At 33.0% G+C, this 72,089-nt stretch overlaps 3 protein-coding genes across 3 annotated transcripts; 1 reads left to right on the top strand and 2 right to left on the bottom strand.

Moving 5' to 3' along the window:
• Positions 1–19,413: 19,413 nt before the first annotated feature.
• On the bottom strand, positions 19,414–23,682 carry LOC142624365 (systemin receptor SR160). The gene has a single exon (XM_075797922.1). The coding sequence runs from the start codon at positions 23,318–23,320 to the stop codon at positions 19,751–19,753; it is 3,570 nt and encodes a 1,189-aa protein (XP_075654037.1). The 5' UTR covers positions 23,321–23,682; the 3' UTR covers positions 19,414–19,750.
• A 15,611-nt stretch (positions 23,683–39,293) lies between these two features.
• LOC142624554 (UDP-rhamnose/UDP-galactose transporter 6) lies at positions 39,294–47,225 on the bottom strand. The gene is made up of 6 exons (XM_075798158.1): positions 47,014–47,225; positions 45,618–45,844; positions 43,469–43,653; positions 43,174–43,374; positions 42,592–42,753; positions 39,294–39,890 (listed from the first exon to the last, which is right to left on the bottom strand). Exons 2-6 carry the CDS (start codon positions 45,691–45,693, stop codon positions 39,558–39,560), a joined length of 957 nt encoding a protein of 318 aa, XP_075654273.1. The 5' UTR covers positions 45,694–45,844; positions 47,014–47,225; the 3' UTR covers positions 39,294–39,557.
• Positions 47,226–60,581: 13,356 nt separating this feature from the next.
• Positions 60,582–66,475, top strand: LOC142624467 (uncharacterized). Its single transcript, XM_075798036.1, has 3 exons — positions 60,582–61,028; positions 64,101–64,181; positions 65,921–66,475. Exons 1-3 carry the CDS (start codon positions 60,870–60,872, stop codon positions 66,323–66,325), a joined length of 645 nt encoding a protein of 214 aa, XP_075654151.1. The 5' UTR covers positions 60,582–60,869; the 3' UTR covers positions 66,326–66,475.
• The last annotated feature ends 5,614 nt before the right edge of the window (positions 66,476–72,089 follow it).

The raw sequence follows: 72,089 nt of genomic DNA, 5'->3' as shown, positions 1-72,089 counted from the left end.
GAACCATTGCAAATTTCACAATTGCGTCAGGAGGATCAAGGCTCCTTTCAAATGTTCGTGAGATTTATTTCACTTTTTTTTTTTTTTTGGTGTAATGCTAACATTTAAAGAAAAATACAAGACTTGTGTTAATTGGATGCATCTTACCTAGACCAATATTAATTATTAAGTTTTTCATTATATTGCAAGAGTATTGTGTTAAATTTAATGGTATATATCGTCTGTTCTCTGATCTCTCCCTCAGAAGATTGCAAGGGAAAAAACAAAAAACCTTTGTAGATTGTCCCGGGTAAAAGGAAGACTAAAAATTTTAAAAAAAAATTGCATCATGAAGTGTAGTCAAACATTTAACACATATGACATGCTGGGGTACCCCAAATAACCATATAGTGTCCTCCAAGAAAATACCATCTTCTGCAAAACCTTGACTGAGAAGGCCCACATGTTTAATTACTTGAACAAGCATATATGGTGATTGATATTTGATAATATATATAGGCCATTCAAGGTGGAAACACAAGCCTTGTAGATATCACACGGTGCCTTCAAATGTATGCAATGCATGCATATGGTCAAAGTGGAGGAGTCCTCAATTTTATGTATAGTACACGCTCCACTCGTGCTTTGTCTTCCACTATGATGGTTATCCATTTGTTGCTTGCATGTTGTAACCATGTCTTAGTTGAAAATTTCAAATCCTTTTTTTTTTTCCTTCTAGTTTTTATGGCGTGCTTAGTTGAAGAATTTATATCCATCAGCAATGTATATAATTGATACATGTCTTGTTAATTAGGCAGGATTAGGTTTTTGTCATTCATTCATGAGTTGAAAACACGCTGACAACGAAAACTCTCTTTGCCTAACTTAATGACACTATCTTCAATTTAATATATATATTATGAATTTATGATAGTCTTTTTGTATGTAGAATGGATTAATGTGAACACTTGGTGAGTTAGAGTAGGAAGCATCTCGTTGTGAATGAGCGGATGTTACATTTTTTTCTTTGGTGGGAGGGGTAGCTGGACACCATTCCACAAGTCAGAATTAATTACTCCTAGACAAACAAACAATGATTTTCGCATTCATGATTCTAGCATTTGGATAACCCTTCTTCACTTCTCTTTTCATAAAATACCAATTGTGTTAACATGATTACCATTTGATTTGAGTACAATACCATGACATTGATCTTGCAACTTACCTAAGCAAAGCTTGCAATCAAAGCTAAGGACCTGATAGACGGCTTAAATAACAACAAAACTAGGTAAATTCAAGTCCATACCTAAGGTGTGATGATGATTACTAACGAAATACCATGTAAGTCGACATGGATTGATGGCAAAATCGATATCATACCTACCTAATAGGCCAAGTACCAATATTGATCAGATCAATCTGTAGTTTGATGGTAAGAAGTGTTTAATGATAATCTTGAGAACACAAAAGATCCACCAAAATGAATTGCTAGGCCAAAAATTAGAAAGACTGCCACTCACCATCATGTATAATCATTTAGATTTGTCTGTTAGTATAGACCAGGATCTGGCAAGGTGACAGGCCAAAAGACATATTAGCATCAATATATTACCTGGGCAAAAGCATAAATTGCTCGCAAGATTCTAGCATAATCAGTTCCAAGCATTTGAATGACAATAGCTGCCAGAAATTGTAAAATTCTTTAAATGATTTTATGTTGAAGTTTTTTATATCATGTTTATCAATTTTGAAATGGATGAAATTAGATTTATCATATTATTAACAATTTAAATAAAAAAAGATATTAACTAATATGGTTTTTTTAAACAGCTACTTCATAATAAATATTGTTAAGAATTTTATAATAAGGTTAACTTAAAAATTATAAAGGATCCTAATCCAAATTTTGCCTCTTAACACTCCAAAATGCTATAAGAGCTTAGAATATCAGCCTTATTCAATTGGATTTGAATCAACCAACTGAGATTTATTACATACTTGTACATTAAAAGAGTAAAATTATAAAAAGTTATACATATATATAAAAAAAAAAAAAAAATTTTAAAAGCTAAAAGTTAAACAAAAAAACTTGTAACATAGACTGTGGGGGGTAAAAAGATCCTGATGGGAACATGGGCCTTTTGGGCCGTGTTAAGGAGGGCCGACCTGACCCTGGGTTTAGAAGTTGTTAATACTATGGGTCGGCCCATGCGCCGAGGATCCGAGGACCCAGCCGAGGGTGAACTTACCCTCGGGTGAGCACCGAAGAACTCGGGATTTCATAGTAAAGGTTAGGGGATGGCACAGTTAAGGCCAATGGTTAAAAGGGGGAAACCCTAGAATGCCCCAGAAGCACCGGTGTTGAAGAAATGTCAAAGATAAAGGCTGCTACCTCCACATTAAAGACCCTGCACCTACCACCCTGGCCGCATTAATGGGGAGGTGACACTTGAACAGTGGAAGGGAAACTTCTAGTTACTGTTCAAAGGCACTAAGAAAAGAAATATCTAGGCTAAGGGAGGAGTTGGGGCAACACGTGTAGAAAGTATTAAAAAGAAGAGTATTTAAGGGAGGACCTAGAACAGAAAGAGGGGGACTTTTTGTAACCTAACAAGAAAAAAGACAAAGAGAGAGAGATAATATAAGAACAGCTCTCGGCTTACGTCCGAGGAGACCTATTTACGTTACTCCTTGCTGTTTCCAAATACTGGCAATCTTTAGTTGGTCATTTAATCTTCACTCACTTCTAACCTGGGTTTCAAGCCCACTCTCTACAAATTTTTATTGTTTAAGGCTCATTGGGCCTGAGCCCATAACTGTTCTTGGGTCCAAGTGCAATTGTGCACTTACATAGACTATAATGAACATTGGGTGATTTAAGAGTAGGAAGTACATCTCACTATAAATAGAGTGAATTTTACAAATTAGAATACTTTAGAGTTCTTAAATTAATTATATGGTGAGAATTTAAAAATCTTTTTTATTAACTTTGAAATAAATGAATTAGATTTTATGATATTATCAATAATTTAAATCAATTCACAAATAATACTACAAATTAAAATGGTTATTAAGAACTCTATAATACAGTTAACTTGAAGATTCTAAGGCCCCGTTTGGTAGAGCATCTTAAACACACATTTTTAGTTTTTAAACAATATTACACGCATTTTCACACACTTTTTTACCCACACGTATTTAAAAAATTTACAAATAATATTACTCAAACTCTTCTACCAAACGGGCCCTAAATTATCCAAAATCAAATTCCACCTCCAACTCTCCAAAGTGTTATTTTGATGGGATTTAGAATTTTCCAAGAGGTAGACCCCATGATTTCCATATGTTAGTATTCACATCCAACGGTTAAAAGATGTGAGACCCACCTCAATGACATGGGACCTCATTCACATTAGAACACAACTGAAGGCTATCATTCAACGGCTCTGACCAATCACACGACAAATGACAACTAAGAGTCATACACGTGTTAAATTATATTATTATGATAGCGTAAAGAGAATCACACACACAAAGTACGGAGAAAATTTTGCAGAATTTACAAACCAGTGGGCCTCCTCCGTAGTCAAGTACTATCAAATGTCGCCACGTCGTCTTCCATCAATCATGTCATGCGTTATCCTTCTTATTTTTATTTAATTTTTCAAAATATTCAATCACACCAATCTTTTTTCACTTTTTTTTCCTTCTCCATGTTAATTTATTTATATAATTGATGCATAAGTTATTTTAAGATTACGATTAATTTCATATACATTTTCACATTATTTTATATGAAAAATTGTTTATTATTTTTACATGGATCTTCTAATTTTTTTCACCACTCATTGTATGCTTTTTTGGTGTTTGTGCAATGTCATCCACATTGAATAGTTTTAAAAATAGGTTTGAAATTGATTGTGGTCCTATAATTTTTCTAATAAAATAGTTTTATATAAAAAGTTATGTTATTTCAACCACAATTTGGTACTTTAAAAATTTTGAAAATTTTTAAATCCTTGAATAGTTTCTTAAAGCTTCATGATCCTTCTCTCTTATCCAAGAAAGAGACTAGACTTAACCAATTTTGAGTATATATATTAATAAGTGTAGAGATAAAAACAAATTTCATAATTTTTTTCACAACAACTAAGGTAACATACTGTAATTGGTGTATAATAAAAATGATATTTGTAATGATCATATGTGAAGTTATGTTTCACTAACCATAGATTGTCACATTAAAAGAAAATTGTTGTATATATTTGTAACACTATTGTTATGTACTAAGATTAGGGATTAATTTAAACCTTTGTGTAAAAACATGTTAATATGAAAATCGCAAACTATTTAAATAGATTTTTTATTTAATTTTGGATTTTGAAACTTCAACTTGTTATAGCATTATGGTTGGTGGAAAATGGAGAGCTTTCATATATTCTAAAACTAGAACTATATTATTTAATTAATTTCGATCCTCTCTCTCTCTCTCTCTCTCTCTCTCTCTCTCTCTCATCAAGGTTGAATTTTTTTTGAATAAACTATATTATTGGTCATTGAAGTTTACCTTATAAGTACAATTGGTCCCTCAAATTTCAAATGAGCAATATTGGTCCTTTAAGTTTTTAAAATAAGTTGTATTAGTCCTTTTGTAAACTGAAGTTAGTGGCATTGCTTATGTGGCTAACGCAATAATAACTTATCATATTTTGTTTAATGATATGGAATTTTTGAATGAATCTTCCTTTGGTTAGGGCCTTTTTTGGTCTTGAACTTTGAGTTTAAGATTACTAATCTTTTTTTTTTCCTTACTGTAAATAGATTTGACTGAGGGGAACGATAAAAAATCAAGTATGAAGAGCTTTTGTTTTGAGGTATTAGTTCTAAGCTTTTTCCTTTATTTTCTTTAGTTTGATCCTGTTTTTGTTTGTTTCTTTACTTGTTTTATGTTTATATATGTTTGCTAAGCTTAGTTTTATTCAATCTTATGTTTCTAAGCATGTTAGGGTGTTAGTCTTTTTTTTTTTAAGTGTTGCTATGTTTTAAGTGCTTGTTGTGTTTCTGGGCTAGGGCTTTTGAGCAAGCCTGCGTGCGCATGCAACTAGCCCGCACACACAGGCCTCTGCATGCTCACGCATATTGCTATCCAAAAGCCATAATCTAGGTTTTTGTTGGAAAAACATAGTTTGTATTGTATACAAAACATACACAGCGAAAAATTAACGGATCTACTTCATTCGCAATTGATAACATGTACTATGTAAATTTCAGAATTTAAAAACAAGAGAGTGTACCTTGGTGCGGTGAAATTCAAAACCATATATTAGAAGTACTTGAGAACACTTTTAATTTTTACTCCAATTTCACTTGTGCCCAAGAAGTGTGGTCTTTCAATCAATTTATATGTATGTGTTCAAGGGAGAATAAGAGAGTGGCTTGCACTCACATACACACCATATCATTTTTTATAAAATTCTGTATGTTTATCTCCTTATATCTAACTGATTATCTAATAGGACCAGCATTTTTGGTCATTCCAATTGGGCTTTAGTATGTGGCTTGGAGTGGGACCAAAATGGAACAAATAAAACTCTAGCTCCTATGGACCTTGGGCTTATCTGTCAACTCTTGATAAATCTAAAGTTACCATTAATTATATTTAATACCATTATATACATATAATTGCACTCTAGGCCTTATTAATAAATTATATCCCAAAACTTTATTATACATGCAACCCCTTCATTTAAATATTCGTAGTAATATAAAGTCATGAATGTTGACTGTCACTTTGAAGATTACTACATCTTAATCCTTTGAGTACCTAGTTTAATCTTTTAAGTTATTCATCATACATTTATAAAATCCAACTTCATAAATATATACTTTAGTAACTTCTTATTAAAGTGGTTAGGCCTAACACTCTGAATAACAAAATCCATTAAACTTATCTCAAGGAAATATTTTATATCTCCGTTAAAAGATTATGAATTCTACCTTGAGAATATATGTTCCTTCAACATTAAATGTGGCTGCCCAACATACTGAGGTTTTAATCGTGACTTTAGATTTCAATCCTGCTATATCAAAGCAACCTACACTTCATGATCAAGTTCATTATTCTCTCAGGATTAATAGCTAATGTAAATAGAAGTCATGAAATTTATTATTCATTTAACAGTCGTTAAGAGAACAATAAATTTCACAGCGGTCTAGTCCAATATGTCTTAACTCTTAAAACATATCAACACATCAACTAGAAGTCTCCACTTCCATGATCAAGATAAATCATCTTAGTTGATATGTTATAATCTTCGCAAATGAAATGCCCAATTTCATCACTGACTACGAACTAAAATTTTGAGTTTCTAAAGAACTTGTGATTTATATCTTCTGTGACTAAATCACATACTATGCATCTCATGGATTATATGATAATGTCTAAATATTCATATTACCATTATTTTAGATAATAATAAAAACAACTTTATAAATCATAACATAATGTCATACATAGCATCATACAATAGGATTTAAAGGGCACTATCCTAACAGTTTTTGCTTTGTTTTCTTCGCTTTTTTCACATATTATGCTTCTATTTTAAATGTAAGCCTTTGCTTTATTGTTTATTGGTTTACTTGTTTTTCACATAATTAAATTAGGGTTTATCTCTTATTTCTTTGTTTTGATGCCATGAACACGCATTCACATGTTCATGCATTAATGTCAAAGATGCTGAGATACAGCAAGGTAAGTGAGGTAAGTCATGCATTCACATGAACACGCATGATGTATGTTTAATGATAGAGATGAACATGTTTGTTTGGATGAGTTATTCTTAATCTACAAATGCAACCACATGTTGCTTATGTCTTTCTATGCTTGTGTTTCAGCCTTGATTTAATGTTCACATGCTTTTGCCTTGGATGTGATATGATGACATGATGCTAGATGAATGTTAGTTTGATATGAGATGTCATGATAGATGTATGATAGGATGTATGCCATGATAGATGAATGATTAGGTTTTGGGATTATTGATGCCATGATTGTATACTTAGATGTATGCTAGTGTGTGTGTGTGAGTATAGATACAATATTGAATATGTCTTTAATAAGGTTAAGACATAAGACACAAGACACAATGAGAGGAAGGACGGTTTGGGTGCCTAATATCTTCCCAAAACCATACTTAAACTCCAAACACATACTCTGGTAGTAAGATCAAAAAGGTCATTCCTCAAGAGGATGCTATATTCATGGTTTCTAGGCTATTGCAAAAAACTAAGTGGTGACTCCCCGCTATGTCCACACCAGTAGTAAGAAGATCAACAATTTCAACATGGTCAAGATTATGATTTATAATATAAGCATTAGCGACCATAGACATATGACCCATTTTATTAATAATTTCTTGCTCAGGTAAACCATCAATATTCCATTCATAAAGTTTACTAGCACAAACCGAAAATTGGGTTAGAAAAAATCTTTCTTCAAACTGTGTATCAGGAGAAGTAGGTTTTGAATACCAATTTTTTGTGAAAGACATGAAATTGGGTTTTCCAACAAATCTTTTAACTTCAGGCAATTCAAAAACAGGTTTATCAAAACTTTTAGATTTTTTCAAAATCAAAAACTGAGGATGAGGAGTCAATATCTGAATCTTTGGAAGAAGAAATTTCCTTTCATTTCCTTTCCGGAAAATAGCACGAGTAGTACTAGTAGAAGTATTATTCTGTTTAGTTTTTATCTTTTGTAAATCAAAAAGCATTTGTTCAACTTTTTTGATAGTTTTAGTCTGAGAGGTTTTAAGGCTTAGGTTATGCCTTTAACCAGGTAAATCAATCAAAGGTTTTTCAGTTTTAATAGAAGAAGTAGGTTTTTCAACTTTCTCTTCAATATGATCAAGTTGTTGACCAATAGTATGTAAGGAATTATTAACAAAAAAATTTTTGTTCAATAATCTTTTTCGTTTTAGTATAAATAGGGGTGTTGACATCATGTTCAGTAATTTTGAAAGGGGAGGCATTTATCTCAATCCCTTTACAGTTAATAATAATTGTATTAAGGAGAGGATGGGTAAACCGAACAACAGTATTATCTTCTTTAACAAAATTTGATTTTATTACCATATTCGAACTATTTTTGAAATATTTTTTGAAGCATAATAGTTCTCAACAAAATCAAAAATCAAAATATGTTTTTGCAATTCATGCACTTTCTTCTTTCCACTTTCTTTTAATGCAATCTTTTTCTTTTTGTTAAAAAATAGCATGATAAGTTTTTCTCTTTTACTTGTTTTTTGCATACTTAAATTTGTCAAATAAAGCAATCATGTCAATTTCAAAAGCTTTTTTGAAACTCTTAGTTGGCTATGGATAATAGGGGTTTGAAAATCGAAAGCAGTAGGGGCTTGAAAATTAGAAGCAATTGGAGACCCATATTCGGTCTCTTCTTCTTCTTCAATGACATGCTTGCCGTGTTCAGAAGGATGCCTCGTTCTTGTAGAATAATAAGCAGTGCTTACTTGGGAGTTATCACTTGCAACTCCTTTCAGCTTTAAGTCGGATTTTTCAAAATTCTTTTGTAAGAAATCTTTGAGATCTTGATCTTACTTTGAAATATTTTTAGAAGCTGTAAATCCTGCGAAAGAATGTCTTCCTTCGTTAATTATTAGAGGTTTGCTATTATCAAAACTTATTTTGACAGTTACGTCAAGATATTGTTGAATATGATCAAGATTTAGTTCATCAAAAGCAAACTTAGCAGGCTAAGCTTCTCATTCCAACAACCATTCTTTGGGAAGAGTAATATATTTCCAACGAATCATTCTTGGGTTTTGAACCTTAGCATTAAGAGTTGAACATTGGATTAACAAAGTTTTGTCACCAATATTTTTTTAGTCTAGCATGAGGATTAAGATTAGTTTTTAACAATCTATAATAAATGCAATAAATGATAGCAAGAAGCTCACTACCTTCATCCATATCATAAATAGATGTTAAGATATTTAAAGTTAAAGTTTTAACAATATTAGGATCATCCAAAGTAAGAGTAAAATCATAATAACAATTAAAATAGACAGGACCATCAAACAAAGATGACGTAATCATGCCAAGAATACTAGTATGAAAATCTTTAAATCTAAAATCTCTTAAGCACAGAAGCGTTAATACCTTTTCAGGTAAAAGGTTTAACAGCGACTTGAACCAAGCCAATATGCAAAAAACTGCATCCTTTAGAGCATCCACATCAATGGATGCATAAATGTGCAAAATGGAAAAAAGTCACTAATTATACACATTTTGAGCAAAAAAACACCCACATCAGTGGGTGTAAACTCATCTATAAAACAAACGTTGCTACAGTACCATGTAAATTTACACAGGTACTATAGCATGTGTATTTAAAATCTTAATAGTTTTTTCTCTCTCCTCTCTACGTGACTCTCACCTCCCTCTCTCTCAAGCGCACAGCACAACTCTCTCTTTCTCTCATCTCATCAATTTTTCTTCCTCTAGCTTCCGCCGATCACCATTGCCGCCGATGAGAACAAGGTCGAGCAAGCCAAGTCGCCGGACGAGTCCGTCGCCTACAACACGAACGAAGTTCTCCAACGGGTCCGTCTCCTAGAATCTCGTGGGTTTTGATCCATTTTTGGTTGAGCTTGAGGCCCGCGGCCATCGCGAGGAGGTGGCAGTGCTGCGAGGCATCGATCTTGCTCAGGCCGAAGGCCTCGATCTCGCTCCGATCCATTGGTTGTTGGTTTTTTTTTTTGGTTTTTTGGTTGATTGTGGGTGTGGGTCGGTGGGTTTTGATCTTGATCGACTTGGCTTTTCTAGTTCATTGGTGGTTTTGATGATCTTGCCGCCGATTGGGTGGGTGATGATTTGGCTTGACTGGGTTTCGGGTCGGGTGGGTGATTAATGGGTTTCAGATTGAGTGGGTTTTCCTTGATGATGCTAGTTGGGTGGTGATGATGGTGGCTGGAGTGATCGTTGGTTGTGACGGATTGTGGGTCTGTGAGAGAGAGGAGCAGTGAGGGAGGGGATAATAAAAAATTGTAAAAGAATGAATATTTTATTGAATAAATGTGTAGAATAGATAAACTAATGTGGGTGTTTTGTAAAAATGAGTGTGTAAAATAGAAAAAGTAGGTTTTTTCGTGTAAAATAGACGAGAATTTTGCATCCACTGATGTGGATGCTCTTAGCAAGAAAGCCATTAATCCATTTTCTATTAAATAAATAACATTTTTCATGAGTTTTAGAAATAGAACATGTTTGTTTAAAAGTTCTAACATTAAACTCAAAATTAAAGGTAGATCGAACCCAACTAGTTTTATAGATAGATTTAGTATCAATTTTAGGAGTACACCATTTTTTAAAATCAGTGAAATCAGTTTCTTTAATAGAGTAATCTTCCTCATTTATAATATCAAGAGGGATACTAGATCTGGAGCTAGCAAAAGAGTTGGATCTAAATAATCTATCCATACTATCCTTTGTCTAACACTCACTTATCATGTTTTTACTCTCACAGCCATTGCATTTCAAAACACATACCCTAGTCAACCCTCTACCTCTTATACCCTAGCGCTCTCCTAGCTAAAAAGGCCTTACTATTTGGTTCTGGAAATTCACTTTCCTACAAGGGTGGCACTAATGGAGACAGGAACAAAGACACTACTAAGAAAGTATCAAAGATTCGAACAAGAAAAGATAGAGTAAAAAGAATACATGTAACCAATTCTAGCAAATCAAAAATTTACATTTCATTATTAAAAAACATGTAACCAAAGATTTACTTAATATAATGCAATTATACCATATTGATTGAGAGAAGGAGAGGTATATACACTCATGCTCAATTTCATGCCCTTTTCTTCTTCTTTTTTATTATTTCTTTTTATTTTTTTAATGTTCTTTATCTTTTTCACGTGTACCATATTTTGTCACATATATGTGATGAATTTAATTTTTTTATATCATATATTTTAATTATGAGTGACTTCTATCAATATTGATTCAAAACAAAATGGGACCATCACTATTATATATAGGTGACATGTTCCCTACAATATTCATGCAAATGTTTGAAAAGACAAGTAAACTAGCAAAACTTTTATTCTTTGAAAAGTCCCCCTCGCAAGAGAAAACTAGTTTTAACATCAAGAACAAAGTCCAATTTGCATGTGATGATGATGATGATGAGTGCGTATCTGCAGTACTACTTGCACTACAATGCATGTCAACAAACAGTGTTGGGGGTGGATCTAACAAAAAAGTTGGTCATGTCACTCCCTGTAGTAGTTCAAGTTTCTATCCTAGTACATCTTCGATTGCATGTCATGAACTGTAAATTTTCCGTTTGCTAATGTTGGTAAATGATATGTGTGTGCGTGTGTGTGTTCGAGTTACACTTGGTGTAACGTTACAAGAGTTACACATTTTCCTACCGTAAATTTCTAAGCAATCTAACAGTATTAAAAAAAAAAAAAACAATATTATCCACCTTTGCTTAATTAATATAGCATCTTTTAGTTTTCTCTCTCTTATTTATTTGGAATAACTCAAGTACATGAATGCATTTTACTCTCACATTTGCTTCTTCCCAAAACTAGTCTCTAAACTACTTAAAAAGAAATAGCATCAAAACCTCCAAAACTTCAAGAAATTGTTGGAATTTCTCTTCTTGCAAAGATCTGGTCAGGCCAGCCTCTCTGCACCATGTTAGACCATCACTCACCTTCAGCCTAGCCTCTCGCCACTGTTATAATTAGGTATTTGGGTTATTGGTTTTAATTAAGTTTAGAAACTACACTATTCAAATATATAGGGCATTTGAATCTCATTACCGATCACACTCTACATATGTTGCAGCTATAAATAGCAATTAGGTAGATATATTAGTTTAGGCCTATTACATGAACTTTTATTATCTCTCTCTCTCTCTCTATATATATATATATATATAGAGAGAGAGAGAGAGAGAGAGAGAGATCAATAACGGAGATAGATGAAATGACCATTTTATAAATGGAATCAAACTTGGAGGACCAAAACGACAATTTTCAAATCTAATTGACAAAAATAAAAACTACCAAAAACTTCAAAGTTATTTTTGTCATTATTTGACTAATAATCCACTATATAAGTTACTTGTCCCACACACACCATACAATTCACAAGATAAATGTCTGATATGGCTTCAAAAAATTAAGTTGATTTCACATATTTTAGACGAGTATTGGTGAATTGTAAGCAAGATAAAACGAAGTTCAAAGGTAGACACATACAATGTGTTTAAAATTTTTTTGGGAGAGTCAAACCAAGTTCAAAGTTAGACACATACAATGTGTTTAAAAATTTTTTGATAAGGAATTATTAAAACCTAATAAATTTTCTTGTGAACTATTTCAACCTAAATTAACTCCTTTATGCCCCCTAGCTAATATCCTAAATCCATTCCTTTCTGAACTCTAATCAATCAAGAAAATAATTATTACCTTATTTTTTTTATCCTTACAACAAGTAGGAAAGGGTTTCAAACCTAGATTCTTCACATAGAAAAAGCTAGACAATGTCAATGAATGGAGTCATAAAACTTATAATGAAAGAATGACTGCGTTAATGCAACATTCAACCTTCCATAAGATCATAATCAGCCTTTAATGTTGACTTAACTTAGTCTTCTTGAGTCACATACCCGCATGCTTAGTATACCTACAATCAACAAGTCCCTCTCGTTTAAGACACAATCACCCATATTAATCACAAGTTTAAACTTGATTATTAGCTTTCTAAAAGGAATCACACGGTGGAAAAATAACTTTTTGGGTCAATTTTAAGAGGGACTAGACAGCGACTGCAGCCTCTTACAGAAGGCGACGTTGTAGGGTAACCCCTCCGACAAAACCAAGTGGCCCATTGGCCCACGTGTCGCCCACCCAGAGCGTGTTATTTGTGAAAGGAGGAGTGTGTGTGAACCACTAGAATCTTAACCAAGCAACAAAATGTGTCTCACACACAAAATAATATATTTTGTTTCTAAGATATTGCTTTCACATATGCACAAATGAAAACGACTTTGGGGGTTACAGCAATACATTGAGGCTAAGGTGGAAAACAATGTGTGTATATATGGGACATTACATTACCAAACAAATATAATATACCTTTTGCTAAAAATAAAAAAGATAATATCCCTTGGTGGAGCATTTTCTTAAAGATTTTTTTTTCCACAGAAATTAGGTCACAGCTAGCACAAAATGAACCTAATTCCAATCCCACTTCTCATTCTTGACTTAATTTAGAAGGACTTTGTGGTTTGTGCTTGTAACCAACTGATTGATTGAAGATGTTAAAGCTCTAATAGTGTAAGTTTGGTTTGGATTTTTATCTTCCTAAGAGAGAATGTAAAACTTTTTAAATTCTAGTATTTTTCTTTTAGTTACAATTGTATTTTTGCACCATAAACCAAATAAGTTGATGCAAATAAATTGATCCAAACAAGCACAGAAAAAATGAGAATATATTTTACGATTAAGATTTTATTTTTTGTATTTAACTAATATCGTAATATTGTACATGTGACAATTTTATTTAAAATTTTAAATAGAATGAAATTAGTTATGTTTTTTGAAATTATAATATTTAATTTAATTATAATATAGATCCATTCTTTTTGTTTTACAAAGAAATATAGATCCATTCTAAAAGCATAAAATTAACTTTGAATTTGAGGAGTCGTGTAGATTGAGTAAAGCTTCTAAAGCATATTCTAATTTTCGGTTGCACTAGTCATGATGATCCTAATGCCAATATGCAATAAGCAAATAAGCTCCTTAAAAGACACTTATAAATATATATTTTTTAAAATCTCTTTAAAAGGCATTAAACTTGACTTTTAGCTTACATGAGGATTACCACTATTGATGGAAAGCCATAATAATTTTTTTTCTTTTTCTTTTTTGAGTTAGGGAAAATCCTACTATATCTGGTTACGTATTTATGGTACTTCCCGTATATTCAATAATTTTTTCAATTCTTTTATTTTTAATATACAAGATAGAATTTTACTCTAGCCTAATCTAAGTGTATATGTGTGTGAAGCTCCCTTCTGGAGACTTGAACCTCGATCCTTGCTCTCCTACACCCCACAAGCACTTATACTTGTGGAGTGACTATCACATCAAGAATGTGCGGTGGTATAATTTTTCCAATTCTAATAGGAGACTTATGTTACTTTACGTTACGTAATAAAATTGCAGAATTAAAGGCAGTCTTTTACTTAAAGCAAAACCCTTCTCCTAATTTTAGACGAAATAAGCAAAAGTCAATCGTGTCTTAGGACTTGGGAGAGACGAGAAACCTTTTGACGTGGGAGACTAAGTTTATGTTATAGAAACTTGTTGGACTCTCAGATATCTTGGTCTTGTATTTAGTGAGCATAATTTCTTAACTCAAAATCATTCTGTTTTAACTTTTAATTCAAAAAGTTCATAGCTTTGTAAGTTTCTTGATAGGTAATTAGGAAAATAATGTACTTTTGTTAATAATAAAAAATTGGTTTGCTAATCATATAATTTAGAGAAACCCATGGAAATAGTTGCTTGTCTATCACCTCCACATCCACAATCACATATTGGCAAAGACAACACGTCGATGACTTGAGTCTTCGCAGAGAGACATGAGTTGTCAATTGGCCTCATTATATATAATTGGGTATGTTGAGTAATAAGCATTTATGGTAAACGCCAAATTGGCCATATTGTGATAATGAGAGCTGTTAGTGATTGATGTCTTGCATTCACTCATGTAATCAACGCCAATTGGCCCCTACCAATATACATAACCCTCAATTTTTTTTGTGAATTATAAAAGGTTTTCTCGTTTTTTTTTTTTTGGGGGGGGGGGGGGGGGTTAATAATTAAGAGCTGTTAAAATATAAAAAATATTAAGAAGGAATAAATAGAAGAAAGAGAATTAATGTAGCTTGGGCTTACATAAGACCATAATCCATAATAATATCTATGGCATTTCTATAGTATTCTAACAGGAGGGAACAATTCAGAGTGAATATTTAGTGCTTTTAAATTTTTTTTTTTTTTTATAAATTTAAAGTTATAAATGGTGCATGTTATTTAAAATAAGTTATAATTTGTTACTTTTGAGAAAGATTGCTTAAAGGAGTGGTGTTTGAGCTTCCTTAACCCACTGCCGAATAGTTCTGCTTACGTTATTGTAGAATAAGAAGCTTTTGTATGTTAATGCATGTACTTAATTTATTTAGAATTATTAGAGCGGGATCTACTATTAGTATCTTTTTTTTCTCCATTCTTTTGGTTTTTGTATCACAGATCTTGGTTTGCGCTTTATGGGCATTTCCACTATCAAAATTTTCTAATGAGATTTTCAATAACATGTTAGTATGCATACCTTTACATCTTGATTGGGAAGGGAAAAAGAATGGACTGATATTTTTAAGGAATATATATATGTCATATATCCATTCCATTCCCATGTTTGCATTTCTCCCAAAAGTGGAGGGGATGATCTATTTCCTCATCAATTGAGATGAAATTACATTTTTATCACCATTCCTTTTAACGAAAAATAAAATAAAATGGACATAATGGTACAAAATTTGCATTTATTTCCTTCTCTTTCCTTCTTTTATAAACTCCCAAATACATTGGTTAAAAAAATGGACAAAGTCCAATTAATTAAATACGCCAGCCAATAGAGGAAGATGCCCATCAGTGGCTAAGTAGGGAGCTCCAATTCTGACATTTGATTACCATAAGAAAAATAATGGAAATCAAGTTTTTCTACATTAGTTTTGAAAAAGGATATGGATCATTTCATGATGAAAAAAGTTTTTTTTTTTTTTAATTTGAAATCTGTATATGATAGTTAGTCATATAAAAATCTCAGTTCATCTTTAAAACTTATATATATATATATATATATATATGTATTATAATTATAAATAATGTGGCTCTAAGTCTAAGCTATGATTAACACACTAGTTTTTATTTTAAAACTAGAAGGATGGTGCAGGATACACAGGGGAACATCCACATAAGAACTGAGAATGGAAGGCATAAAATAGTTTTAGGTACCATATGTAGTACTTATAAGGTACAAGACAGCCATTGTGTATTTCGTTAATCTAATGACAGATTAGTACTAATTAAATATGTGTGCAATTTGAAGTAAGTTGTATACCTCAAAACCAAACAAAAAGAGACAGAATTTTTTTATAAAAAAAAAAAAAAAAAAAAGGTCCATTATTACTTATCAGTTAAATGTATATTTAATTCCAAGGACAGCTGAGCCCAATCTTGTAAGTTGTAACACATTAATTTGACAGCATATTAGCATAGTTGGCAGGAAAGAAATTAAAATGAAACCTCATTCCTCTTTCTTGGGATCTGAGATTCACACATAGATAGGGTAATTAAGGAGCTTATTGACTTAAATATTGTTCAAATTTTATGTTTTTAGATTCTTAAGCTATCTTCATAAAGAGTTAAAAATTTATAACCATCAAATATTGGGTTGATTTTTATGTTATAAAATCGCTTAATTGAAACAAAATTTTCTCCTAAATATTTTTAATAAGCTTTCCACTTGTTATGGTTCATATTCATAAGTAGTTTACACTAATCAATTCAGCTTTGTTTGTATGCTCAATCTGCGGAATTAGATTCATCACTTTCTATGAAGCAATTATCCTTTATTAAAAGCCAACTGTTATCAACTTTAGGTTTAAATTAGTACAGATTAGTACCCACTGAATGGTGAATTTTTAAACATCTCATAATTATGTCGTAACCTAGTTATATATCTAATCTAAAAGAAAGGTGTAACCAGTTTAACTTGGTTACTGTAAATATGAAATTGATAAATTTAATGTGCTTTCCCAATCATGGTAAAGTCTTATATGTTTAGCAAGGTTTACTTTTTTGAAAGTTTATTGTTTAAAGGTTAAAAGTTAAAAGTTAAAACAAATAAATCAGTTTTTTACTTACTTAAAGACTAAGGTTGTTTTTCCATTTGCTTAAATTTGTTTCCAATACTTCTTCTGGAACATGTTAGGCTACTTTCTTATCTTCTTTTTTGTTACAAAGTGCCTTTTTGATTAGCAAAATATTAGTACTTTCCCCTATTTTTGGCAGAAAGTAATTGACTTTAATATAAAGTAGGCTCCCCCATATTCTCCAATAATTCGACTCTATATTTTTAAGCAAACTCAAATTTGGCCTACCAAAATGTAACATATTTCCAATTTTAACTAGTTCAGCTAATGGGGAAGCTTTCTAAACTACTAACTACATAACATAACCTAATATCTCCAAAAATTGTATTAATCCATGTGCCCTGACCATGTGATTGTGTGTGATAATTTTGGTCCTCGCTGCAAGTCAAGATCTGAAGAAGCAACAAGTTGATAATTTAGTATATATAGTCATTTGTTTTTGTTAGTTTAATGCATGCTTGAAAAAGAGGCACGCATTTTTATAGTTAGAAAAGAAAAATTATTATTTCCTAGGTCAAGAGCACGTGTGATGCACATTGTCGATGGAAAAGAGACAAAATTTTATTGTTTATTACTAGTTTATATGGGAAGGAGGAAATTAGTAAATCCAAGATTGATGCTTGATACTTATGATAATGAGCATGCTAATTTGATGTGTACGATTTACAATTATGTGTTTCGGACCTTAATTTTTTAAATGGTCCACCCACATATGTAATATTGTATATGAAGAAAGATCTTACTTTGATGAGTATCTGTATATCGAAGGATTCAATGTGAAATGGTCCCAAATTCATGTAGTAGTCACCATTTTGGCATTCAATATCCTCTTTGTTTGGTCCTGCCTTTGATGGCTTCATTACTTTTGTATATATGTGTCATGTTGCATTTCTATTTCTATTTCTTTTTTCTTTTTTTTATATATATATGATAAAAATGATCAGACTTTGGTGCAATGGTAAGTACTACACATATAAGCTATGTGTCGCGAGTTGAATCCATGAATCAGACTCTTCAAAATTGGCCTAAAATTGCCTATCAACCACCACTCTCGTACTCTGCACAAACAAAAACCTTCAACACTTAGGACAACCTTATTTTTCTATTTAAGTTTCTTTGCTTGTTGCAATGCAAAAGGTTTAGTTGCAGATTTTCCAAGAGAGATAAGGGGTTAAAAAAAACATATATTTTACTGATTAAAAAAAATTGTGGATTAGAGAAGGTTTTGAATCTAAAACCAGCTTAAGATTGCAGAACAGAAGAGGATGAATAAAGCATATATTGTCCTTTCATTGTTGATTGTAGATGTTTCTGTTAAGCATTAAAGTGATACCAAATAAAAAAAAGAACTCATTTAAAGGATCAGCATGCTTTAACTGAATATTCTATAACACTACCGAGAAGGAAAAGCTGGTTTGCTCTGAAAAATCAACCAATTAAATGGAGACCATTTTGGGGGAAGGAGAAAACACAATGGTGAAACATGGAAAATCAAGCAAGAACCTAAAGATCACAAATAATAATTTAAAGAATGTAATGTGTTAGTTTTTTTTTATATAATTAATATAATGTGTTAGTTGCTGGTATGTATTTTGCAGAAGAGTTAGTTTATAAGTGCTTTAAGGGCACAAGTAAATAGTTTTTTTAAAATATACATATATGAGCTATAATGTAAGCTTCCGTAATTTTTTATTTTTTTATTTTGAACATACAAATTCATTATAACTGTGAGTTTTTCTTGGTGTTGATACATTTTTTACTTCTTCTTTTTTGGAGCAATAATACATTTTTCACTTTGTTCCAAAAATTTGTATAAAAAATGTTATTTAAAAGAGTATTAAATATACCTAAAGTAATATCCTTAAAGGGCTCGCCAACCCAAAAAAGCTTTTAAAAGACGAAAAACATGGTGTATTACTATATTACAGGGTAAAATGTTGGGAAGATAACATTATGAGAAGACTCCAATTAAATAGATTTAAAAAATAATAATTTATATATTTTATTATAGATCAATTGAGTAATTAGTATCACGTCTAAGAAATATACTTAACCAAAAGCTTAATCCAATAAGTTTGGACCCACTTTGTTATATATTAATATAGGCATATACCAACATAAAACTTATTTACAATTCATTAAGTAGCTACATCGACCAATAAGTCACATAAAGAACCCGATAGAAGGTAAGATAATGTCTTTTGTGTTGTATTAGTAGATGCAACCATGGGGTTTGAAACCTATGAAACTACGTTTTACCCTTATGTATTTGTATATTGCAAAATGGAACAAAAGTTCGAGCATAACGAAAAGAGAGAGAGAAAGCAAATCAAAGCAGGCTGAAGAAAGGGCCAAAAGAACCCTCTACTTAGTCACCATCACTGAGGTAACAGATCCAACAGTTCCTTTTGAGGATTATATATCTGAATGAAAAGTTCACTTATGAAGAAAATGTAAGAACCAAAGCATCACAACAATTTGAAAGTGTTATATACACGTTTTATAACAAAGTTAAAAACAACCTTCTATGTATAAATAACAAGACCTACATACACATGAAATGGTAGAGATACAGAAACAGCTTTCAATATGCTACTCGGAAGTGCTAAAAGAAGAGGGGAAAAATTGTGGGAGCTGAAAACTTCATCTCAGACCTTCTTCTTTCTTCTTTCTTAATCCCAAAGAATGCTCTTTGAAAATTTGTTTGAAACCGTTTTTGGCTGACTACTGCTTGCTGCTTAGTTCAGGGACTTCCTTTATGCTCATCTCTACCATTTCAACTGCACTGAAACCTCCATCTTCTGTGGCAATTGTAGATTGAGAGTCAATCCCACACCCTGCTTGGATTTCCTTGAACATTGCCATGACTTGAATCATTGTGGGACGCCGCCATGGCCTATCATCCAAGCAAGCACAAGCCACCTTTAAGTGTTGTAAGAGCTCAATCTCAAGGGTGGGATCCTCTTTCATAAGTTCTGGATCAAAAACATCACTTATTTTCAATTTGGCATGCTGTTTCACCCACCCCACAAGATTGTTGTCACCAAAATCAGCTGAATCAGTTGGTCTTTTCCCTGTTAGCAGCTCAAGCAAAACTACCCCATAACTGTAAACATCACCTTTTGTGGAACATCTGAAGCTCTGATAGTATTCAGGAGGGACATAGCCAGGAGTACCCGCTAGAGTGCTGACACTCAAATGAGTATCCATCGCACTCATAAGCCTGGCCATTCCAAAATCAGAGACTCTGGCTTCTAAGTTTTCATCAAGCAGTACATTGCTTGATTTCATGTCCCTGTGAATGATATGTGGGATGCAATTATGGTGTAGAAAAGCCAAACCCCTCGCGGCCCCAATGGCAATCTTCCTCCTCACAGTCCAATTCAGCTTGATCCCAGATTTCTTTGGGTCATGTAGAACATCTTCTAAACTTCCATACCTCATGTACTCATACACCAAGAGCCTTTCCTCTCCTACCTTGCAGTACCCCAGAAGAGGGACAAGGTTCCTGTGCTTGATTTTCCCAATGGTTTCCATTTCAGCAGTGAATTCCCGATCACCCTGTCCGCTGATATGTATTAGTTTCTTGATGGCCACAATGCTTCCGTCTTTCAATTGAGCCTTGTACACATCACCAAAACCACCAGACCCTATAAGGCTGTCATTATGGAACCCATTTGTTGCTTCAAGAAGATCAGCAAAAGTGAGCTTCCGAAGCGGCTTCTCAAATGTAGCAAGGTTGATGCTTAAAGCTTCACGGGCACCAGTTAGCTTCCAGCTAACATTGGCTGTGCCTGAATGGGATCGACTATCAACATAACCATCAAACGACGCATCCTTCTTTTTTCTCCTTTTCTTGGTCTCAATAGCAACTATAATCAGTCCAACGATACAAAATAGAGAGAACAACAATCCCATTGCCACACTCCCCGCGAGGGATGCTTGTCTCCTATGAGACTTCTGATGCTGTGAATTCAAACTCGAACTCGGATCTTGACCACATTTGGGAAGAGGATAGCCACATAACCCTGAATTATTCTGAAAGCTAGATGCTGGAAATGTTTCAAGCTGACCCGTTTCAGGAATCGCTCCACTGAGATAGTTATTAGACAGATCAATCTCAGTAAGCAGGGACAATGCCGTCATGGATTGTGGGATTAGCCCTCCAAGCCTATTGCTAGAGAGATCAAGAATGTTAAGACTCCTTATATCCCCAATCTCTTGTGGAATTACTCCAGAGATATTGTTATGTCCCAAATTCAATACATATAGATACATAGTACTCCCAATCTCCTTTGGAATACTACCAGACAACATGTTATGTGAAATATCAAGAAAAATGATTGACCCATTGTGGTAAAATGTAGGTTGCAACTTACCTTCATACACTCTAGTGAAATTGCAAGGATTCCTGGTTGAAATCCTATTCAGCTGCTCATGATCAATCCCAGCAAACTCTAGCAAATTCCCAGCTCCATGACACTCCTTACTCCCATCATTCTTGATGTACACATAAGTCTTCTGACTCAAGTACTTCACTGCAATACTGCCTGATTGCTTGAAAAGCTCAGGTGGAATAGTCCCATTCAACTTATTGGTATTGAGATCCAACCATATCAAGCTCTTACAGTCCCCAAGTTCAGGTGGGATCCTCCCAGAGAAAGAGTTATTACTGAGTTTCAGTATTGCTAGCTTTGAAAACTGACCAATCCACGCTGGAATCTCACCACCCAATTTGTTGTTTGACAAGGAAATCCAATTCAGATTGGTGCAGTTGCTTAGCCCAGAAGGAATAGTCCCTGTCAGCTCATTGAAGTCTAGGATCAGATTCTCAAGTGTCTGGATGTACATGAGCTCTTGTGGGATTTCACCTTGTAACTTGTTCAACCAGATTATCATATCTCTAAGCTTTGACAAGCTTCCCAAGCTTGGAGGTATAGTTCCCCCCAGGTTATTGAAGCTCAAATCTAAAGAAACCAGTTGTGAACAGTTGCTCAAACTTGAGGGAATTGAACCTGTGAACAGGTTGTTCTGTAAGAAAAGCTCTTGCAAGTTGGTCTCAGTGCCTTGACAGAGAGTACTAGGAATAGAGCCAGAGAAATTGTTGGCACTAAGATCCAAAGTCTCCAATTTCACTAGCTGAGACAAAGAATCAGGCAGGACACCAGAGAAACCATTGAAGGACAAGAACAACTTCTTTAAAGCTCCCATCTTGGTAAAAATATCGATTGGTAATTCGCCTGAGAATTTATTCTCAGATATATCCAAAGATTCCAAAGAAGAACAAGCGCCGAAACCACTTGGGACTGTGCCAGAGAGGTTGTTGGTTGAAAGGTCTAGCTGTATGAGGTTGGAACAAGCAGTTGAAAGCCATGGAGGAATTTCACCATGTAATTCATTGTCAGCTACAAAAAGAGACTGCAGGTTCTGTACTGGGAGAACTGGAATACTACCACCGAACGGGTTGCTGGATATGTTCAAGAACCTAAGATTGTGACAGGAAGAGAGTGAGTGGCTGATATCACCAAAAAACTTGTTGGCAGAGATGTCAAGGTACTCCAAAGCTAAACACTCGCCAAAGGAAGGAACAACCACTGAGAAATTGTTGGATGAGAGGTCTAGATAATTAAGGGTCTCACAAGTGGCTAGAGTTGGGCCTATCTCACCAGTGAGCTTGTTTCCCTTCAAGGCCAACCGTTTCATACCATTGCAACTGGATTGGAAGAGCCAAGTAATCACGGTTGGACCTGAGAGCTTGTTGTTAGAAAGATCAAGTACCTCAAGATTGAGTCTCGGTGAGCCTTTGAGGAAAGAAGAGTCTAGGCCGTTGTTTGAGAGGTTGAGAGAATTCAAACTTGAGCAAGAACCGAAGTTGGAAATGTCAGAGAGAGAGCCAGAGAGGGAGTTTAGAGAGAGATCTAAGGTGGTTAAAAAGGAGTTACATTTGGTGAAAGAAATGGTGCCTGTGAGATTGATGTCTTTTAGAACAAGGGTCTCTAGGTGGTCAAGGGAGAGAAGAAAGGTTGAAACAAGGCTAAAGTTGGTGCCTAGATGGGTAAAGCTAAGGTCTATGGAGGACACCAAGGAGTCCTTGCAAGTAATGCCAGTAAAGTTACATGTGTTTTGGTTTGGAAGCCAATTGGAGAGGAGGGTTGGGTTTGATACACTGGCTTTGAAGTTGAGAAGCTGTTGGGTGTCTTTGTAGGATGAGGGAGTGGTACTACCTTGGGAAGCTTGGAAAGATAGGAAAGTGAGGGAGAGGAGGAAGAGAGAGAAGGAGCTGAAAGTTTTCATTTTTATGAGTTTATGAGTGGAGTGGTGGGTGTTTGTGCTTTAGGGTCTCAGAACTGCCATTAGAGAGAGCTTAGAGAAAGCTCTGGTTTTTGGAGAGAAAGTGGGTTTTGGACTCTTTGGAAGGAGAGAGAGAGAGAGAGAGAGAGTCAAAAGTCTGAGTAAGGATGGTAAGAAGGGTATTTATCAAGTGGGGAGAACTGAACACAGCTGTTGCTCACATGCCATGTGACCCTCTCTCTCTCTCTCTCTCTCTCTCTCTCACACTAATAAACACCATCTGGATTTTTTGCATTGTTTATGGAGCAATAGAATAATATTCATGTCTCTCTTTGTCTGTCTTATTGGTGTGCAGAGAGCTGAGATTAGGGGATGATGGGGTTTAATTTGTTAATGCTAAAATATGGTTTCTCTCTCTAGATGTAGAAGTTCTTTTTTCTTTTTTTTTCCCTTGCTTTTTGCTTCCTCTTTGATTCTCTCTCTCTAAAACTGTCTCTTTGTCTCTCTAGCTTTTCTTTTCTTTTTTATGTACGTGTGATCAACGATTGATCCATCACTGTCAATTAATAGAGATTCTTTCGCTTAATTAAATAATTCTTTTAGTTCACGAGGGATTAATTTCATGATTTTTGGCTGTTAGTACAATGTATATAGGAATAGGAGTACCTTTTTTTTTCTTTTTCTTTCTTTTTAATTAGTAGAGCACCCCTCTTTTTTATAAGTTAAAGATGAGGCGAAAAGGCTACTACGAGGCAACCCTCATGATTTTACTATGTACCCTACTTAGTTTCAAACCCATTAATTACTATTGTAAACTTGTAATAATAATCTTTTTGTTATTATTAAGAACTTGTGATAATCTGTTTATTGCAAGTCGTAGCCATTCATTCCAAATAATATGAATTTAATCATATATATTTTGATGATGCAATTGGTTGCATGTAAGTTGTAGCGGTAGCAAAAAGATGAAATCAACAACAAATTTTGAATGATTAAAAAAAACAACAAAGTTTAAATGGTGAAAACTCTTCAATGCTTAAGTCAAATAAGATAATGCATAGATGTTACAGATCATACTTGTATGTAGCCTATGTGCCTCCTTTTAAGGTATTTTTTTGGAGCATTTTTCTCTTTAATACCCATTGGAGATTAAAATTCAAAATGAAGCAAAAATCCTTTTTTTAAACAAAATTCTATAAATTTCACAATTACGTAATTTCCCAAGATTTGCAAGATTTGATTAGGAAGAAAATGTTTTAAGTTAGCCTAACACTAAGGGGGTTAGGCTAGATTCATCCATCGACACTCGCTTGGTCTTGACTTGTTGTCAAGGTACCAAGTCATCACCTTTTGGATCAAAATGCAATTAACTTACCTACCATATCTTAAATTACAAACTCTACAATCAACATTACAAATTGAGATTAATTTGCAATGTTTATCATATTTATCTAATAAATCAATATCCAAATTAATATACGAGGTTGCTACCCACCCTTAAAGGGAGGGGCATTTGCGATGAAAACATTCAAAACCATATAAATTATACTTAACACCCTAATTTATCTACCAATTTGTTAATTTAGATCATTTATGGACAACGCCCTTTTTATATTGTAATTTATAGTGAAAATGAAAACACCCTCATAATTTAAAGTGAATACTTTTAATGAACCCTTTTTGTTTTACCAAGTTTTTATTAATTACGTTTTCTCATTTTATTTTTCCTCTTATTTAGATTTTGATTTAGTTTTCAGGTGAGTTGAGGTATATACTAAAAAAATTTGCTTTACTTAAACATCATTACATTTGATTCCACGTGTGCCTTGAGTATCTTCCATCAAAAGTAAACATAGCACTATAGCCTCTTTTATAAATCTTTCTACATGTCATTACCAACATGTTGTACTGTATAACCCTTCTGTGCAACTTTCCACTAAAAGCCTTTAATACTAAATTTAGCACTTGGAAAATTAGAATCCTCTACATTTCACAATCAAAATTTTATATTTTTAATTATTTGATGGTGTACATAACATAAAATCATTTAAAAGTTTAAAGTACATTCATCGTCAAATTTGTAAACTCTAATATATGCCATAAAATGAAGTGTTCAAACTTCATAGGAAATTGAGAGGATGTTGCTTGACATTTGGGTAGGAAAGTTTGGCTTACAAGACTCACAAAACACATTAAAGGGTTTAAGTTGATTTATTGTTGTCTGCTAGTATTACATTTTTCTATATAGGTAAACAACCATGGTTCTAAATTTGTCAGATCCCCACTCATCCAGGCATTTATAGTATACTACTGGCACACAAATTGGTCAAACACGCTAACTCTATAACTGGCAAAAGAGATGCAAAGCAAAAGCAAAGCTCGTTTAAAGCCCACAAACACAAACACCTCCGCCTCTTCTTATACCAGCTCACGACTCACGAGAGAGGAATTCCTAGAATTTGTCTATTATTCCATTTCCATTTTATTTTTCTTTTGAACTTACCTCAAATATATTCACGCACAAGCACAACCACTTTCCATAATGAATTTGTAAACAAGTGTGTTTCTTTTATCATTCCTTAATTTGTGTCATCAATGCACTCATTACGAAGATCCATAAATAAAAATAGGGAAAATTTAATAAATTCCCTAAGGGGCATTGATTTAAAAAATAGTTTTAAAAGCCTTTTATGATAAAAGAAAATTTGAATTAATTTTTTTACATCTTTATATATTTTTTCTGAAAGTTTGATAAAAAATAAATTTCTAAAATGATCCATTAACAAATATCCTACAAACACTCATTAATCGAACTCAAAAATGTATAATACTAATAATATTACTTATTTCACAACTTGCTTAGTTTTTTTTTTTGGATAAGAAAACACACTCAGATATTAAATTTTGAGTGGTGGTGTGTTTTAATTAACTTAACTAATATCTTGACATTGATGAAAAAAGAATAGATATTCTATATCTACAATATTTTTACAACAAATCATATATGTTAAGTTGTTATTGGTTCTAATTTTAATCCACAACTTAAATTACTTTTTTACTCATTCATAACAGCCAATAACAACCTATTGTTTAATATTTAATGTGAAAATGTTGAGAAAATATTACAAACATAATATTTCTAATAAAAAAAATAATCACCACAAAACAAATCCTATGACTCGAAAAAATATTAGTGTGCTGGTCGAAAAATGAGCAATCATCGTCAAATGTATTGGATAGAAAAAGAAACTCTTTTTTTTTTCTTTCTAAACAGATAGATAAAGAAACTCATTAGTCATTATCATAAGATTCACATCCTATCATAAGAGCATCCACACCAGTCAGTTTATAATCTTCTAAAATAGAAGAAAGTGCAATTTTTACATCTTTTGAGCAAAAAAACACCCTCATCACGAGTACTGTAGCTCTTTTATCCTTTATTTTATTATTTGTTTCTCTCTCTCTCCTCTCTCCTCTCTCCTCTCAGCTCACAGCTCTCTCTTTCAACCGTGTCTTCTCACTCTCACCTCTTAATCATTTCATCTCTCTCTCAGTCCACCAATCTCACCTCACTCCATCGATCAGTCCATCAATCTCACCTCAAGCCACCGATCTCACTCTCGCCGATCTCACCGATCTCACTCACCGCCAATACGATCTCAACAGGCAAATGACACCGTAGCGAAGCTCAGAAACACTGTGGCGGAGCTTAGATGGTATGATCTCACTCGCACGAGACCCAGAAACGACACTATTGCGGAGCTCTCAAGGACATGATGTGTGGGTTTTGATGGGTATTAATCCGTGGGGTATTGGGTTGATGGTGGGTTTTGATGGGTATTGATCCGTGGGTATTGATCGGGTTGATGGTGGCTGGGATTTTGATAGGTGGGTTGAATATTTTAATCGATGGGTTTTGATCTTGATTAGTGGTGATGATGGTGGCTGGGTGGTGATGATGGTGGTGATAGTGGCTGGGTGGTGACGATGGTGACTGGGGGTGGAGTAATCGTTGGTAGTGATGGACTGTGGGTCTGTGAGAGAGAAGGGTAGTGAAGGAGGGAAGGAAATAATAAAAAATGTAAAAAGAATGAATTTTTTATTAAATAAATGTGTAGAATAAATAAACTGATGTGAATATTTTATAAAATTTAAGATATAAAATAAAAAAATAAATTTTTTACATAAAATAGACAGAAAATTTAAACCAACCAATGTTGTTGCTATGGTAAATTTTGCTATTTTAAATTTATGTTTTTTTTTTTTTGGGTGAAGAGTAAATAATGTTTAAATGTTTGTTTGGTACTTGAAATTAATCCATGCACTGCTACCAGCGCTCTTGTACCCAAAAAGGCTGCCCCAAACACTGAACATTATTTATTATTACAACAAAATTTACCCCATGCGTGTCACTCTCCTTAGTCGCGCGTGTCCATCACCGTCCAATTAATCACAAATCTAAGTCCTCCCTAAGCGACAGAACCGAACACAAAATCTATTTTCAATTCAGTAGTCTATAATGCACCTGACAGTGTCATATTGCACTCAAATAATTGGCTCGTGTATATCACGCGCCACGAGTTCCGTTGCACAATTTTCCACGACCAAATATTATGTTTTGAGGCAATACTTGACAGAGTGTGCGTACGGTACGATAAAAGAGAAGAGGGGTCCCACGGGTCTTGTTGAATCCCGACCGCTGATCAGATTTGACGGACAAGATTTAACTATGTAAGTAAAAGCTAATGTACTTGGATGTGTGGGGGACCAAACACTTGTTTATGTGTATCTTCGACATCTAGCAGTGAAATCTAGAAGTACTACAAATTTATATGAACTTACAAAATTACTCTTACTCATGTTCTCTGTGGGATTTTAAGAAGCATTGGAGATTAGAAAAGTTGTATGGTTTCAGGTGCTTTATTACGTGTGATTTTGCAGATAAACGTGATCCTTCTGTTTATCAGTTTTTTTTTTAAAAAAAGACAATCTCATCCAATTAGAAAGAGTTAAGCTTGTGGATATGCGTATTCTACTGTATTAATACGCTAGACACAAGCCAAGTTCAATTAGAAAAATGTCATATGCCCTAATAAATTGAACTTTATTGGGCAGTGATTGTTCAAGTTTTGCTTGCCAAAAAGATAAAATATTCAAGCTTGTTTTAAACTTGAACCAAGCCTTCTAATAAGTTCAATTTGGTTCAACTTGATTCAATAGTTAAGCTAAGTTCAAGCTCAATATAAAGTTGTTAAGCTTGAGATTCACTGCAACAACATTATCAATTTTTTTTTTTTTTTATGTAGTTAAACAAGACAAGCCCACCGCTAGCTAGAGAACCTGATTATCATGATGATTATCATCATCATCATAAAAGCTAGTCATTAATTGAATTTAAGTATAAAAATACAAAACACTATTATATCCTTTGTCATTTCTCACATCTATAAGTTCTTTAATAATACGGTTACTAATGAGTGAACTAACTTTAAAGCACCTTATCACTTTAATTTGCCAAACACTCCAAACATGAAATAATTTTTCAGTTAAAATTATTTATCGCAAAAACTTTAAAGGTTAAAATTTAACATCTTCTAGCATTCCCAAAAGGGTTAGTCACTCATCTTAACAAACTCTGTTTCGTGATCTACAAAGATACCTGGAAATAGGATTATGGGCTTTAAACTTGCTAGATGCCGCTTGATTGCGTATAGGTCAACCCAAGTTTTTAAAGAGAGACCAGTGTGAATTGTGCTTAATTAAGCACAATTTCAGGTTAAGTCCATATTGAGGCCATGCATGATAGCTTAGACAATAACATAATATCACAAAATGTCTTATTATAATTAATTAGAATAGTTTTTGGTAAGACTGAGGTTGGACTATAACTAAAACTCACATGAATAAACTTCTGCAAATCATTCACTTGATACTTCTCCTTGTGTGCATGTCTAAACAATAAGCATTCATTCCTTAGTATAGAAAATGTTATTATGATAACACTTAAGATTGTCACGTCACAATTGGTCATTTGCATGTCCTTATAAACCTTTTTTTCTAATAAGTATAGTGTCCTTTTTTTGTATTCCTCCATAAAGATATCTGAGTGTTTAATCCATATTAGGAATATTGTTGTAAAGGGAGACAGAATTCAGGGATTCTAAGCTCTAACTTGTGGGCTAAGGTAGACTCTTATATTAAATCCAAATAAGCATTTGCATAGTTTGGGGTGAGGTAGTTCTATACTTCAATTTATTTTATCTTTGTCATATGCTGTGGAATATCTTCTAACCCATTACTTAGTGGTTTATAAAATCATCTGTGTGAATTGAATCAAATGAATCATCAAATCATTTAAGCAAGTCATATGCTAATTAAATAGGTTATGTGACTAAAACTATATATGGATAATTTTTTAAGTTGCGATATGGTGATTTGGGGGAACCTTCCTCCAAATTGATTTAGAGGAAAACTTCATCCATAAAACAATGATCAAACCAGGAAATAATTACAACGGGTAAAAGTATGGATGATACTTGAAAATTCAAAAAGAAAATATAGTGTATGTATGTAAAACATAGGTTAATACTAAAGTAAAATTTTTTGGGAATTGTATCTTATGTTTCCCAATTAAGTTGTTATTTTCCAATATTGTATAACATGATTGAATTTAACTGTACTTAAAAGAAAGATAAAATTATTTGTGTTGCATTAGTCAAATTTTATTAAAAAATATATTGTACAACACTCCACTACAAACTATACATAAATTTTGTCCAAACATATATACAAGGGATATGGGTATGGAGGGTTTTAGAAGCCAAAGGGACTATGGAAAGTTGTCATCCCTCCCCACTGAACATGCCTCGTATCACGTTTTTTATGTGGTTTGAAAAAGATTAAACAAACTCCAATCCCTTAAGTTTTGATCTACTTTTGAAGGAGTCATAAATATCTTGCATTGATGCAAAATTGAAACATCTCTCTTTATTAAGGAATTGTTTTGATCTTGGGAAAGAAATCGTAGCCAACTTGAAGTCCTTCAATGATTTATAGATCTATTACAAAAACTTCCTTTTCATTTTCCACGTTTCTTTCTACAACCATATTATCATTTTCATTTCAGACTTGTACAACTTACAAGGACCTTTTTTGAAACACGTGTGTGATAGCTATACAAGATTGAGATTTGTTTTTTGATGGTTGTGAAGGCTTATGATCTAATTAATTCCTGGAAGTTTTCATATCTGTATTTACATAATGATCCAATTGGAGGCCAAAATGGGCAAATGCCCTTTTTGCGCAAAAAAAAAAGCATTATGCCCCATTTTTCAAACTAATTAAGGAAATGCCCTTCTTTTGAAATTTGATTTTTTTTAAATTGAATTAAGTCCTATAGTGACGTTTTAAGGAGTATATAGTGACGTTTTCATGAGCCTATAGCGGCGTTTTGTAACTCAAGCTTCAGGAAATACTTATGCTCGAATTACAAAACGCTGCTATAGGCTCTTTAAAACGTCGCTATAGGCTCTTTAAAACGTCACTATAGGGCTCCAGAAATTTGTTTAAAACTAGATTTTGAGAAAATCGAGTTTCAAAAAAGGGCATTTCCTTAATTAGTTTGAGAAAGAGGGCATTTGCCCCTTTTTTTTTTGCACGAAATGGGCATTTGCCCATTTTCGCCTCCAATTGGAAAGATAGATCTAGTTCATCTACATCGTTGACAGGTGCTAAAATAGCTATGTTGCTCTTTCAAATCACTGTTTTGATGTGTTTACTTGAATGAAATACTTCAGAATCCATATATCTTAGGTGTCACTTCGAATATATATAAATTTATATCTTTTTATATCTTTAAATTCAAAATAATAACTCGTTATTGTATAAATGTAATAGATTATATAATATTCTTTTCAAGTAAAGAATGATGTAGACGATCATGGATTTAAGCCTCATTAAATGCATGTATAATTAATCAATAGAAAAGGATATATATAATTTATTTATTTTAATGTTAAATCAATGTTAATTAAAGAATGTTTTGACCAATAAATTAAGTCTTGTCAAGTTAGATTAATATTCGGTACACTTTCTAATAAATTATACTCCTTCCATTCAATGACCAATACTACCTAAGTTTTACCCTTTTTTGTTGGTAAGGATATCCCGTGAAACCATTTTCAAAATTAGAAATCCGTCCTCCTAATAATGTCATTTCAAATGTGTTATTTAGGGACCAAAGAAATAGTGTCATTCCTATTCATTACTGTGCTCATATGTGACATATAACCTATTTTTCAATGAACCGAAAATAATTTCATTAAAGTTGACTTGCACCTGGACGCAGCAGAAAAGAGCAGTGGAACAATAAATCTAGTAAATCTTTAGGGTAAATTTTTATATTTATAAAATTTGTTGAAAATCTAGTAAATCTTTAGGGTAAATTTTTATTTTTATAAAATTTGTTGAAATGACGATATATGATTGATTTATGATTAGAAAAATAGTATTTTTTTTTTTAGACACACAAGAGAGAAGGAAAAGAGTTCTAACACAAAAATACACCACAACTCCACTCAAAAGCCATGGTAAATTTTAAGGGAGGGTAAGGCAAGTTATACTACACACAACACACTCTCTTAAGCAATGTGGAAAAATTACCCATTTTTTTGTTGAGAAACAAACATACACACACACAAGGGAGAGGGAAAGGAAAAGGGGTTCTAAAATAAAAGCACACCACAACTCCACTCATTTGAAAGTAATGTTGGACCAATAATAATCTATCACTTCCATGTAGTCATAAGAATGATGAAGCTAGCACAAAAAAAATGAACACCAAAACTATTATTATTTTGTTTTGTATATGCGTGGATGTGTTCAATTTTTTGTTCTAGCCTCTCTCTCTCTCTCTCTCCTCGCATATATATATATCACTATTTGCTTTTCAAAAATCCAAAAAAAAAAAAAAAACTAAAGTTCATTTCATACACATAAGTTTTTTTTAAGTTTTTATTTTTATTTTTTATAACTCACATTATAGTTGCATGTTACATGCACACATAAATTTATTATGAATTCTATCGCTCATAAAAAACAATCTATTTTAGATAGCCTTTTCATGTGGTCAAAGCATATATAATACCCCTTTAGCTCAACAAGCACCATCCAAGTTTCAAACTCCTCTTTCCTTAACTATTGAATTATTAAAAATAAAAATATTAATGAAATCTCTATATAATTTTTCATCTGAGATGCTGAAGGAAATTAAAAACGTGCACGTGTACTCAGAGTCTAGTATATATATTTCTTTGTGTGAATGAAAATGAACATGTTAGTTGGGTGCATAGTTTGCAAAGCTTGCAAACCCGATTGTGGAAGGTGCTTCCTACAGAAAAATCTAGAGATATGTTTGGTGCAATGCAATCAAATGAAATTAAACAAGTGTTGGATACCATTACTTTTGAATGCAACTGTAGAAAAGTGGAGCCAATATTTTGGGTCTGTGAGACTACTGATTGAATTATATAGGAGAACATAGTAATTGGAAAGTGCTGTGAATGAATTTCTTATTTCGGAACTACACAACCCAATATTGTCTTATCGTGACTCTCACTCTTTGAAACTATTAATTGAATAACTCATATACAGGTGTTGGTCCAATATCTGCACTAAAACAACAACCCATCGGGAGGACTTGAGTGTGCTACCATGTGTTGTCTGCAAGAGAAGGTGCAAGGACAACTGCCTATTTGCAGGGGTATTAGTTTTGGAAACTATAGTCTTTGGCAATGTATTGTCTATTTTGCTGTTGTTGTCACAAAATCAATAAAATCATTAAGAATTAACTAGTTTGAGAAAAAATTGTTAGTTTCGTGATTTTTTTATTATAAAATAAACTCAAATATAATAAAATATAAATATTCAAAAACTAACTATTAAAGCATAAAATCTACATTTTATAATCCGAAGAAGTTATATTAATTTTTAAGTAAAAATTATCATAAAAATATATTTGGATAATTTTCCGTAAGAAATAGTGTAAAGGGGAGAAGAGAGAAAAGAATATGAAAAAAAAACACACACACATATGCACCTTATCTCTTCTACCAATTCGCCATCTATACCCCCTCCTTTGCTTGTGTAATATTGCAATGAAAATGTTTTGTTCCTAAATGAATAATATTAAAGATACAAAATTTTTCAAAACCCTTTCTATAACTTGTTAAAATAACAAGTTGTGATTAGAGTATTATCACAGAGAAACACAACCTTAATTATCAATTTTTTCAATAGTTTAGATCATTTTAATATTTAATGGAAAGAAAAGGTGAATCATAATGTCAAGAAGTTTCTCCAAAAAAAATTATATATATATATATATATATATATATATATATATATATCATGCAACAAATTTAGAATAAAAAAAATTCAAAACTTTTTTTCATAATTAATTATGTTACCTATTTTGATTAGCACATAACAATAATAATGTTAATGATGAATTCATATGAAAATGATATTACTTAAATTGTAATTTATTATGTTATTAAGTCAATGAAAAAATTCATGCAAAATAATATGTATCTAGCATTTTTCAGGGAATACAAAATCAATAAGTCCAAGCTATACAAAAAAAAATTACAATTTTATTTTCATAACGATTAATGAGCTGTTATGATTGATATTCAATAAAAATTATGTTAATAATGGATTTACAAGAATGATTATCACAAATTTTTAGCTCAACGGGCATTAAAAAATAAAAATAATATTTTGTTCCCTCTAATTCATGCAAAATTAATCATAAAACACCTAAGAGGCTAACACTCTTCACCCTCGATTAAGCGATGAATAATACATAATATCTGAAATTGAATATAAATTTTTGGGAGAGTAATATTACATATAAAATATATTGAACAAATTCCTTATAATAACTGATTTGACAAATTTTTATTAATTATCATTTAATTTACTACTAACACCATCTTATTATTTATTATCTACAATATATCACTTAGGGTCTGTTTAGTTACGTTGTTTAAATAATAATTCTCGTTATTTAAAAAATACAATACATATTTTCACAATATTTTTTAACCTATATATATTCTCATAATACTTAAATAACGTTACTAGATTAACTTGCTTAATTATAAAAATGGGCGTGGAAGGAGAATTACTTGGCATGTGGCACATTGTGATAGGGAGTGAAAGGCTTTTTTACTGACCAGAAAAAAAGCACCTAAAAAATCTAATGATTTCACTCAAAATGTCATGCAGTCACTTGAAAAATTCTTCTTAGATGGTCATGGTGGTGTTGATATGACTGTCAGTCTGTCACCATCTTACACTCTCCCTTCTCTAATATTAAAAGTAAGAGGTCATATGGGGACCCACACAATGCTATCATTTCCCAAGTGGGGCCCAGCATGATGGGCTTCTCATCCAAATTGAATAAATGGGCACTGAAAAAATGAGAGAGATGGGGTTGGGGTTGATTGATGATGATGATGATGATTAAGATGATGTTTTGGCTGAGGGACCCACTAGGCTGCAATCAACACGTGCCCATGTCCATCTTGCTTACGTGGACCAATTAAACTCTCTCTTCTTATCTCCACCGTTTACACCCCCTTTGACCGCTCCGTCACCGACAGCTTGCCCAGCCTGTCACCGTTACGCTAGCTACATTTTTTTTTTTTTTTTTTAAATCACTCTAGCTATTTCGTATTTGGCAAACGAAAATTATGCAGAATCTCATTCTTAAGAATTTTAAATTTTATTGTCCAAGCAATTTGTGTTTTTTAGCAATGCTAGAGAAACAAGATATCTTACAAATTTTGTCATAATTTGTCACGTGACCAATCTGAGTAATAAAAATAAAATGATGGGTCCGCATCTTCACCACTTACAACTCATCATATGGTAAGTCGTGATAAAAGTGGAATTTTATGTATTTCTAACATTTTTTTTTTTTGCTAGTTAAACAATAGTAGAGGGAGGTAGAATTCAAACTCAACTAAGCAATAGATAGTAGATATTAGATACCACATAAGATATTAGTCCTACTAAGTTAACTGTTGAATCTCATTTAACATATAATTTTAAAAATTAAAAAGTCGGGAGTATTTGACACTTTATAAATAGTGGTGATAATAATTTGTTCATAGTGTTGAGGTCATGGTCATTGGCGTGATGGTAGAAATAGTAATAACAGATGGTGGTTACGTGTTGGTGTTTTCAGTGATGCGGTGGTGGCTAGCTATCTGCTGGTGCTAGCAATGACAAATTAGTTGGTGGTGATGGTGTGGTGGTACTGATAGTGATAAGTGGTGACGATGGTGATGGTTGTAAACTAATTACGTAAAAAGAGTTATGGTTTGGTTAGTTGCATTTGCATGTATAAGATGGGTAATTGTTGGTTTAATTTGTATTCCATGTAGTTTAAACTTTAATATCGATGCCTAAGAAGAAGAAAATTATGTTCGAGGAAACAAATGAAATTGAAATGAACTTGAGAAATTTTGAGAGGTTGTGTAAAATGAAATCTGCCATGAACATGAAGATCTCTATTGTCTATCGAAACATGGTATTATAATGGTCTTTACTATTCAAGCATGACTATTTTCCAACTACATATATAAAGTATTTATTGCTAACATGCTTTTGGAGTTGCATTAACACAACATAGACAGGAAAGAAAGAGAAGCCAAAAGAGTGAGAGAGAGAGAGAGAGAGAGAGAGTGAAAACACCACACGTGCACAAACACGCGGGGGCAGCAATTATTGTAGGTTTGTTCGAACCACTTCAATGGTGGGAGGCCCACTTATGGGGTTGTGTTTCTGTGTTAGATTTTGCATTAGATGCAACTTTCTTTCTTTTCTTTTTTTCTTTTTCTTTTTTTTCAAAGAAGAAAAAAATATGTATACATATGGTGAGGGTGCATAGGATAAGATCTGAGTGCGCAGGCTAAGGAAAAATAGAAAGATATCTGAAATGCAAGTTAGTGAAGAGTTGGAATAAAGTTAATGAAGAGTTAAATGATTAAGTTTGTGGTTATGTTGGGTTGGGGAGAGGGGTGTGGGTCACCCTTTCTTTTTGGTCTTTCTTTGTATCAAATAGAAAGTACATTGGGGAGAAATGAGAATGAAAATCAATGCCACACGAGAGCAAGAGATGACTTGAAAGGTAGTGGACCCTACCAAATTATTTAAGGTATGATTCTATGAATATGTGAGTAGATGAGGAGGAGTGCAAGGCAACCTAAAATTTGTATTAAAGGCATGCAATTATTATAGGTTAGAATCCTTTCGTTGTTCTTTAGGTTAATCTCAAAGTGGAGTTCTTTGTTTCGTATCTAATTATGGTAAAATGAATGGATGGGATTCTGATATTTCAATTATTACAAACAAATATTGACTACTATTATGTCTTTTGTTTAAATTATTTATCATGTAGTAAAATTTAACTCATTCATTTTTCAAAAATCAAAATAGGTTAATAGGCTTTTAAGAATTTCATAATGGAGTTAATGTTAGAAACTATAGATAATCTTAATTCCTTATTCTCATCTTTACAGTCAAAAGTGGTAATAACTAATAATTAATAATTATACTTCACAAAAATTAAAAAAGAAAAGCAAAGAAAGAAGATTAATACTAGTAAATAGTAGAAGTGTGAAGGGGTTGGATTTAAGGTATTAATCAATCTGGTTCAACCTCCTTGAGTTAATAAATCTTTAACCCAACTAAATTCATGATATGGGTCATTAGATTGACGCCATTTTATTGTGTCTAATAAAAAAAGGATTTCCATTTAATTATTTAATTAAGCTTACTATTAATAGATTATTACTATGATTTACACAATTAAACCTAATATTCAAATTTTTATTAAAATTAAGTTTTAAAATACCAAAATAAATCCAACTGCCAAACTTAAAATACATATATTTTTAAATATTAATAACATGGATCGCATTGAATTACATGCATTGAAAATTTTGTTGACCTGAACTCGACCCAACCCAAGCTTCAAAAAATATTTCCACCCAACCCAACATATCAACGAATAAATAATTAATTAGAGGCGTCAGATTGTGCTAGGTTCATCGAATTGGAGAGTTGAATGCACCCTATTAATAATTAGAAATGAAAACTTAGTCGTAGTGACCAAAAATAAAATAAAAATGCAACTGGAAAATCAGTGTATTGCCTCTCAATTTTCTAACCAAAATTGAAAGCCATAAAGGCTAGATCACGCTTATGACACATAGGAACAAAAAGCGGGACCCAAAAGCAGCTGTAATGTACCAGACTTTCGACAGTCCTAAACATTATTCTCCTTTTTTTGGAATTCACTGTAAATTTTGAATCTTTGGTTTCCATGTCATAATTCAAAACAAAATAATTGTAAACTTGTGATCAGTGTATCTCACACTTTCGCTCTGTTTGTTTCAATAATGATGTTTTCTAGAAAATGAGTCATTTTCTAAAAAGCATTTTCTATAAAACTATCTCATTTTTCAATGTTTGGTAGTAACTTTAAATAAGTTGAAAAACAACCTCTTAATTTCCCTTATTTAACTTGCTGTGAGATAGAGTTGTTTTCCAAAAAAATTTAATGGAAAACAATCTCTAAAAATAAGCCATACTTTTTATATTGACCAAAGATAGTTTTCCTTTGACTCATATTTTTTTATGCTACCAAATATTGGAAAATAAGAAAAACTATCTTTACATAAGGTTTTCCATTGAAACAAACGGAGCGTTTATAAAGCAAAGGCCTAAGGTCTAACACAAACGGAGGTTTTGTAAATCAAGCAAAGTAGCAAAGGCCTTAGGTCCAACACAAATGGAGGTTTGGTACATCAAGCAAAATAGGAAAGGCCTAAGGTCCAACACAAATGGAGGTTTGGTAAATCAAGCAAAGTAGCAAAGGCCTAAGGTCTAACACAAATGGAGGTTATATTGGTGTTGCTCCTTTTTAATCAAACGATTATTAATGGGGTAATTGTATGTTCAGATGGCAAAAATAGTCCTTGTGTTATTCTGGAGATCACTGCTAGTGCTAGGTAGTTTTGGCGGCAACAGCAGTAGTAAACTCAGCAAGTTTTTTTCATTTTTTGTTCCTAATGTACTTTTTTTTCTTTAGACAGCAAAGTTAGGTGAAGGACTTTCCCCAGTGCTTTATTTCATACAGTTCTTGAGAAAACATGTTTGAATCTTCTTGAATAAAAATAATGGAAAAAGACAAGGAGGAAGAAAAAAAAATCAACGTCTAAAAATAAAAAAAAAAAAAAGCCAATCAGCTCCAGGTGATGCATGTATCAAACACCATAAATGTCTACGAGTACCAAATAATTACTGATTGCATGAATGCATGGTTCCCCACTTCTCAAAATGAGATTTATTACAGCTCTGATTCTTCCAGTGGTTCTGTTAGCAGCTTTCTCTTTGGGACCAGAAGAGAGAAAAGAAGATCCCAGTGGTTGAAGACTTGAAGTCGTGTTAAATAAGCACAGATTGTGTTATGGGACTTTGGACCACAATAAGTGTAACTACAAGAAGACCCTGTAGACTGAAGAGCTCAGTTATTCAGGACTCCACTAAGCTAAAGCCCATCCTTTTACATAGAATAGACATTTTGTATAGCCTTTCAAGTTCTGATGATACAGAGCCACACAATGTAATATAAGAGTCACAGAGAGAAGAAAATGCTACATAGAAGGGGGAACTGTGAAGCTCTGAATTTGGTTTTAATGCATATGCTTGGCTATCGTTGGTTAAAGCAGAATTGCCTTTGCATAGAAAATATATACTTCCAACAAAACAATTTAGCCCCATGGGCTTTCGATGAATTTGATAACATGTATATTCAAGCACATAACAAACAAAAGAATAAAATACATCGAAAGTATTAACAATGAGATAATTCCAGGAAGAGAAAAAACAATGATGAACCAGGTAAAAAGAGCAACCAAAAAAAAAGGCTTAAAATTGAATAAGAAATAAATTACAATGTATAATATTTATGGAACAATGTAATTTTAATGGGGAAGTTGCAGTGTTGCACCCCCTTCAACAGCATTCTTTTCCTTCAAGAACAATATGAACTATGATGAGAAAATTTTATAGTAAATGAGGGATCTGCCTCCTAGGTGTAAAGAAACATGCGGACCTGCTAACTAAAAAGCTCAATTTTTCTCGTCTTCAACATTTCACTATAAATCTAGACCTTGTCATCCAGCAGCTCAGTAGACTCCGTCGACCCAACATGTCTTTGTGATTTGTTGCTTGGAGTTGAATGGCTACGCCGCTCCTTCCCTCCTGGCTTAGCTGAAGCATTGCCATACCACATCATTCCCGCAACGGCAATTAACATACCCAAAATTACTTGTGAATTGAGACCCTCTTTCCCAAAGAAAATGAATCCTAAAATCAGGACCAGAATAGTCTTCATATGACCAAGCACTTGGAATGACACAGCCGTAAATCTGCCTATGCAGATGAATTGACTGAGATTGGTCCCTACCGCAATGGTACAGGACAGAATTATGAATGACTGCAGAAAAAAGTGGCCCAAATCATTTCAGTAGTCACAGCTAGCTGCATGCAAAAATATATCTGTGCACAGGCATATGGTCCATTCTACCAAGTAGGACCATTCCACCACCAGTCCATTTGACAAACAGCAAGTGATAGAAAATCAAACTTAATTCTTGTCGATCTTTCTAAGTAAAAGTTCTCATGTCCAGGATGTTCTGTGGCATGCATGCTAAAAAGGATATTCAAGTGCAATTATGCATGCTAAGCTCTGACCATCCAATGATACACAGAACATTCGTATAAGCACAACCAACAGACAAAAGTGGACATAGATACTTGCTAGGTGTACATGTGTGTGCACACACCTCACAAACATTCAATCCTTGGGCACAGACAGGCAGGCAACAGTTACGTTTATTCTTTTCTCAAGGATCAATGAACAGAAATTGGCCATGTCCCTTGGCTAGTTGGCTCTACAAGTAAGATGAAGTAGGTATTTGGAAATATTCACTGGGGCACTGTCAATGGCTACGGAGAGATCACCACTTCTTTGGTATTAAATAAATTTACAGCCTAGAAAGGCATTGGGGTTAAAGAAATTTTGTCTGAATCTTGGGTCTTCACTAAAACAACCATATGACCTTGGCATTGAAGTGAATTACATACACTGCTTTGAGCTTTTGCTTCATAAACTCATGCCTTTCTAGAAATCCAAACAAAACAAAGGACAGCCCAAAATCATACCCCAAAAAAAACCTAATAACCTGGCCCAATTCTAACAAAAAGCGAGGTCCCTAAAATACCCTGATATAATAATATTAAATAGAGAAACTGTATATAAGGAATTAGAAACCCAACAATCAGTCCCTTCAACGTTTCTCTTTCACACTGAAAACTATCTCCTCAATTTTGATCACATCAATAACTCATAGGCCAACTTCCCTCAGTATCTTTCTTCTTTTGTGATTCTTTGATTACTAATGGTTTCCTTTTTTTGATGATATTCACCCAGGGAAAGGAGCTCAGATCCTCTATCCCAAAGAGAAAGATGTTCACAGAAGCATGATAAGACTGCCATTCTCCTCTAGAATTTGACATTAAAGAAAGTGTCATTGGTCCTATTATATTTCAGATATGACCCCCACACAGTTGTGCTATATATAAATGAATATTAGAGTAGGGATATGGTAGGAAAGAACTGCCCGTGTCATGAACTTGAGAGGCATTCTCAAGCAATTAAAAATTTTCTTAGAGGAAGAGTCTGAAGGAGCAAAGGAGGAAGAAGAAAAGAGCTTATAATCTATTGCATGTCACTTGAAAGAAAGAACTCTTCGAAGAGATAGGTAACATGGCCTTGATGCCATGTGACATCATCACTACTACACTTGCATAATTTTCCTTTTTTTTTTTTTTTATAGCAAAGTCAGTATGTCTAGCTTATAAATACTAAAGCACCCCACCTTGTGGCATGCAGAGTATGTTTCAGATTAGAACTCTACCCAAATTACCTTCACTTTTAGAGGAACAGTTAACTTGAAAAACACAAAATATAAGGTAGGTACGGATGGCAAAAATGTCCCCCCTTGCATGACCCACCTAGCCCTACTCCACCTCACACGTGTTTTTCCTACCCTGAAGAGGGCACAAGACGGGGATGGGTTTTACCCACCCTGCCTTGAGTATGTATATAAATTTTTTATTTAATAGATTTTAAAATTATTTTTATATAATTTAATCTTTTTATATACATATATTATTAATAATTTAATTTTTTATACATATTATATTACCATTCCCCAAAACACTTAGGAACATGAGACTAGCTCATGAAGAAAGCCCATTAAAATTCTTTCCTGTGCCAAATGAAGACACTTCGCTTAGTAAGGAATTTGCCAATTATTCTTTAAAAAAAAAAAGGAATGCGCTCTTTCCTTAAAGCCATTTCAATTTTTATAAGACAGGAAACTAATCAGAATTCCCTCTTTGCAATATAAGGGATGAAGTAAAACCTTCCAAAAATGTGGTAAATATATAAGAGCAAGCCTTCTCTCAATGAGCTACAAATGTTGGGAACTAATGTGGTGGTAAAGAACCATATTAGTTATTGGGACTGATTTTCCATTCATTATTCCAATGGTAAGCACCCCTCACCCACTTGCAGATTTTCTGCAAGGCACTATATTGGGCATCTGTGGAGGCTATTTTGACTTTTTTGTAGACCCTGTTAAGTGCCCCTATGGCCTATGGGTCTATCTGAAGACAGACATGGGACACTTTAGATACGTGTTAAAGGCAATTAAGCGGTCTGATTTTGCTCCTTGATTGCTCTCTCACTTGGTGAGGCATTGGCCACCTTTGACCAAGGATCTAATAAATTATTATCTGTTCATTCAATTTCCCTATTAAAGCAATTGCAGCTGGCGAACTGCTAAACTGCCAACCATGGTACTTAAATGATGGACAGACTAGGCATATTTACATTTATAAGCAAAAATATGGTTGCAATTCTACAAGCACAAGCAACTAAGCCCAATAACATAGTGATGTTCACATGCATGCAAAGGCATAGACAGGAGCATGAACTGACAGCATGATATGTGTGTTGCTGGTAAGTATCTTGCATGTGAATACATGTTTTTATATCAGAGAAGTATACCTCATCATACCAACTGAGATATAATTATAAAATAATAATAAAGAAAAGAAAAGAAACTTACCACAGATGTGAGAGTATAATCATATGCATAAACTCTTTTACCAGTCAACCAACTATCCAGAAAGGGCCCGACTAAAAGAAGGGATACTGCCTGTGCTGGAGCAGTATGCCCCAATAAGTTGAAAGATCCAAGAGAATAATTCCGCTGAAGATAGTGTACATACTGCAATAATAATAATAATCAAAACAACTTCATATATTGTAGATTATATGTAAGATTAGAAATCTGTATTTTGGCAGAACTGACATAAATCAATCTAGTATTAAATTTGAAACTTACATTATTAAAGACATAATTCCAAATTAATGTGCAAACCCAACCCATATAAAGAGACAAGATAAAAAGTTAGTTTGGCTAACGCAATTATCAAATAGTATATCATATGAGCTGCACATGCATACGACAATGTTTATATGGGGAATGTCTGCCTGTGCGCAAATATGAAGGATTTAAAAAAGAATAAGAACACAATGAACCTAAAACTCCACCAGCCTAGTCCCAGAACTCACTTTTGCCTCCTAATCCATTCAAAGCTGATGATATATCTATATGAGATCAAGGGTTCAACAAAGAATTACTTACATACTGCTGCAGCGCCGTGCTCCAAACTGCCACTAAAGCAGCTATAAAACCCTTTGTATTGACACTCACATCTGTAACAGTACAGACTGCAACACCAAGAAGGACTAATATTATGCTAAGTTTCGTGTCCCTTGAGTATCGCACCTTGTCCAAGACAACTTCGAGAAAACAAGATACTGGGATCATACTCAGCTTTGCAATCTGAGAATAGAAACTAAAAATAAGACACATTGCAATTTCTAAAATTTTCTCAAGAAAAAAAGAAACAGAAAGAATTTCTTTTACCTAAACTAACCTGATAGAATCCCACAGAATTCCACATTAAACTCACATTCATCCCAACTATGGAAAAGTTTGCAAATAAAACAAATTTCAGAAGATCGGAAATTGGTAGATGAGAGGCCTGGATATATCCCAGCCTCCTAAGAATAACAGTCAACAAGGTTGTTGTGGCAAAATGAAGACCAGTTAATGTTGTAGCTGCATTAAGGCATTACATAGAAGACAGTGTCAGGATTGATGAAACCATTCAGAAGCAGTTCATTCTGTTTCATAAAAAGCATCAATTTCTTAACAAAAGCACGTCATATTTTGTTAAGATAGAACAGATGAGGAACTTTTTGTTTATTCAACATTATACTATCTTTTCTATGATAAGTAAATATGTATTATATTCCACCTATTAAGACACAAACTTCTTGCTCAACATTATACAATCTCTTTTATGATATGTAAGCATGAATTACATTCTACCTAGGCAGAGTTATCTTGTTGAAAGCTCTGTACATTGGCTCTTCCTCAAAACATTTCTGTATCATACAAAAGTGTGATTTATCATATGGAAAAAATTCTAGCCCATATGAGTGCTTAGTCTCTTCTCTGACATTAAGAGTGTATGAAGAAGACCCAAAAATAATACACAATTTTCGGGCTTAACTGTGCATCCTGACAAGGGTTTCCTATGCTTTTCAGAATTTATGATGTCCAATACAAACCAGCAAGCCTTAGGTCAACCATTTGAGCTAATCTATAACAACTAGTTATAAACACACTTACTGAAATAACACAAATATAATCCACTATGATTAAAGATTACTTTGTATCAGCCCAAAGACTGACATCAATTCTCTATAAATTAAGGATAAGTTTCCATGTGGCTATCTGGTGCAAAAGAGAGGCCTTCAAGATAACTTGTAAGCTAGATCATTTCCAAGTTGTTCTCAAAGTGTATTCACTTCTATTCTGACCAAAATAAACCACCAAAACAATATTTAGTGCTTCTTAAAGCTACTAGTGAGAATAAAATAAATGAGATTCCTCAGATCAATGCTGTCCAATAAATGGATTATTTCCTTTCAATGACTGATAAGGGAGAGTTGGATAAAGCCTCATTTGTGAGGATAAAGATCACTAGAAAGAAAGGTCCTCTGGATAAGATGTCATACAATTTCATTATAAGTGTCAAAAAATAATGCTTCAAGCCTTCCCCCCCCCCCCCCCCCCCCAATTAGGGTTTATGAATATATCATCGGAGTATATGATCGAAGTGTTCTAAAGGATGCATTCTTTGATAGAATCTATTCATGCACAAACACAATTTTCTTAAAACAAAATATACAGGTACATAACAGTCCCAAGGAATGTAAACCAATCATCTTTCTATCAGATACCAGTCCTATAAAATTTTATCCAAGATCTAGTCCCAAAAATTTAAAAGAAGTCTGTGAAAGAACCTCTTCTTTCGCATGCAGAATTTTTAACTATCTACCACAATATATATATATATATATATATATATATATATATATATATATATATGTGCAACTTTCATGGCAAGTAAATATAAGAGTATCTCAGATCAAGAGTGGTTCCCTAATAATGTTAAAAGAGCATTGAGTCTAGTTTAAGTTTCAAAAACCATCTTTAACAAAAAGACAAAAAAAAAAGGTTTGGTTTCTTCAACAGAAATCATCTTGTGCTATATTTTTTCTTAAGGAAAGGTGAAAAGGGGAACAGAAAAGATCTTTGAAAGTTAAGAATAAAGAGACACGAGTATATGCCCTGTTGAACAATTATAATTGAAGCAAGTATAACTCTTACACCTTCATCTTGTAAAATTCTAACCTGAATCCAAAATCCATTTTTAGCAATGCTTATGTTAAATTCAAAATAATACTAACAATTTTTAATTTTTAATATTATTTTATTAATTTTGTCAACTTCTCAATAAAAGAAGAATAAAAAGAATTCTCCACCTTTTGTCCCTTTTTAACAAGATTAAAGAGAAAACAGACTACACAACATGACTGATCATATCAAAATCATAGATATATTAAAGCATAAAGCATGACATATATTATGTAAGTAATGCAAAGGAGAAAAATTAATCAAATTGAATGTTTGAATATGATATTAAGAGAGAGAGAGAGAGAGAGGCAACCCGCCAAAGCTAAAGCCATATTTAGCCATCAAGGCTTTGTTGACAAGTATTATTCCGACAGATGTGACTACATTAAACATCCATGAGGCCAAATCAAGAGCACCTTTCCTATCAGACAGCTTTGCTGAAGTTATTTTTTTCTCCAACTTGGAATTTGTCACCTCTATTTTCACTGCTCAGCCTTCATGAAACCAACTATTACACTGGAATATCAAAAGGCAATACCTTTATCTGCATGATGAAACAAGTTATCCAACAAAGTCAGAATCAATGAAACCAAATGACTCTCTTTGCAGGTAACAAACATAATTGATATCAAAATATACACATCAACAAATTCTTTCGCTACAAACTCTAACTTATCTTTTCTTAAACTACATGCACTGACACACACACACAAACAAAAAACCTTAGAAGCTTTCAACAACTATTGTCAAAAGTGAGATTATCAACCAAGAGCTTTGTGGCTCAATGAATATGCTCGGTCTCTTTTACGAGGAGAACCTAGATTTGAATCCCCCTTTCCCTCACTTGTTATAAGCAAACTAAAAAAAAAAAGTGAGATCAGCAATTGAACAAAATTTCAAACCACAAACCATATAATCGTAGATGACAAGACTGTCATTTCAATTGTGCAGGAAGCCAAGGTACAAACAAATCTTTCATTTTAAAACTTGGTTCGTAAGACTTCAAAATGGTTCGATCTCTATAAAAGATATAACAGCCTTGTAGCTCAACTGGTACCTACTCATGTTTCGAATAGAGACATCTAGGGTTCAAATCCTCCTTCCACATTGTAACTATTGAATTATCAAAAAAAAAAAACCACATTCAATTGCTTATATCAAGTTCTAGTTAGCTCAACTAGTAAATTCTCTTATTGTCGAATAAGAGAGCCGAGTTTGAAGCTTAATGGTAAAGAGCAATCCTTATTAATCTTTGGAATACTCAAAGTTTCTGATTTGTTCTCTCACAATTCACATCTTTACTGATCAATAAATCAAGTAACCAACAAACTCACACAAAAAAAAAAAGAAGTTACATTATGAAACTCTCACACAACAAATTTAACAATCACGTAAAATTTCAGTTCACAAATTTACGAAACAGCCACTAAAGCCGATCCACAAATCCACAAAAAATTTAGCCAGAGAAATTTCGAAATCCATCACATAATTAGATCCATCAGGTTTCACACAATAAAAACAAAAGAACAAAAAAGGAGCTCACAAATCAGCTAATTCCAACACAGATCAACGCAATCAAACACAGAACAAACAAAACGGAAAGAGAGAGAGAAAGAGAGAGCGAAAAAAATTACGGAAATCCAAGGGAAAATGAATTCCCGGGAAAACAAATTCCCGTTAAGAAACCAAAAATTGAGAATTGGAAATCCAGACCTTGGGGAGGAATTGGCCCCGGAAATCGCGGAGTTAATGTAAGGAAGTGCAGAAGAAGAAGAGCACGTTGAAGAGAAGTGAAACGGTGATGATGTAAAATATATGAGTTTCTTCGTCTCCATTAAAGAAAAGAGAGACGTAGACTCTGTGAGAGAGAGTGTGATTGTGAACCAGCACTACGTTTTTATTTTTTATTTTATTTATTTCTAGCTGGATTTTTCATTTTTTTTATTGTTTGAAATATGCTTTAATTTGTCTCCTCCGGAATCTCAGGACTCAGGACTGATACATAGAACGAATGTTTAAAAAAAAAGAGAGAATATTATGGCATCTTCTCACATATTTTCTAGACAAAATTAATTTATCCTCTTCTGATTGGGGTTTGCTATAATTTAGTATCTAAATTTGCATTTATTATTGAAAAAAGTTAAATAAGGAAAAGGGTATTGATTTAGGAAAAAATTTCTAATGTGAAATTTAAAAAAAAAAATGATTTTTTTTTACCTTTTTTATATTTTTTATAAAAGTAGTATCAAACTTTTTTTTTTTAGATATTCCATTAACAAATGCCTTAAACACACTTTTTAACCTGAGCTTTTATTATATGAACAAAGCTTAATTACAAAATCAATTGTAACCTTAGACTACAAAATCGGTTGTTGTCTTAGGCTACAAATTCACTCAATATCTTTTTATTAAAGGAGAGTTTTAACAAATCCACCATTGGATTACATCTTCTTCTTATATCCCCCATATTTGTAAAATTTTCAGAAAATTAAAAATCAATAACTATGTCATCAATAAATTTTTAAATTGCAAGTTTTTGTAATTTAAAATTATGCATAACATATAAGTTTATAGATTATATTGTAAATAATATTTGATTGACACAAAATTTGACATGTGTATTAAAGCATAAAGAATATGCAATTCAACAGATAGGTTTTCAAAATATGCAATAATATTTATTTTATGAAGTGAGCTTGTAGCAAATTTTGTCCTTATTATATTTTATCAAGTTTTGCTTATTAAGACTTTATTACCAATTAAAATAATTAGAACTTCCTATCCATAATAATAATAATAATTAGCACTCATGACCCAGTAAGGTTTTGATTTAAATGAAATGTCCAACTCAAGTCAATTATTTGGTGAGCTTGCTCGACTCGAACTGACCAGCTAAGGTTTGAATGGTTTTGAGGGCAAGTGGCCCTCGATAGCGGTTTAATGTGTTCAAAACCTGCATGAAACGAGTTAAGGGTCAAATTTTCCCCTTGGGAATCAAAGAAACCCCACTCGTTCGATTTTCTTTTCTTCATCCCTTTTTCAGCGATTTCTAAGCCCATATATGCAGGGACGGAACCAGGACTTGGAGTTAGGGGGGCGACTTTTGCTACATGTGTCCAGCCTATTTTTTTACTACTAAGGATTTTTGTTAAAATTTTTTTAAATGGCCAAGTAGTTTGTTCTGGGTAAAATATATTGATTGGACTTAATTTTTTTAGTTTTATTATATTGGTAATTTTTGTTGTTGAGCTAATTTTTTTGAGTTTTTATATTTTGTTTTAGATTTAATCTATTAATTTTTTATGTCCTTTAAAAGGTGAAAAATGCTAAAACTACAAAATTTTTACAAATTGCTAATGTGATAAGTGGTTATTGATATATAAAAAGTTATGCAAGTGTACCAACTAATAAGAATTTGCTACTTTAATAATTTGTATAAACATTGTAAAAACGTTTTTGGCTATAAGATTACTCTCAAAAGAATTAATGGCATTATTAAGGGGGGCAAAGTGTAATTTTATTGAACAAAATTGTTATACTTAGTACCTATTAATATAATAATATTTTTATAAAAAAAATTAGGGGGGGCAATCCAATAACAGCTCCGCCCATGCATATATGGTCGAAGATCTCTTCACCTTGTCATTTTTAGTGACTCACAAAATCTAACTGCAACCCATTATGACTCGAACACTATAAGGTAATTTTTGAAAAGCTTTAAATTGTGATATGACCAACACTACAAGGGAGTAAATTGTAATTGAAAGTTTATCAACAAAATGCAATATTTGTTAAATTTGATGGAAATTATAAAATCCTAAAGGATTTGATTTTAATCTAAACTTTAGGAGATCAATAAGTTGCAATTAAAAGTGTATATAATAGTCATGCGTTTTGTAACTTAATAACATTGCCCAATAAACATCCTCTTATTGTAATTAAAAACAAAAAAAATCTTACGTATGAAATTGTTATAGAATCAAAATGATAATGACTTTTATTTTTATTTTTGGATTCAAAATGATAATGAGTTAGGTTGTACTTTTCTCAATAACTTAATAATATTATTTTTTTAGTTCAGAATGTGGTGAGCTGTTGATTTTGATTTTGATTTTGATTTTTTAAATGTTAGGCATGGGAAGGAAGGTATTTTGCATATGTATTAAGTGTGGCCCGTCAGTGTCATTTTCTTTCTCTGTTTGAAAGGAATTGTATACTATGCTTGTGCAAGGAGGTCCTTTCCCTCTCTTTCTGGTTTCCTTCATGTGATGATTTTGTGTCACAGGATTATTGTGATGCATGAATAATTAGTGGGTATTTTAAGTTACCCATCAAAACTGCCTTTTTCAAATGGTTTTGCGGTGCAAACTTTGTTTTCATTCATTCATTCTTTTGGGACTCCATATTCCATAATATTCTGGTACCTCATTTTTTTTTTCCCTCAGTGGGTATATTGAGAATTTTTATTATTATTTCGGAGTAGTAGTACCATAAAATTTTCATTGACTTTAGTGATGTTTCAGAAATTATACTATAATGACTTTCTTTAATCTCCTATACTCTTCTTAAGAAACCCTTACCTTTTGCTTGTTATAGTGGCACATCCATACAATTAATTACCCCAAAAAAATCCACATCCATACCATTAATTACGGATTAATGTCAACGATTTGATCCAAGGGTTTATTAATCTATTTATAACAGTTACCTAGGCTTCTAATATTAAATATCATCATCCTTTAGTTTATCAAATAAAATATATCATCATCCTTTAAGTGACTTTCAAGGTAAACTTGTTTTTTCTTTTTGGGTGAGGGGACCAACTCTTTTTTTAACTTTAAAGTTCGACTGCAAGCATCCGATTTTTTTTTTTTAAATAATCCCAATTTTCAAACAATTTTGTTAGTTAACATAGTTTCCAAACTATTTATGAAACTAACATTTCGAGGCTAAAATACTTGAGTTCACTATAGCAACTCAAGTGTATAGGAATCGATTTCCAATGAAAATTGAGTCCCTAGAAAACGATTTCCAGTGGAACTCGAGTATTATACACTCGAGTTCCTACTCTGCACAAATAAAAAAGAGAGAAACAGAGGAGAAAACAACCTTCACCTAAGTCATGGGTTCAATCTGAGCTTGGGTTCATGGGTTTCGCCGTTTGGGTTGTGGGTTCACCGCCTAGGTTCGTGGGTTCGCTACCTAAGTTCATGGTTTTGCTACTTGGGTTCACCGCTAAGTTCGCTAGTCGCCAACTGGGTTCATCGTTCGTGGTTGAGAGCTTTGTGTGATTTTTGCTTTGATCCTTGTTTGTGTTTATGTTTTTGTTGTCTCTTTGGTTGTCGTGGATTTTTTTTTTTTCCCTGACTGGTTGTCGTGGATTTCTTCAAAGGGGAGAAGAGGAAGAAGAAGAAGGGTATCTCAGCTTTTTGGTTTTTCTTTTGTGGAACTCGAGTGTTTCTAGGTGAATTTTCATTGAAATCAAGCCTGTGATACTCGATTTGCTACAGTGATCTCAAGTCTCTAACTCTCGAGATATTAGTTTGCTAAATAGTTTAGAAACGATGCTATCTAACAAATTTTTTTTTAAATTTTGGTGTTATTGTGAAAAAAAAAAATCCTCAAGCATCTAGGTAAAAAGAAAAATGGGGAAAATTTCAAAAACAAAAAGAACCTCAAATGTGCTATATAGGTTTTTCTAAAAAAAAGACAAACACAGAAATAAATATTTAATAAATATTATCAAATTTTCTTAAGACCTAATAAGACAGCGAGTCATCAAAAAAAAAATTTAGAAGAAGTCACCCACTTGGTATAACCACAAAATGTAAAATGTAATTTTTATTATATAGGATATTATAACATATGATACATTTTTTATTATATAGTATGTGATAGTATATAAGAGGTATAAGAATGCAACTTTTACAATATGTTCCACATTTAGAATATGTTTTCTCCAATTTTTTGATAATTTAATAGTTGAGTTGGGAGATGAGTGATTTGATTAATTTGAATCTTGGACATATTCATTAGAAACACTAAAGAATATTGATTGAGTTACTGAGCTCTTGACTGTTTTTTTAATTTTTAGTGTTAAAGATACATTGCCTTTTTTTTTTTTTTTGGAGTGTTAAAAATATATTGATTAGCCAAAAAAAATTTCCTAACTTGTTGATTTTAGCTGAATGGTACATCACCTTTTGCTCGAAAAATCATACTAGTTGGCCAGTATTGACCTTTCCTTAAACCATTTTTGACTTGTGTTTTAGCAAAATTCATTCCATATCCTTCACATCAACTTGACCTGCCCACCAAACTTCGAATTTTCTAGCAGCCGTTTGAATCAAATTAAAGGTGGACCTTTCTTCTTTTTTTTCTTTTTTTTTTTAGAAAAAAAGGTGGACCTTTCTAATTACCATGTACTGATTAAAATAATAAAATATATGATGATTTAAAAGATATTTTTAGAGATGAATCATGTTGAGATAAAGCCTAGAAGTACGTTCAACTTCTTGCTATCCTAAAAAATATATATATATATATATAAAATAAAAAATTACAATTTTTTTAAACTATTAAATTTAAGTAAATTCAACGGTAAAAAAAAAAAACTCTCATTAATTTTAATATTCTAATTGATCTCATTTATTATCTTTTATTTAATACATTTCATGCTTATTTTTAAACTCAAAATTTAAAAAGATGTATTTTCTTATCTCATTCACTTGTCCTGTATGTGTATGTGTGTGGGTGTTTCTCAAAAAATAAATAAAAATTAAAGAGATGGACTGATGGATAGTTGAAACCACACCATTGCCAGAAACCAAGCCATTGCTACCAAAATTAATCTTGCCTGTAACATTTGAATTTTTTGCGGGAACTAAACAATAAGAAAATTTTCCACCGATAGATTTGTTTAGTTGAGAGACTAGAGAAAGAGAGGCCACCTCCTAGGCCAATTATGCCTGATCCTGCCTCAATAAATGTACCATCATTATTGTGCTCACACCCAAATACAATCTTTGGTACAGTGACTTGATGGCTAGTAGTTGAGCCTATGGTTAAGGTTTCAACACCAAGATCGCCATTAGTGAATGATTGGTCTCCATATGAGATCAACTGTGATTCCACGTAAATTTCTTCTGTCAATAAAAGTAAAAGTACTTTGAGAGTCTTTCAATGCCTACGACAAAGTCTAGAAACATGGTGACCGAGAACAACTAAAACCAAAAGTTGTGAGAGAAAAGTGCAAAGAGAAAAAGGGAGAGATGAAGTATAAATTTGTTTGAGTTTAGAAATAAGTATGGAATGTATTAAATAAGAGATAATAAATGAGATTAATTAGAATATTAGTATTAATAAGGGTCTTTTTTTACCATTAAATTTACTTAAATTCAAGATTTAAAAAATGTGTAACTTAAACCCATTTCTCTCTCTCTCTCTTTATATATATATATATATATGCCATTATTTTCCACATATTATATTTATAAGAGAGTAAAACTGAATAATTATTTACCATACCCAGTGTTATCCATAAAAGAGTATGATCGGCACTATTCTTGAGTTTTGCACATTATTGGGCATGTCCATAAGAGGGTACCGACATGATCGCACTTTTATATATATAGAACTGTAATCTGAGAAGAGGGAGTTAAAGGATTTTGATAATTAGATGATAATGATGTGCCATTGATGTAATATACATTACAATGATGAGATAATAAGATTTTTGGTTTTTTTTAACATTATTATAATATAAAATTACAAAATATATTATACCACTTTAATCTCATCACATTTCTAAATAATGTAATATTTTATTATTGTATTGAGATTATATTAATATAAGATTATAATAATGTAATATTACGGTGTAATGTAATATCACGGCAACCAAACGCCCCCTTAATGTTTAAAAGCATCAAGTGAAATTGATTTATAAAATAAAAATAAAAAAGAAAAAGAAAAAGAGAAACATAATGTGTAGTTCTATTGTTAAATAAGTTTGATCATTCTTGTTGTAACATCGCCAACTCTCCCATGCCATGAAGAGTTGGTGGGTTCAAACCTTCATTCTCCACTTTGTACGGGGGAAAATCAATCATTCTCATTTGTTCTAAATTCTTTACTTTTTATGATTTTTTTTTTCATGAAAGTTGGTGTAAAGATCAATTTCAAGTGAAATTAAGATAATCCATTTTATGGTTAAAATTTTTCTTGCATCTAGTCATGCACACAATACCGAGTTATTTATAATTTTAAATTAAATAAAATTAGATTTTTTTTTTAGATTTATACGATTTTTTTTTTAAGAATTATTAGTTATTGATCGTTTTGAATTAAAGAGTAATCCTATTTCAGCAACGTTCTTGCTTTTAATTGCGCCTAAGGGGCCTTGACACGCATAAAAGTTTGGGATCCAAGTGAGGGACCTTCTTTTTTTCTTTTTCTTTTTTTATAAACCAAGAAAGAGTCTTACTTTTACTTTTGCAGTTGCACTTGTATCTGATATTAATATAACATAAATATGCGGGGTCATGATAACATAAATACGTGGGGTCATGATAACATAAATATGAGGGGGTCTTCGATACGTGATTGGGATCTACTATGTTTTCTCATATGAATTGAGTAATAGTGGATTAGAGCACTTATAACAGTGGAGCTAAATAGTTATATAGTTATTTTAACTCTATCAAAACACAAAAATCAGCTATGTAGTAGTGGAGTTAAAGGTATTTTTTTTACCTTCATTGCTACAATACACATCTATCTATATGTGTACACCATAGCTGAGAGCTAAAAAAATAGTTTTTTATTCTCACTTTCTATTAAAAAAAAAAATTCTTATTTTTTCCTTTTCCATTTAGAACTCTCAACTCTCACCTCTCTCTCTCAACTCTCTCAGTTCTCTCTCAACTTCCTCTCATCACTGCCAGCCCACCCCTACGCTGTCGACCCACACCACCGACTCATGCCGCAGACCCACGCCGCCGATCCACGCCGCCAACCCATCTCGCCCATACTTGGTTGTTTTTTTTTTTTTTTCCTGCTATGGCTGTGGTGTGGTGGTGGTTGTGGTTATGTGGGTAGATCGGCATTGGTGGATGGTTGGGTTCGTCGGCATCAATGGGCTGTGGGTGGGTTTGTGGGTTGATCGGTGTGTGCGTGGTGGTGGCTCGGGTGGGTTTCGTGGTGGTGGGTGTGGGTGTTGCCTGGTGGGTCTGGGCATTTTTTATCCTCTATGGGAACCTCACAAGTCACCATTATCTAGCACCATTGGCGATAATACTCCTTTGTTGGGCATTTTCCAAGATTGTTTGTGTGGGCTTTATGGGCTTGCTTGGTGCTATATACTGTCCCCACTTAAAATGCGAAAAGGACTCGTCACTGCTCCATTTGCGAAAGGGCTCCAAGTACACACACCCCATTCCTAAATTAACTGTAAAAGGAATCTCAATAACCTTGCTACCTTTACCCCCACACCACCATGGGCTCTGATACCACTTACTGGGGAAATTAATACCTTGGAAGCTTCCTTGAATAATTAATATTACATATAGAGACACATTTTAACCCAAAATGCTTAAACCCAATAAGTATGTGCTAAATTAAGTTATATTAACCCTTTATTCTTTTCATCATTATTCAACGTGAGACTTCACTCACACATATAAATCCAACATGTTGTTGATTCCATTTTAAAAGATTCTAAGGCTATATTGTGGCTTTTAATATGCGTGTGTGTGTAGTAATTATAAAATATTTAGGTGTTGTCGGTTGATAAAATTTGGGCAAAAGAGATTTGGGTGTTGTTGGTCAATAAAGAATAGGCATAAAAGATTTGGGTGTTGTACAATCATTGGCTGATAAAAATATGGGAAAAATGCTAAAAGTTCCCTTAAACTTTGGGGTAATGGTTAATACATATCCTGAACTTTTATTTTAGCCAATTTCCTCTATGAATTTCTTATACGTGCCAAAATAGGGCCACTATTAGTTTTGTCATTCAAGTGATTAACGACATAATCATGTTGGACACACGTGCACCTGATTTGGCAAAGCCAAACTGATTGAGAGAGAGAAACTAGGCAAAACCAAAGAGAAATTGACAAGAGAGAGAGAAAGAGAGGCCATGGCATCGCGGGTCTAATGCCGTTCATGGTTTTTGATAGCAACACCTGAATCGAAAGAGAGAGATGTCGTCGCATTTCGTTACAGATACCCCTATTACCTTCGATCTAGGCCACTGTGCAACAGAGACACCTTTTGCAGACTCAAGGGTTTTGGAATATTTTTAAATTTTGTTTGTTTGGGTTCTTCAATTTTGTTTGTTTCTCATTTGATTTATCAAAATGAATAATTTTGGGTAAAATACTATTTTGGTCCTTCAATTTTATCAAAAGATTGTTTTTGTCCCTAAATTTTAAAATTTCTTTTTTCGTTTCTAATCTAATGGAAAGTTTGACTTTTATCCATAAACTATTGAAAATGTTTATTTTTCTGTCCTTAAACTTAAAAAAAGAAAGTTATTTTTTTTATCACTAAACTATTGAACATAATTATTGTTACGTCCCTATTTTTGTTTTTAAGCTATTGAAAAAAAAAAATCTTTACAAAGTTTGAGGATGGAAAAAGAACTTTTTTAAAGTTAGTAACGAAAGACAAAATTTTAGTAAAATTTATGAACCAAAATAGTATTTTACCTTTTTTTTTTTTTTTCGTTGATTTCGTACATTCCTTTGCCCCTGCCTCTCTCTGTCCCTCACTTCCTATTTTGTTTACAAAGCAAATCTTCAAAATTAATGTTATTTTTTGCACTACGTAAATGTTAGTTCCTAATTAATGAAAATTTATCAAGCAGTATGATGTCGCAGAAGCCTAAAAAAGTACACACGATACTCTCTTTGATGGGCAGAAACTAAATTGTTAGCTTCTAGGTAGTAAACCTCGAATTCACGAGAAATTCCTTGAATCCAAGAGGGGTTCCTTGAATCCACAAGGAGATAAATTGGAATCCACCAAAGAAATAATTCGACAAAAGTCTGTATTTTATTAATAATAATCTGAACGCTAAATTGCCTTTGGAGAGAACAATGAGTTTAAATAGTAAAAAAAAAACCTAAGCTGGCTAGAAATCCTAAGGCGGCTACGAAAGCATATAAAACCCTAATTTGACTAAAAAACATTAAAAACACCTAAAACAATGAAATAAATTACCTAAACCTAAAATAGAAAAAATTAAATTAAAAATATTAATGTTAAATAATTACAAATTTTAAATTTTGTCCTATATCAGACCCCTCCACTTGAAACAAACTTGTCCTTAAGTTGATGGTTGAAATCTGAAATCTTTCACTCCAAATAAACAAATACTTTGAACGCTTTAATGACTTAATCCAGTTTTGAAACTTGAATTCTTCATAGGTTGTAGCATAAAATTTATCCTCATCTACCTTCAATTTATTTGCAATATCAATCAACAAAGGACTAATAATAAAATTAAAATTGTCTACTCCAAGAAAATCAACATACTGTGTAGTCTAGGGATGGTAATAAAAGCTCAACATGTGAGTACCCAACCCGACCTGCGGAAACAATAGGGTCGGGTTTGGGTTTTAAAAATAAAACCTAAAACGAGTCCGGGTCGGGTTTGAGTTTTTGTGATACCCGCCCAAACTCGGCCCGTATATATTAAAATTACCAAACTGCCCTATGTGTGTGTGTGTGTGTGTATCTCACTAACTAAATCCTAACCTCAACTTCTCTTTCTCACTTCTCAATCTCCCTCAACCGCCCCCTCCCCTCATGCTCTCGCTCTCATCAAGACACCCTCACGGCCTCACTCTTGCTCTCACTCTCTCAGCCCGCTGCCCCCCACAAGCCCCCCTCTATCTCACGGGTTCGTTCTCCACCTTTTTTTATGTTTTGGTTTAGTTTCCATATATGATGATGAACAAAAATAATTGGCTTTGAGTCTTGAACATATATTCACAGGGATTGTGTTAAATTTCTTGTTTTAGTGTTTTGGTGTTTTACGTTTTTTTATTTATTATTTCATCTTGAAAAAGGTTTAGGATTTTTGTGTTTGTGTTTGTGATATTGAAAGGGAAAATGAGAAATCTGAAATTATTGTATATTTTTGTGATATTATTTGGTGTTTTACAAATTTTTATTATTATTTATCTTGAAAAATATTAGGATTTCTGTGTATTATTTCATCTTGAAAAATTGTATTTTTATGTTTGTTGGTTATAATTTGATGAAGTTTATTCCGTTTTTTAATTCAATTTTTTTTTTTTGTAGGTTCTTCAACTATGCCAAGTTCTGTTGAGGAAGTCTCAAGCAATTTCTAAGTCAATTGCAAGCAATTGGAGGGAGCATGAGAGACTGAAAGTTTCTAATCTAACAGATAATTAGGGTCAAAGTAGTTAGAATTGTAACCAATCACTAGGTGCAAATTCTTGATGATGTGGATCCTAATGAAGAGGATGAAAGATTAGTTTGAAGTTTTAACTTTTGTTTCTTGATGTTGGTTTTTTATGATGTTATAGCTTCTTGAACTTGTTTGTTGTAAATTGTAATAGTCCTTGATTTATTTGTAGCTTTTTTAAAAAATTATTTTTTTATTTTTATGTTTATCATGTGATTGATTGAAAAACAAAGAATTTCGAATTGGGCCCATTAGGACCAAGAATCCAATTTTCGTGCTTTTTTTATGTTTGATTTGAGTTTGTTTCATTTGGGCTGGTCTTAAAGATTCATGAAAAATATAAATTATTTTTGATTGGGCCACAGATTGGGCCTTAAAGTGGCATGGCAAGGCAGGGCCTATGGAGGCCCGACAGGGTAGGTTTGGGTTTAAAAAAAAAAAAACCCATTTATTAAACGGGGCGGGTTCAGGTTTTGGGGGCGACCCCGCGGGTCGGGTATTAAAAAACCCGGCCCAAACCGGACCCGTTGCCATTCCTAGTGTAGTCATCTTCAACAAATCAACCGAATCCCCTAGTGTAGTCATCTTCAACAAATCAACCGAAACCTGAGGATTGTGAGTTGTGGACTTATCCTCATATTTAACCTCAATTGAATTTTCAACAATATTCTCAACAATTACCATCTCTTGATCTCTATCATTATCCACAATCAACTCAAACTTCTTTTCTTTGACCTCTTTATCAAGTTTTGGCAAATGGTATCCTCAATCTTCAATTCAATAACTTGTTGCAAGTCTTGATCTTTTTTAACCACTTCAAAATTTTCTTTAGAAATAGACTGCTTCTTTTCAACCCTTAAACCCTTTCCTTTACTTGACACATGGACCTGACTGTGATGATTTTGGTTTTGTGGTTGACCTTCCATGTTTTAAACATATTGCTTTTCATATGAATATACAGATTTATAATCAATACTTGTATAATCTAGTATATCATAGTAGTCATTAGGAAACCATAAATCAATTAATACCTTTTTCATTCTTTGTCAATAGCAAATTGGATGCTTACCTCACCGCTTTCTATCGATTTAAATATCTTCCTACCATTAATCTGCTTTATTGTCCAATTTATTAGATGCAAGCCGCACTTTTCCTTCAACACAAATGTTCCAAAAATTAAAATACTCTTCCAAATCAAGAAGACAGTCAATAAAATCCAACTTACACATATCTCCGTCAAAGAATGAAATTTGATTGTAGTTAGGAGTGTGTCTTTGGATATATTAAACACTGTTGTTGTGAAACGATTTCCTAGCAAGAAGAGTAGCAATTTGTTGTTGGATTTTGCTTATAAGTTGCTGACTCTTTTCACGAAATTGTTGATTCTCATCACGAAATTGTTGAGTCTCTTCACGAAACTTGTATAACTCAGCCCTAGTGAGGACTGAGTTATTGACGTCATCATTGTTGTGATGGTCACTATCTCGCCAGTTAGCCATCAGACCAGGGTATGTCAAGGCTTTGATACCAGTTGATGGCTTTGAAGCCCGAATAAATCATACATGATGCTCTCTTTGATGGGCAGAAACTAAACTATTGGCTTTTGGATAGTAAACTTCAAATCCACAAGAGATTCCTTGAATTCACAAGGAAATAAACTAAAATCTACCAGAGAAAGAATTTGACAAAAGCCTGTATTTCATTAATAATAATCTAAAAACTGAATTGCCTTTGGAGGCTATAATGCGGTTAAATAGTAAAAAGAAAACCTAAGGCGGCTATGAAAGTATATAAAACCCTAATTTGGCTAAAAAACATTAAAAACACCTAAAACAAGGAAACTAATCACCTAAACCTAAAATAACAAAAATTACGTAAAACTACTAAAGTTAAATAATTACAAAAATTAAATATTAAACTATGTCCTACGTTAGATTGCATACATATTCGGGTTTCCTTGGCAATCAAAGGGCGCCTTAAGGAGAATCATGACACTTTTCTCTAAAACTGACTTTTTTTGCTAAACTGGCTTCTCTTTTTTTTATTTTTTATTTTTTTTTATATATATTTTATAATCTAAAATGACTTAGTTTCTCTTCATTCCTTAAGATTTCATGGGATTGAATTTGGCAATTTAAATTTGACGTGTGTCTCACGTGACTATGTCGTTAGTCACTTAAATGGAAGAGTGGCTCTATTTGGCACATGTGTGAAGTTCAGGGAGTAAATTGATTAAAACAAAAGTTAAGGGAGTGTATTGGCCACTACCTCAAAGTTCAAGAGGTCTCTTAACATTTTTCCTTAAAAATTTTAGTAAAATAGTATGCGATTTTAGGGAAAATAATAGAAAAATAAATGAAGAAATAATATTTAAATAGGATAGAGAAAAATAGAAAATGCATTGATAACTGTATTTGAAAACTTAGGAATGAAAAAAGAAAAGAAAAGTAAGTTTTAATCTTCAATTTGGGTGAAAAAAAATAGATAGTCTGTTGGTGAAGGCTCTTAATCCATCTAAACTCAAATCTCACATGAGTTTATTGGGTGGGTGAATTGGGTTCCAACCATCAAAATGCTGTATTAGCACTGGGCTAATGTTATTGGGCCATAGCGTCACCTCATGTTCCCTACTTATGTCTCTTCTCTATGGGCCTTTGAAGTTGTCAACATCCACACGTAAAACAACCAACCCCACGCACTAACCCAACTCCACCCATCCAAAAAAGGAAAAAGCTCAAAAAAAAAAAGAAAAGGGAAGTATAGATAGACAAAAATACGAAAAGTGGGACCAAGTAACCACGTGGAGACCATGTGGCAAAGGCAAAATGGCAATTGGCAAAGCATCACCGCCACTTCCATCCACCTCTTCTTTTCTTTTTGGCTCCTCCTCTCCTCTTTCTATCCACCCACTAACTTTCCTTTCCCTTCCCTTCCCTTCCCTTTTCTCTCTCTGTCACTTTCTTTAACCCTCCGCAACTCCTTCCTCTTTCCCTTCTAACTCTATATTGCGCACAAGCTAATAAAATTTACACGCGCACACACAACACATAACAAAACAAAACAAAACAAAACAAAAAACAGTGTTTGGTAAAAATCAATCGCAACCAAGAAGCAAAGGGAGAAGAAGGCGATGGCGAAGAAGAGGAAATCGGACGCCACGCGCTTGGACGAGGTGGATCGAAGCATGTACACCACTTTCTGCAGCGCCGCTAACTCTCTCTCCCAGCTTTACTCCCAAGCCATGAACCACCAGCGACTCTCTTTCCAAGCCGGTGAACGCCACGCGCTGGTTTGATTCTCTTCCTCCTTCCTTATCATATTATATTTCGTTTTGATCTGATGGGGTTGCTTTGTTATGGCCTTTTGTTTGTTTCATCGCTTTGTTTTTTTTTTTTTTTTGGTAGTATTGTTTCTCGGATTGTTTGGTTGCCGTGAAAATTGAAAGAGAATAATCAAGTTTGGAATTTTTTTTTTTGTTTGTTTGTAGTTGTTCTCTGTTTGTTCCAACTTTTGTTTTTGTTGGGTTTTAAATAATGAAGAAACTGAGATTATTTTATTTTTTCCAATTGTCCTTCATGTTCTCAGAGACCCACTGGTGCTATTTGATGTTTTCGTTATTGGGTCGTTTTTATTTTTGGTCCTATATATTCGTTTCATGGTAAAGTTATTATTTTTTGACCCTTAAAACCCAATTCTGCAAATTTCCTTATTGTTTGCGGGGTAGATTTTTTTTTTTTTTTTCCTCATGATAACTACACACACTGGTGACTGTTGAATTACAAGGTGGTTTGAATGATGTTTCTTGGTTAACTTTGTTTTACCAAGAATTTTTGCACTGGGTGTGTTTCACTTGTGTGTTATTGATGCCAAGCAAATTAGAAAGTAAGGAGCTTATGATGTTTTATAGGAGAGGAAACATGGTAATTTTGCCATAGAGATTTTTATCTCATCGACTCGAGTCGGTCATAAGGAGTCATGAAGGCCTCAAATAATAGCTTAGCCAGCTCTTGCTCAAAGTTTCATGAAACTCAAGTGCTGATACGCTTTAATTTACACAATTCATGGCTTCTTATAATGGACTTGAGTCTGTGGGATCATTTGTCTTTGTTGTATCTGAAAGAGAGTTAGAGAACTAAATTTTGTTCTCAAATATTAATCCTTTGAGCATGTGCAACATTTAACTATATATCTTTATGTCATTTTGCAAAAAGGAGTAGTGGGGTTCTGTTTTTTCGGTGTCAAGGGTTTGTATGGCCTAATTCTGCCTATGTCCGTGTGACTGTTTGGCATCAAATATTTTGTGCACAGTTAGTCCCAAGCCTAGAAAAAGGAGGAGGGTTGTAGTGGGTTGACAGATAACGTAAAATATAGTCACTTTATTATGAATGAAAGGGTTTCTATGTCCTAGAATATATGGTATTGTTTATCCTTTACAAGTATAACAAGGATTTTTGTTTAATTTAAGCTTGGATGATGGTCAACTACTGGAATTGTAATAGTATTTGTAGGTTGAACTATTTAGGAGACACACCTTTGTACTACAAAGAATACAATACATAAAATATGACAATATTTGATGGCACAATACCTTAATATGTGCATACTGATTTCTAAACACAAATAGTCGATGGAATCTTACAAGTCTGATCAGTAAGCCTCTTAGTAATCACTCTCCCTGTCTCATCTCTCTAGATTTTTCCTCTCTCTATGCTAGCTCATAGTTTCTTACTAGAAACCAGTCCACCACATCCTCTCTGCTCTTGCTATTTTTAATAGAATAGCCCCTCTACACCGAGTTTTCTCACCCAATTATATTGAGACACTTCTTTCTGTTATTACTTATTAGGTAATTTGCTGAATCTAGAAATGACATATATTTGTTCTACGTTTCAATCATGTGCTTTTTAATGGTGTTTTTTTTTTTCTTGATCTTGTTCATTTTCGACACCTTTCACACTTATTTTATTTATTTATCTTTAATGATTCTCATGTATTTTCCTTTTCTTTCCTGTTTCCTTGTTCTCTTCAAAGCTTCTAGTCATTGCTTTCACTTTGTGCTTACATGCTCTGAACATCTGTCTGCTTGCTTTGGGATACTTTTCTTAGAAATTCATGTGAAGTACATGAAGCCTTTTGATAAGAGTCTTTCTGGTGCTTTTGTACATAAACTGATGCATTGATTCTAATTATTTATGTTCTTTGAATTGTTTGTGCTATATCATCTTTCTTTTTCTTTCTATTTTTTATATTTTTTTAAATGCTTGGTTTATAGCTAGGATTGTGAGAGGTTGAGGTCCATCCAAGAAACTAAGATTGCACAGTTTCAAGGGTCAGCTATCACTGATTTTAGTACTTCTCAATGTAGCAACTACTCTTTGACAGTCTCTGAATAATAAAAAATTAACATTTTCTTTTATATATATATATATATATATATATATATATATGCACACACACACATTTAGAGGAAGTGGAATGCTAGATGCTTTGAGGAATGTGAACGGTTTATTCTTGACATTAAGTTTTTCTTTTTCCGTACTCTCCTTTTGTGGAGTTTAGTTTTGCCTTCTTATTCTTGTTTTTCACTTTTTCTCTCCCTGATCTTATTGATTGTTGTAATTTGGGTTCTTGATTTGTGCCAATATATATATATACATATATACAGACACACACATATCACCCGTCTATGGGTGTATTACATTTCCCCACTATGAGCAATGTATTTGTAAGTGCATAGTAATATGAAATGGTTCTCTATCATGTGGAAACTGTAATACACCCAGAAAGAAATTGCAATCCAAAATAGTATTTTCATAATTATTTTTGGAAAATTGTTTGAAATTTTTATTTTTTCCTCCCTTCTACTACAGGCAGTACATGCCTAGTTATAAATATCGAAGCCACCCAGGTGGACCAAATATTATATTCTGACACAGGAGAGATTAGTCACCTCCCCCCCCCCCCCCTCCCTTCTCATCTTTTTGGAAATATCTAACACCGAACAGCACATTGTTAGAGAGTTCAAAGTTTGAACCCACTTAAACACCTGCCACCTCAAGTTTTGGCATGGAGATTCATATGTGCTGCATGTGCTTCTTTTTGAAATTATCTTAAAGAAATAGGTGGCTCTTATATTTGAATTACCAGTGTTGACTTTTTTGGACTATTCTTTTTGGGTCTTTATATTTGTAGAAATGGTCAATCATGGGTGATATCCCGATGTTAGTTACTGTCAATAACTTGCTGCTTGGACTTAAATGTTAATGTCTATTGTCTATTTTGGTAGTTTGGCCTTTTCTTGTAGCCTTTATATTTTTGCTATATAACATACTCCTCTCGCTCTTCTAAATTCTACTTGCAGGAGAAACTTTATCAATGGGTTTTGAGACAACAGGAAGAAGGATCAAGAGTGACAACAGTGGACATAGTAGCTTATATGCAGGTTTCTTAGCTTGCCACTATTTAATGGTCCTTTTATTACTGTTGATCTGCTTTCTGGTTTTATGTATTTCTGGTGTAACTTCCTTTATGGCTATCACTTTTGTGCTATACTTGTGATGGAATTGTGTTGCATATTCTTGTGCATGTTGCCATATGCATATAAATTGTATGGGACTAATTCTATAGAAGTAAGCAATCAGCAAATTGCAATCTGGTCTATCTTCCAATATGTAAATTCATGTTGGGATGTATATACATATTTTAAGACAGGGAGTATGATGAAAATGAGAGGAAGGGTGTTGGTTATCATTTCTCAGTTTTATCATTAAAATCAAGGTAAGTGGAGTTCATTGGATAGTTTTACAAGTGTACAATTTGGGATAGATTTACATATATGAGTGGGTTTTTTTTTTTTTCAAATTGTGTATGTTGATGAAGTCAGTCAGTTGCATTCAAGGCAAATAGGGACTTTTCAGGATGATTTTAAATGTAAGCTTTGAATTAAGCTGTAAGTTTGGTGGAGGAAAAAAGTCTTGGTTTGAACCTCACAATCCTATGATGTGAGGTAAAGTGCTGAAAATCATGCACATGCGAAGTACGTTTTTTTTTTTTAATGTTTTAAGTTTCTCTAGGCGTTTAGTTGCTGACATGTTGGTTTAATGGGCCTCCTGTTCAATTTTTTCCTGCTGTTTAGTTGCCGAGACTCTCCCAGTTATTGTTTATGATGTTGTTGCTCTTGAGAGCGTCTCTTCTTGTTGTCCTATGTAATTCTGTTTTGTTGGTTTTAATAAATTTTATTTCCGCAAAAAAAAAAAAATGTGTTTCTAGGCGTGCATAAGTCCAATGCACAACCCTTGTCAGCGACTGATGGGAAGCAACAAATATTTTCATATATTTTAAATGAAAAAATTGGGCTTGAGTTGTATTTTAGTCCCCAACCCAAATTCCTCCACAGATGGTTTTTATTAGTGATTTAGATTTAAGGTGTAATTTATGAAGAGTTGAAAATTGAAATCTTTTGCCCTTGTGTGCTCTTAGAAAACATTTAGGGTCCTCTCCTATCTGGCCACCCTCCTCTTGGATACATAGCCCACATCTGGGAGTAATGAAAGAAAGAGTTATGATCTGTGTTGTCTAGAAGCTTCTAAGTAAATTAATTCCTAGTGCCATACTTGTATATGTTAAAATCATGCTTTCATGAAAAAATACGAAATAAAAATGATGAAGGGTTGGACCGTATCCAAGCCATCCATTCCCAAGACATTTTGGCTTTAGCAGAAAACAATGTGTCTAGTAGGCTTCTCTTATCAGTTATCACCCCAGGTTGCTGAAGAAGATACGAGAAACGTATATGATTTAGCTGTCTTTTAGTGTTTTAAAATCTCTGGATTGCTAAATCCAAAAGCCAGATTCATATTTGCACTCAAGTCTACACTACCAAGATGGCAAGTCTCAAACCATGCTTATTTAAGTGGAAAAAAATATGACAAAAGGTCAGATGGTGCTGAATTATCTATTGGTGCTATCTTCTCTCGTGTAGATTTTACCATGCTGGAATCATTAAGAGATGTTCTTTTATTTTTTGCTGAATCATTTAATTGTTTTTCAGCAAGGAAGGTCTTAGCCGCTTTGATGACCTCATTGCTGGTTTTGCCCAAATCCAGGGAAGGCAAAAAGAAGGATTGTATCTCTATGGCAAAATAAAGTGACTTCTTGATTGTTTATTCGATTTTTCTGCAGAATGAGCTTGAATATGGAGCAGATGAGCCTCCAATGTCCCCTAGGCTTCCATTTCAAAACCAGCATGCCCCGAATGCCAACTTAACCAATTTGGGAGCCGCCATCTCTTCTAGCCCTTTTGGGCCAGCAACTGTTGGGCAGGGAGTTCGTTCTGGGCAATCTGATAATCAGGGTAAGAACTCTGTATTCTCAAATGCTCTATCAAGCCCTGTTCGTCGGAGCCTTCAATCCTATCAGCTAGCACAAGGTGGTTGCCATTCAAACAATACTATGTCATCTGGAAATGGACCCCGCAATAATGAGGCAAACTATGCTCATCACCATAACCGGGATACCAACTCACCAAGTTCTAATGATTGCATGGACATGCATGCAGATAGTCCAGGTCATGATTTTCCATACTGAAAATACTGATCAGGGAAAAAGGTAAAAAAGAAAAAGTTATAAAAAGAAAAAGAAATGTTTCCCTGTTTGAATTTCTGTTTGATGTAGTCTTGTGTGATCAGAGATATTGAAATTACTAATTAATGCAAATCTAGAAAATTTCAATTTTTATTTATTTGTTTATCATTTCTGGTCACAATTGTTTGTTTGATATGAATGTAGGGGCTAATGAAAGAAGTAATAAATAAAATATAGCAATAATTTCAATTTGTAATATTGTGTAACCTGGGCAACTTCATGCATTAGTTACTTCCTCTTTGGAGAAATTACACAAAAAGACCAATGGTTTATACCTTGTTTTAGATTAGGCTTTGGCTTTTTTTAATTTTGTCAATTAAAAGTCCCAAACTTATAGAATTGCTTCGATTTGAAACTCATGTCTATCTTTGTTGTTCATTTTCACTGTTCTGGAATGGAGCATAGAAAAAAAAAAAAAAAAACCATTGATAAAATTGTGTTTCACCTTGGTAACTACTTTTGGCTTTCTAACAATTATTTTCTCTATATAATCTCTCTCCATCATCTCTAATCAATGTCAAACTCTTTTTTTGATCAGTCTAATCAACGTCAAATTGATTTATGAATAAATCCCAAGTGAAATGAAGACTAAGGATTTGTTTGGTTAGCTGAAAAAAGTAGTAGTGTTTTTTGTTTTTTATTTTCAATTTTCAGTGGGACTCAGCACAACAAACTTGTTTGGTATAAGAACTTGTACTCAATTTTCATTTTTAGTATTTTAAAATTTGGATTTGAATATAAAAAATAAAAACACCTTATTAACATTTTTATTTTCATAAAAAATGAATACATTGGTGATTTCGTAAGTATTGTGAAAACGCAAAGGGTTCTACTTGATTGATGTGAGTGTGTGTAAGTGAAAAAGTAATTTAAAAAAAAATGTTAAATCGTATATGATGAATTTTATACTTAAATTATGTATTTAAATAACTTATCAAACATTCTCACATGTAAGAATGAGTCATTTTTTATATATTCAATTTTAAAATTTGAATACAGAAAATGAAAAGTGAATATATCACATTTTCGAACCAAACATGGCCTAAATCAATGGTTTCTCGCTTTCTTTACCTTTGTATTTGGTTCAAATTGAAATAATTTTTAAAAATATAAACTTTAATTGATAAAATTTAAAGTTTGGGATCCATAATTACATGTTGTAAACGTATCCTTTTCAAATATAAAGGAATTTTTCTTCAAAAGTTGTCTTCATTTTCTACTTATCTATAAGACTATAACGACTAGTGGTTCACACTATTCTTTTCATATTTATCGATGAAGTTAAGCTTGTTGGGATGGAAGGGTAAGCATTGCGAGCAATTTATTGAAGTGTATACATAGCATATTGAAGAAAAAAAAAGTGTAAAATAACATTAGTAAAAGTAGTAAAAATGATTAAAGAATTAATACAAAATATTATTTCAGTTCTAATAAAATGGGAAAAAATAAAAAAAAATTGTTGATTCTTATTAATTTATTGGGGATTTATAATTGATGTAAAAAAAAATTGGTAAATGAATGGAAAAAAGGGCTTACAAATTGAAAGTAAGCAAATTAAAAATATTTAACGTCGATAATTTCTATGAAGCATGCTTATGCCTACAGGTTGGTGTTATTATCATTAGCTTATACTAGTTATCGTATATAAATACCCTAACGAGTTTCAAGTCAAGCTCTCAAATTATAAAATTGAAAGCCTATTATCATTAGCTTATAGCCTTATACTAATTATTATATATAAATAGCCTAAGGAGTTTCAAGTCAAGCTCTCAAATTATAAAATGGAAAAGCCTAGCCTGCCAATAAGTGCAATCGATGTATTAGCAAAGCCTACGGAGTTTCAACTCCTAAATCATATAATCGAAATTCTAGCCTATCCACGTACCCTATTCCAACAGCAAAAAAAGACTTCTTTTATTTAACTTATTGAACAAAAGATTTAGTGTGTGTTTGAATACCGTTTATTTTGCTGAAAACTGAAATCTTATTGCTGAAAACAATAAAAAAATAATTTCTAAATTACTGTTCACTGCTAAAAACACTGTTCAGCACTGTAGCTTTGCATTAATGCACTGTTCATGTATCATGAACAATGCAAAATGCGTTGGTAAAAAAAAAAAGAGGGCAAAACGCAAAAACGCGAACGGCAAAACGTGATCCAAATGGAGTTTTAGGGTCCGTTTGGTTGGAGAAGTGGAAAAGTGGAAGAATAGAAAATGGTGCGAGGATTGAAAAGTGGGGGATAGAAAATATTTTATTTTCTCTCCTTTTTGTTTGGTTGAGAGTGGAAAAGTGGAAAGATGAAAAAATGAGTTTGCATAAATTTACTCATATACCCTTATTGAAAAATGATACTTAATTAAAACAAAAAAAGTGACAAATAATCACAAAAAAAGAGCAACTATCCAATTTTATTAAAAAATAAAAATAATATCCAAAAAAAGAAGAGGCAATATTACTGCAAGAAAAAAAAAAGAAAAAAAAAAAAAAAGAGGCAACAGCCCAGAAATAAAAAAGGGCCAACGGTCCTCAAAATCAAAAGAAACAAAAAAAAAAACAAAAAACAAAACAAAACAAGAAAAAGGCAACGGTACTGCCCAGTGAAAAAAATAAAAATAAAAGGCAATTGTCCGGAAGAAGAAGAAAAAAGAAAAAGGGCAACGTAACCGGTGGAAAAGAAGAAAAAAAAAAAAAAAGGTAACTTGAAAAAGGTGCACATGATTATTTTTGTTAATAAAGAAAAAATTGATTCTCATTCAGTTTTCTCTCTATTTTGAAGAGAAAATTTTTTAGTGAGTCTGAAGATAAAACATCTAGGTATTACCATTTATTTTTCATCCTTCCCACTTAACCAAACACACTTAAAAAAATTTTCTTTCCTATTTTCTCTCCAATGTTTATTCTCTCTATTTTACCTCCAAACAAATATGCTCTTACAGTTTCTTTTGTGACAAGTATATTATAATAATTGTTTGCACCCAAAAAAGTAAATTTAATATTATGTCAATATAAGCCTCGTGTATGACAAGTGGCAAGGTTTGGTGGTGCTATAAGGTTTGGTGGTGCTATATTGCTATTTTAAGCACCAACAATACTTAAAAAACATGATATAATAACGGTGATATAGCTAAAAAATTTTAGTTTCTTGCTGACGTGCACAGTTATATCTATAGCTGTGCACATTAGCAAAAAGCTAAAGCAAAAATTTTATTTTATTATACTTCCGTCCTCTCTTTCTCCCTTACAGGCTCATCATCATTTTTTTTTCCTTGCACGCTGTTTTCTTCTTCTTTGTTTTTTGTTTTTGCCTCTTTCTCCCTTTCACGCTATAATGACTCTCAGCTCTCTTCAGTTTTAGATTTGTATGTTGGGTTGTTTTATGGGTTTTGCAATTGAAATTTGTGAACTTTTTTTTGTTGTTGCAAATTTGTGTGTTAGTGTGTTACTGTGTTCAGATCTGAAGAAAAATTAAAGGCCAAACCCACTGTAATAGTGGTTGTAATGATTATTTATTGTAGTGTTTATATTATTTTATTATGTTGAAAGTTAAAATAAAATAGTGATGTTGTGTGTTTTGAAAAGTGAAAAAGTAAAATAGCTAAATTAACTTTTTGAGGTGTCAAATAACTAAATTTATAACTTCATCAATGTGAATGCTCTAACATCGGAAAAGTTAAAGCAACTCATGAAAAATCAATTAATAGAAAAAAGCATATTAACTAAACATGTGTTTTTTGGCAATCTAAAAAGGAATGGTGGGAAGAAATGTTTAGTTACAAGGAGAATGTGTAAATAAAATAAAGATACAAAACATCCGAATCAACGTATTATTCGCTTATATCTTAGTAGTGACAAGCTGACAACCTTAACCTTCATAGTAGAATGAAGTTAGTGTAGCTTATATTACTTATATCTCAGCAATGCAAAATGGGTTTTTCATTACTTAAGTGTGGCTTTTTTTTTTCTTTTTTTTTTTTACTTGTATCATTAATATAAAGTCTCTTAATAGAGGCAATTCCAAACTCACTTGAGATAGATTGTGAGTAAAAGATTTAGAGGCAATTTTGAACTCACGCCATATAACTTTGCAAAATTATATGTAAAATAAATACTGTAAGGCCACAATTTGCACCTAAACCCACAGTGAGAAGGGGATAAGCCCAAAAATTCCAATACAATTAATGATGGAACTAACGAAGGAAAACACGGATGAGATCGCCTCCACAGATGAACCTGACCGATTATCCGCATCACTGACGAGGATGTTAAGACCATTCAATGCTGCCAATAATGTCCCGGACGGTTACAAGACCAGCTGGACGAACCGTTGGAAACGTATTGAATCCCATTACTCAGCTGGAGACGTTATCAAGAAAGACATTAACACCACAACGGCTAGAATCCAGAGGGATATATAAAGCCCTCACAACACCAATGCAAGGTACATACATAGTCACAAGATATACTGAGCTATTTTTGGTTTTTATTGTTATAAATCTTCTTCCACAGTAACTTTGGCATCGGAGGCGTTGTGGCAGGCACCACACCAGTGACCATTTGAGTGAGCTCTTGCTTCCGTTGTGACGCCAGAGTGTGACTGGCCCTATCTGGACGAACTCATAACGACTGAATAACTTTTGCTTTATCAATTAAATTTATAGAGAGTGAGCTTGAAATTTAGGTTTTAGTGATGTTAGATAATTAAGATGATGGGCTCGATCACGACATTACACGTAAGGAACTGTTTTATATGAAAGAATTTTGTCCTCGGACACAAGTCGAGGATGATTTGTAATTACTCTTTCAAAGATAGATTACAAATAAAGATGGTGATGTATACAGTGTTTTCTCTCTGTTTTTCCTCCCCTTCCTTCTGAGCGTCTTCCTTTCCTTTTATATCATCCACCTTCTTCTAACCCCCTTCCATGTATGGATCAGATCTTTGATTTGGATACTTGTCCCATCCATTGCCCCTCAAATCTTTAGAGGCAGTTATAAGGCTGAACTCTGATGCTCAAGCATCATTTCTCTATTAATGCGGCCAGAGTAGCAGTTGCAGTGCATTCAATGTGGTGGTGGTGGTAATAGCTTTATCTTAGATATTTTTCACCGCCCTTCTTCTTATCCTCCATATCTACCATGTATACCCTTACGTATAGGATCTCCTAAAATATTGCTTGTGGATGCTATCCAGCCCTTCTCCTACCTCGGCTTTACATAGCCGAGGATATACTCTTCCTCGGATCACCTTCTTGGATATACCTGATCAGATATCACCTATTTACCTATTACTATTGCTTAATGGGCTGCTATTCTCACATCCTCGGACCATTTAGTGTCCTCGGATTGGGCCTTTAGCCCAACGAACACTCCTGGGCCAACTCAACACATATTCTTGGGCCCATTGACCATACAAATACTATAATTGATTAATATTATCAAAACCGTCTTAATGATTAGTTTGCCACTTCAAACTTTACTATATTTTCTTCTAAAGTAATTTAATTACTTTCATAATTAAGTTATCTTATTAAGTGAGTCTCATGACAGAAACAAAAATAGAAATAGGTTGATTAAGGCATTTATATATATATATATATATATATATATATATATATATATATATATATATATATATATATATATATCAAATAATACTTTTGTGAGGACCCGAAGACTTAAGATGAAGACCTGAAGACCCGAGGAT

This window comes from Castanea sativa, chromosome 2 (assembly GCF_040712315.1).
Source record: "Castanea sativa cultivar Marrone di Chiusa Pesio chromosome 2, ASM4071231v1".
NCBI lineage: Eukaryota > Viridiplantae > Streptophyta > Magnoliopsida > Fagales > Fagaceae > Castanea > Castanea sativa.
This window is presented reverse-complemented; position numbering and strand designations above follow the sequence as displayed.

Excerpts from the sequence above, each read along its gene's own strand:
- LOC142624365 (XM_075797922.1), bottom strand. The coding sequence starts at position 23,320 with ATGAAAACTTTCAGCTCCTTCTCTCTCTTCCTCCTCTCCCTCACTTTC.
- LOC142624554 (XM_075798158.1), bottom strand. The coding sequence starts at position 45,693 with ATGTTTAATGTAGTCACATCTGTCGGAATAATACTTGTCAACAAAGCC. Across the intron at positions 43,654-45,617 it reads TAAATATGGCTTTAGCTTTG|CTACAACATTAACTGGTCTT; the intron begins GCGGGTTGCCTC and ends GCCTTAATGCAG. Across the intron at positions 39,891-42,591 it reads ATTATACTCTCACATCTGTG|TCATTCATAATTCTGTCCTG; the intron begins GTAAGTTTCTTT and ends TTTTTTCTGCAG.
- LOC142624467 (XM_075798036.1), top strand. The coding sequence starts at position 60,870 with ATGGCGAAGAAGAGGAAATCGGACGCCACGCGCTTGGACGAGGTGGAT. Across the intron at positions 61,029-64,100 it reads CCGGTGAACGCCACGCGCTG|GAGAAACTTTATCAATGGGT; the intron begins GTTTGATTCTCT and ends TTCTACTTGCAG. Across the intron at positions 64,182-65,920 it reads ACATAGTAGCTTATATGCAG|AATGAGCTTGAATATGGAGC; the intron begins GTTTCTTAGCTT and ends ATTTTTCTGCAG.